Here is a 72089-nt window from a genome sequence, read left to right on the forward strand (position 1 = left end):
TATTACGTTTGGTTCTTTCTTTGCACTGTTCTACCGAGACCAAATTAATTGTGGGATTCCCTGTTTTAAAGTGCCAAACAATCGCAATAACGCCAGGTGTTCGACTTTTATTTCGGCATCAATTTTGTGAATGCTGCATGATCAAATTTTTATAACACGGAGGTAATGGATTTGTAAATTATTATATTATTACCATTTTTTAAATCCTACTTGAATACCCAATAGAAAAATAAAAAAATAAAAGCATTTAATTTGCATTTCTTACAAAAATTTTGAATTTGAAGCTGCATGCAATGTACGCCCTAGTTCTTTATTGAGTCGCTTTAAATGAAATCTGAAAATGTTTACTTAATTGAGTATCTTTTATTAGCCATTATTTGATATTTGGCACCTTCATAAATTCTGTGAAAAAAATTTCAAACCTTTTTAGCTCTATTAATATAGCTCCAATTTGAGCACGAATTTAGCCCAAGTACAGAATTTGGTGAAATTGAAAACAAAATTGCAGGAAATCGCCACTTTTTTTTTGAAATGGAATGACGGCATACAAGTATATATTTTGCATATTAAAACACCGAAATCTACATATCACTCTAATGTTTAGGTTTCATATATTTAATACTTGTACATACGTACTCACATATTTTATATATATATCTAGGTATTTGTATTGCGAATTAATTAATTTGTAATTCTTCAATTATTTTATGCCTCTCCAGTTTCCTTTGATTGACGCAAAGCTTATAGCAGGGTCAGTGTAGACTATTCTACTTACTTATGATACTTACATATACGAGTATATGTATGTATGTGTATGAATGGAAGCCATCAAATGCATTAAGTAGTGCGTGATGGGATTTAAAGTAAAGCAACAACCACAAATGATTTAATCTGCCAGCCACAGTCGGAGTCAATTCCAATTAAATTCTCAAGTGTAAAATAAATGGTGTTTTACTACGTACATATATAAAATGGCAACTTTTAGGTGAATAGTATACTAAAGGGCAAAGAATTTCAATGAATTTCAATACTCAGTTATCAAACGAAAAAAAAGAAAAAAATGAAATTAAAAAAAAAAAACATTCTTACGAGTACACAACGGAATCTACAAATAATTAGATTTGCATTTGGTATATTTCGGACCAATTATTACTTATTTTTGTGGCAGGTGGTTTGTGTTGTAGACTATACGGCGAATAAGCCGATGTGTGAGAACTCGCATTGTCCTGGTGAAGAGTGAACAAATGGTTGTGTACCACTCAGAATTTACTGTTCTGCGTTGTTCTAGTGGTACGGTTGCGACATGTCCAGTTTTTCCGAAAAAACAGGCGACCATTTGCTTGGAAGTGCTTCGTGCGCGAACAACTTTTATTGGATTTGGCTCATCTTGAAACACCCATACAGTCGACTGCTGTTTACTTTCGGGCTCATACCCGTAAATCCATGATTCATCACCTGTCATGATGTCATAGACGTGTTTCGAAGCCCCGCGATCGTATTTTTTGCGCATTTCCTTCGACCAATCGACACGAGCCTTTTTTTGAGCGATTGACAAATTGTGTGGGATCCAACGCGAACAAATTTTTTTGACAGTCAAATGTTTATGCGATATTGAATGTATGCTGGTCCCACTAATGCCTAAGATTGTCTCAATCATATCGTGAGATTGTGACGGTCTTGCAATATCAGTTCGCGCACAGCATCAATGGTTTTCGGAACAACAACTGATTTTGGACGACCTTCACGAAATTCGTCTTGGAGTGAACTACGACCACGATTGAATTCACCATACCATCGGTAAACACTGGCCCTTGATGGAGCTTCATCGCCAAAAAATGAATTAAGTTCATCCATGCAATGTTGCTGAGTTAATCCACGTCGAAAGTTGTAAAAAATAATCGCACGAAAATGTTCACGATTTAATTCCATTTTTGGACCGAGATGAATCTTTTAAGTTACTGTAAACAACACAAATAGCGCTGGTATTTCAAAACGTTCTGAGTACGTAAAAGCCAAAAAATGTCAAACTTTGCGATACAACTGCCAGTTGCCAGATTACAACACCAGGGTTGCCAAATCCGGACATATTAAAGGCACCCCTCGTATTATTTTAATATATAATATATAGACTGTGTATTGTCTTAAAAAATTGAGCTAGCGGCATATATTTTGCTCTTTACATGTTGATTGTTTCGGTTTGTGTCATTTGGCAGCAAAATCAATTATTTGTGCTTCTTTATTAAGCTTTTCAATATTATCATGTCTGGTCTATTTGATATTGCTGTGTTTGATAAAGTTGGAATTATGATATATCCGTCGCAGTATATTTTATATTCAGTGTTTTCAATGATTTGCTATAACCCTGAACAAATATTGAGTTGTAATATTGTTCCACGGTGTGTCTTTTTTTCAGGTGTTTTAGTATTTCGATGTGAATAATTTTTCTAAATTGGTCATATCAGCTTTTAAGAAGATGCTGTAGGGTTTCAGAAGTATTTCCGCCCCTCCGGCATTTATAATTAATTACAGCTGGGTCTATTACTCCATCTTGTATGGCTATTGGGTATATTGGGTTGGCAACTAAGTAGTTGCGGCTTTTTTTTAGAAAATTCAAGACAATTTTTTCATTGAACTAGATAACTTTATTCTGTAATGTATTGCCCTTTTTGATCAATGACCTTTTGCCATTTTTCAGGCATCATTATAACCCCACGTTCATAAAACTTCTGGTTTTTATTAGCAAAAAACTGAACCAGGTACGATTTGACATCATCATCATTATTGAAATGATTACCATTCAAGGAGTTTTGTAAAGATCGAAATAAAAAGTAATCAGATGGTTCAAGGTCAGGACTATATGGTGGATGTAGCAAAATATCCCACCCAAGCTCGAATAATTTTTGCCAAGTGACCAAAGATGTTCCTGGCCTTGCATTGTCATGATGGAATATAATACTTTTTCGATTTGCCCATTCGGGCCGCTTTTTTTCAACTGCATTGTTTAATTTCGTTAGTTGTTCAATGTAGACATCAGAATTGATCGCTCGGTTGGGTGGTAAGAGTTCAAAGTAAACAATTCCTTTGTAATCCCACCAAACTGATAACAAAACCTTCTTTTGGTGAGTATCAGCTTTTGATGTTGTTTGACTTGGTTCACCTGGCCTGCTCCACGATCTTTTCCGCTTGATACAGAGTTTGATTGAAATGTAATGAGCCTTCCCGCGCAACGTCTGCCAAGCGGCAACCGAATCGGCTGGTGGGGGAAAATGATCGTTGGACCTTCCCCTTCCACTAGAAACCCGTCCCAGTTCGCTGGCAACAGCGGTGCAGTCAACATCGCCCCGCGCGTGAAAGCTGTTTTAAAAGTGTGTTAGGATTTTGCAGTGGCGAAAATGCCGCGATCGTTGGAGCAACGTTACTCGATCAAATTTTGCGTAAAGCTAAACAAAACGAGTATCGAAACCATTGGGCTACTCAAGGAGGCTTACGGGGACCAATCTCTGTCCAGTGCTCAGGTAAAACGGTGGCACACGTCGTTCAATGAAGGTCGCCGAAGACGAACAGTCGATCTTCGACGACGCAAACAGACCAAGATGCACACCACCTTCCTCTGCACCTCTGCATTGGCCAAGATGGGGGTTCCGGTGCTTCCCCACCCTCCCTACAGCCCAGACATGTCCCCTCCGGACTTCTTCTTGTTCCCGCGCCTGAAAAGAAAAAACTGTGACAGCCGAATTGAACGCGATTCCGGCGGATGAGGTTAAAAAATGTTTCCTGCAGTGGAAGGACCGCTACCAGCGGTGTATTGACGCGGAAGGGTCCTATTTTGAAGAATATTAGTTGTATAAGCCAAAAGGCTTATTTAAGGCTGCTTAAAAAAAATAAGCCCCATTACTTTTCAATCAAACCCTGTATTGTTGTAAACAACCCATTTTTCATCGCCAGTTATCCGTCGTTCTAAAAATGGATCATTTTCATTACGTTTCTTTAACAAACCGCAGTTGTTAGTGCGTTGCGTTAAGTGCGTATCTTTCAGTTCGTGAGGAGCCCATGTATCGAGTTTTTGAACATAGCCAAGTTGTTTTAAGTGATTTTCAATGCATCCACAATCTCACGTGTTGCACTGTGACGACCCGAATCGATTATTGTTTTGATTAAGGCGTCATCAACTTCATCTGGACGACCAGAGCGTTTTTCATCTTTGAGTGAAAAGTCGCCAGAACGAATTTTACCAAATCAATTTTGACACTGACGGCTTTCTCAGCAACATTTTGATCGTTTTCAAAAGGATCAAGTTTTTTTGCGTCGATTCATCACTATGGATGATTTTTGGGTCTATCACTATGATTTTAAATCAAAATACGAAGCTGAAGAGTAGTGTTAGCCTGGAATGCGAAAGAAATTTAATTTGTGGATTACTTGCAAACTGATAAAACAATAAATTCTGAATATTATTGTAACCTTTTGGATTAGCTGAAGGAAAAAATTCTTGAAAAAAGACCCAGCTTGCAAAATAAAAAAATTACTGTTCATCAGGACCTGCACCGTGTCATAAAAACATTTTGACAGAGTTAAAAGCCATGACTTAGCCTGGAATACACTTTAGTGATCTGGAAGCTTATGCGACTTCTTCAGTATATCCCAGCGCCTATTCCACTAGTCATTTTAGAAAGTTAAGTGTATTGCGTTTGGAGCTGGAGCCCTTACGTCATCCTTCTTTTTCGATAGTAATCCTGAACTGTTTTTCCGCTTTAAAAGCCGGAGCCATATGGTTCATAACTGACAATAATGTTCCGGTTTATTCCTTAAATGACTTGAAAATTCAACTGTGTAAAAATTCGTAATATTTCTTCTGTGGTACTTTTCGAACTCCTTAAACCCTATTAGTAACCGTTTAATGTTTATTAGAGGTATGCCATTTTCACCACCGTCTTGAATGTGACCATAGAAATTTAAATTCCAAGCCTTGGCATGAAAAACATTGCGAACAATGCAAGAAGAGAAAGAGATTTAATTATTTGAGCTCAAGTGCATATAAAGTATATACATACATACTTACAAATTTTTGTTTTAATTTAAGACCAAAAAATGCGATCAAATAAATACTTATTGAGTCGATTAATATTGATTGCCTGTGGGTCGTTCAGTCCACCAACCGCGATGCATTTCCGTATGTTTGGTAAGATATAGCCAGCATAAAAGTAAACGAGTTTCAATAACATTTAATAATCGCCTCAGAAATAGCGCGAAATCATTTCATGGAGCGTATGATGTATGAAGTAATCGGCGGCATAGTGTCACCAGTGCACGATGGTCAGCAGAAGAACGGTCTGGCTGCAGGCACACATAGATTAGCAATGCTGAAGCTGGCACTGCGTTCATCCAGCTGGATACGAGTAAGTTTGAATTTACCCACGCAAGCTGGCAATAAAGTTGTTTGAATGCAGTTAATTTTATTTTTGCATAACTTCAGCTTTCCGACTGGGAATTACGACAGCCACAATGGACTCCAACGGTTGACGTGCTGAAATATCATAAAGATTGTATAAATAATATACTAACAATAAAAGCAGAACGTAAGCAAAATATTGTGCTTCCAGAATGGCTGCCACCGGAATTGCTTGAGAGTGCAAATGAAGTACAGTTGAGATTTTTAGTAGGCGCTGATCTGCTGGAAACGTTTGCCAAGCCGGAGTTGTGGACCACTGAGGAGGTGTCTATGGAATAAAATCAATTATTGAGTAAAATTAAATATTTAAGAAAGCTTTATTTATATCCTAGATTCAAAATATTGTGTGCAATTATGGCTTAGTGGTGCTTACACGCTTTGGTTCGGATGTGGATAGATACATTTTTGAATCGGATATACTGTCGAAATATCGTGTATGTGCTGATTTTATAAACTGCCAAAAATATTCCTAGAGCTTTTTAAATTATCTCTGGTTTTTTATTTTTTAGGGCAACATCGAGTTGGTCATAAATTGGACGACGAACAATTTAAGTTCGACTTTGGTGCGTCGCTTATTGAAACGTGGCCAATCTGTGAAGTATTTGATTGATGATGATGTAATTGAGTATATCAGAAAACATAAACTATATGACTGCAAATCATAAATATTTTAGATTTTATGTGCATGATATCGTCCCCCTTACGTCAGAAGCATGAATGTGCAAATTTTCATATTTCGACTTAATGAATGAGTTGACTTGATTAACCTTTGGACGTTCAATGTTACACCAAACCCCAGAATACCATGCGAACAAAAAACCGCATATGATTTTTTAGCAGTATTCAAATTGTCTATATTTTCATAGAGAAATAAACTTTAATAAACTTTAATAAACTTTTTTCTGCCATGAAAAAGCTCCTCATTAAAAATATCTGCCGTTCGAAGTCGACTTGAAACTGTAGGTCCATCCATTTGTGGAACAACATCAAGACGCACACCACAAATAGGAGGAGGAGCTCGGCCAAACAACCAAAAAGGGTGTACGCGCCAATTATATATATATGTATATATAATAAACTTTAAAACTTGATTTCCCAACATCTTAAGTTTTCCACATTCATGTTTCTGGCCAAGGGAGACGATATGTATTGAGATATCTTTTTTCAATTTATGTTGTAGTTGAAAGTTTTTAAGTTTATGAAGAAGGTAGTTCTCTGTTAACCTTTCGGTAACATTTTATGCTACCATATATACTTATATGCATATATAATTAGCACTTCGACTCTTTTTGGGTGATTGGCTCAGCTTCTCCTCCTATTTGTGACGTGCGTTTTGATGTCGTTTTAAGCCGACTCCGGACGGCAGATGGTTTTATTTTTTATTTTTCATGGCAGAAATACGCTCGGAGGTTTGCCATTGTCTGACGAGGGGCGATCGCTATTAGAAAAAAACGGTTTCTATCATTTGTTGTTTTCCAAATCGTAATCCATTCGGCTATGGCGGCCACCTACCATACCTCCTTGAAAAAATCTTGAAATTTTTTTTGAGAAAATTTTAGTTTTTGAATTCAAAAGCATTAAAAAAGGTAAATAAATTGCTCCTTCTTACTCTATCAAAGTCAGGTTCCTTGCGTAGCATCGTTGATGCCACTTTCTACATTAAAAAAAAAAAAAAACAATACTGAACGTGATAGTAATTTCAATTTTAAATTATTATCTAATATTCTCTAATACCCAGCCTTTTGGCGTGGTCAAAAACGTATAAAATTGATAAAGTTCGCGAACATATTTATTGTTTTCAAAACTGAATTGGTTTCAGACTCATTGCACAACTTATTTTTAGGAAAGCACAGATCATATGGAGCTCCATTTCTTGATATTTCGTGTGATATTTCGAAAATCCTAAAAACTAATCCCCATTGCAGAAGCTGTGAGGACTTTTCAGAGAAGGAGACTATTGAGCATTTTTCTCTGTAAATGTCCGGGTTTGGTAGCCAGACGATTACTTGGCAACCAGACTTTTACCAACTGGGGCTCTTCTCTTCGACAGATTGGCGTAGTGCGGCAACCTTAACCCCATCAACGTTCTCGATTACATCAACAGCTCTGGTTGACTGTAGATATCTACACGTTAAAGGTCTCAAAATGGCATCAAAATGGCGCTTTAGTTTTACTTGGGGAGAGCCAGTTCAGTACTTCAACCATCTACCTACCTCTAGTTTATTTACTTTATTTTTTTCTACTTTATTTTTTTCATAATTAAATTTGATTTGTCAAATATTAATGAACAGAAATGTCGACACAGTTTTGCCATTCTCAGATGTCAAACCGCGTACACTAATAAACCTCAATCATTCGACTCCCTGAAGATCAATATTCGCGAGGAAATCGCTATAACCTCGGAAATGATGCAAAGTGCTAGGAAGAATTAAGAGAAAATTGTCCAAATGTTCGTTACTATAAATGGTGACTATCTCCTAGATACTTGTTATGGTAATTGACCCAATAAATTGTGTTGTATTGAGTATAAGAATTCGAGTATTGAGTAAGAATTCGAAATTGAGTAATTTTTCAGTAAATTATTCATAATTTGCATGTGTCAAGTATAGATGGAACACTCTGTACAATATGGCTGATGTTATACAAATACCTGCAAGTTGTGCTATTGGGTATGTTTGCTCGTACTCAAACACATTTGCAAGAATTGTTCGCATGGCATGTACATACATAGTATTTACTCTGGACTACGTAAATTGAAAAGGTAAACAATGGGACATGTAAATAAAAAAATTGTATTCACTTTAGTTCAATAACTGTGATTCAGGCATTTTTAATCATGGTGTGTTCAATTTTTATTATAAAATTATTCACTCTATAATACTATTTTTTAAATAACTGGATGATACGCCTGTCCCAGCAGTCTCACGCAAATTAACTTTGATGCCCATGTACCAAAACCTCTGTGGAAAAAAGTGTGGATGACTTTTCCACGTGCGCGAGTTTTTTTTTGTTTTTGTACCGCCTTTTTCCTAGCATAGATATGTATGTAAATATGTTTGTAGGATATTTTCCAATACACTTGCACACCCACTTGCATTTGCATATGCACTTGTCCTTTGGTTGCAAAGCGTAAGCCAAAGTGATGAAGTCGTCAACGCACTTGTCGCCAATGGCAGTTGTAATATTTTTTCACCTACAGTTACACAAATAACAATTGCAACTAACTTGTACACGCATGCAAAAATATAAACTCATTTGGTTTCTCTGATTACTTTCACGATTGACGTCAATATCTGACTACTATGTATTTATGTATGCTTGTGTGTAATTTGCGTATAAATTCAATGGAGTTCGGTCGGAATGCCTTAATGCTCAGCATGCCTTATTTTATGCAGCCTTAATTTATAAACGCATGCAATTTTATTTGACAATATGTTGCATGAAGTATATGTATATTGCACATATCTCAAGATCTACATACATATTACTCACGCGGATTAAAAGGCAGATTTTTGATCATTTTTTTGTTGACCCTGTTATGCATATTTTTCCACAAAACGGATGCTCAAAATTTCTTGTAAAAATATAGACAATTGGATCTATGCTTTACCATATCAAATTGAGCTAACTAAGAAGAAGAAAGAGTAGAAAATTTTCTTTGCTAGGAACAGAGCAAGGTAAGTTAGGAGACTACCATTTCCGGTGTTGGTGTTCGTATATTATAATATCTCATATATATTATATATAGGATATTTATAATATCCTACTTGTAATTTTGTTTTATTTTTTTATTCATATTTTCACTAGCATTACAGAAGAGTTCTCGCAATCAAAATCAATAATTGGCTTCAACCTAAACCGATGTAAAGATTGAAAAGAATTAAATAAGTATAAATCGATAATCAACACAGGAATTTGAACAGGACATTTTAGAACCAATAATAACCTTACCAAACTGGGCATATACTCCAAAGGAACTTTCAAGGAAAATGGAGCCGCCAAACATGAGCTGGAACAGTTCCCAGCACTGACGCATGAGCGGGACAAACACCTGGGTAAACATACTTGTAATTTACCATAGGAGGGAATAAAACTCAATAAAATAGGGCAAACTCTTAAATTTATTGAAGAAATTGGGTTCAGAGAATTATTGTACTTGAACCCAAGAAGGAGGCACAATAGGTCTTTCAGATCGCAAGGTTGCTACATGTCCTCAGAATAATAATATTGAAAGATGTAGTTGAAAATATTATTACTATGACCCGTTCATAATGACGCAACCGGTTGAATTTTATATTCCTGATTTTTTAGTGAATATTATTTTGATCTTTTGACCTATTGAACAAGGTTTTTTGTTTTGCTTTTATATTTGGAAACAGTGTTTATGCTTTTTTCATCAAATTGTACATGCATACCTGTGGATTTTTGCCTTTCACCGTAGTGGTGCTGGTGTATTTGTTTCCACTCATTACGGTGGTTCGTTTTCAGCAAGAATGAAATAATAGAAAAAGTTTTCAGAAAACTAAGTTTTCTCAAGTTTTCTCATAAAAGCCATAAAATATCTAATATCTAATAAATGATGTACGCGACAATTATACATATATATATATACATACATATCTGCGTATATATTATATTTGTATATAAACAGACAGCTTTTTCGTTCTCGAAATCCTCATTGTCAGCCAGTGCAATGTTTTCGAGGCAGCAAATTAATCGCCCAACATTTGGAAAAAATTGAAAATCATTGCTGCTTTCTCGAGTTATATTGAAAGGCAGTGTGATGCGAAAATCCAGAATCCAGCAGCAAATAAAATCCCTCAAGGTGAGCATCATCCACGTTAATTGTGAGATAAAGCCAATAACTGTGTCAACAAGTAGTTTGAACATCCGGCTGGGATGCGATGAATGAATGAATACGGGTTTCATAATTAATGAAAATACTTCTTATATTCAAAAAAGCTAAAAATGTAAAGTATTTGCATTGATGGTAATTTTTCAATATTTTAAAAAAGAAAATCCGCTGACCGCTATATGACAACCAACCATTGTTATGCTTTTTCTTGGATCATGTCTAACAAACAAAAAGAAACTCCACGCCTGCAACAATTATTTGTGGCTCCATTAGAGTCAGCAACATTCAAATAAAATATCCAAATAAAAGTGAAATGACGTGAATTTTCAGCGAATCGTCTTGGAACTTTGTTCACAATACAACCGATTGTTGGCAATTATATCTAGTAAATAGTATTTATGTTTTAAATAGTTAAATAATTATCAATAATATATTTTTTGTTTGCCGAGATAGGAGGTTATCGCGTATAAGGTAACTAATTATATGGTAACTGACCTGATAAAAAACCGAGTGATTGATGGTTTCATTACCGATATAGATAAATAAATTCTTGGAGAAAATTTGTGCGCTTCGCCCAAAAAAAAAAAAATATTGGTTAATTTCCTCTACATGAATATGCACTTGGATAATTAGTTGATGTTCTGTTGCACTTATTACTCCAATACTGAACAAATTTCTATTTATATTATTACTGCTTTAGTACAGTTACTGATAGTAGAAAATAATCCAGATTAAAGTTTTGCTGCTGTTGACTGTTTTTAAAGTAGTTTGGGCTGCCACATTACTGTATATAATTGCAAGTGAGTAGAGTTAATACATCAAAATGTTGGAAAGTTTTTAGAACACATAACATATATAAGGGTTTGAATATGTTTAGCACTGAGTGAGTAAGTGCATGGTGTGGCTTAGAGATGGCTATGTGTGCCTGAGCTGGTGACTAACCAAAATTTTTCTGCTGTTAAATAGTTTTGGGTGCCAAATGAGTGCAATAAATTTTGAAACACCATTAGAGCGATGGGAGAGAGTGAGGGGTTTGGTGAATGAGAAAGTGCGTAAACGAATAACTTGCACATCATTTTTAACAACACGATACACATCTACCAACATAACATCTACTAACATAGAAAAAGCATTTTGGCTAAATTAAAAGCGATTAATTACGGCTAGCGGAAGTGGTTGTAGAACAATGGTAAATTTGATGTTCCTATTTAAAATAAAGATAAGACGTTTAAAATGAGCATCTAGCGTGTGAAGTTGCCTGTTTTCTATCGATCGCGCCTCAGGCGGTGGATAGGGGAACTCTTGGCAGATATGCAGGGTAGGTGGGAAATAAAACGAGAAACACCTGATTAAAGGTGTAGGTAGTTTTTATATACACCAAACTAGGAAAAGCGGGCTAGTGACCCACTTATTCGAAGCTAAATTGCTAACAAATTGTATGACGGCCACTCTGCTCCACTAGATGTTAAAGGAAAACATATATATAAAGGGTGATCAGATTTCAAGTACTTTTCCCCTATGGGCTGGAGGAATCTTTGGGCCGTATTTCCTTAAAGACGAGGCTGGCGCAAATGCAACAGTAAATGGCGAACGCTATCGCGATATGATAAACGATTTTTTAATGCCGGAAATTGAAGCCCGTGGTCTCCACAACGTTTGGTCTAACAAGACGGCGCTGCTTGCTATATAGCCGGTGAAACAATTTACTAGTGGATTGGCCACCAATATTGTGCGATATTACACTTTTGGACTTTTATGTGCGAGGGTATGTCAAGTCTAAATGGTTTGTGGATAAACCAGCTTCGATTGAGGCATTGGAAGCTAAAATTACTAAAGTTATTCACGAGATACCGACCGCAGTCCTGCAACGAGTCATTAAAAATTGGTATTTACAGATGTCCGAATTACGGCGCAGTTGCGTCCAACTTTTGAAAGAGATAATCTTTAAAAAGTAAATGTCATCAAAGGTTCTACATAAAAATAATAGAGATTGCCTAATGAATTTGAATTTTCGTTGCTTTATTGCAATTTAAAATCGGATACCTATAAATTTATCCCCCTTTTTGTGCATATATACTGTGCATATATACGGCCGCTGTAGCCGAATGTAGCCGTGTTGTGCATGGAACACCAATATGAAAAAAAAAAACTTTTTTCTAACAGCGGCAGGCAGTGACAAATCTCCGAGTGTATTTCTGCCATGAAAAAGCTCCTCATAAAAAATATCTGTCTTTCAAAGCCGGCTTAAAACTGCAGGGCTTTCCATTTGTGGAAAATATGAAGACGCACACCATTAAGAGGGGGAGCAGCTCGGCAAGCACCCAAAGGGTGTATATATATATATACATGTGGGATTTGCGGTGCTTTATTTCAACTATCTGCAAGACGTGACTACAAAAATCCAACTTAACTATTACATCAAAATATATCTACTAAAATGGTGCGCCAATCGCTTCTGGATTGCGCGCGTTGACGCCAGTTAGAAACACCAAGGGTGGTCAGGGTGTCGTCCACTTGGTTTTTCCAACGTAGATGAGGACGTCCTTTTTGCGATTTCTCCCAGTGCATTTTGAAAAGAGCACCATCTATACTGGTGCGTTATTTTCTGTGATCTAGTGAAGCCGATGAATTTTTACTACGCTTTACTACGATTACTTACATGCCGGTCAACTTTGATAATCTGAAATTTTCCAAATTTTTTAGCATCAAAAATGCCTGATTGGAATAGGCGAAAGCAAAATTGTACGTAAGTAGATGTTGCACTATCGGCACCATAAGCCCCATTCACAATTTCAGTGGCCTGTTTCGCCTTTATCAAGGAAAAATAGTATTTGTTTAGTGTGAAATGTCATCTTAACAGCGATCATAAACTTTAAATTGTTTGATCGATACTTTACGAGACCATACAACCATCTACCGAGAAAATAATGGATTTCCTTTGGCTTTTTATATCGAGAAAAAAACGCTTAAATGAATAAAGTTCAGCAATAAAATTGTCGTAAATAACAGAATTCTCTTATTAACAAATCAGACCCTGCCATACAAGACGTTCTCAATAAAAATGTCTAACTTGCTAGTAGGCCCACAATTTAGATAAGAATATCATGCGAATCCTCGTGCTGGAAGTCTTCTTCTATCTGCTCTTCTAGATCTTGCACGACAAATTAATCAAAAAAGTAGGCCGAAATGCGATGTAAGCAACAGTCTATTATTAATGTTACTCTTCGTTCATAGTACCCATTATCCTATATTTTATTTATACCTAAGCATCATTTTACAATGAGCTCCGTTACCTTTTTATATAGAATATCCAAATATTTTATGATCTTCATACTTTACAAGCCCAGAAGGACAAAAATCAGGAGTATTTTGCAAATAGATATATTTATGCGTGAGGTTTTGACTTGAAAACAAACACCCGTGTACTGGCCCAGAATCTTGGTGAGTCTGACACACAAGTAGTTCCATCGTTTTCTTTATCGACTTCGTTATTTTCTTGAAATTTTTGAAGCCCATACTTGTTGGATATCGGATAGAAAATAATTGCTTTGGCACATTTTCGTTTATTTTCCCACTGAAATCCACCTTTGAATACAGAATGATTGAACTTTCGATTTCTTCTTAAAACACTTTTTAAACATTAAAAAATTAATCAATGATTAATTGAGCTCAAAGTGGTGGAATTTATTTTAAGTGAGATACATATTTTAATTATCTTTCCTTCGGCTTGTTTAAACAGTATGACAGCAGGGGCCATAGAAATGCCATTCTGTCGCTCACTTCAATGCCAAAAGCATTTACCTCGCCACATATACTTATAACGACCGTTTGCATATCAGTCCAAAGCACAATCCACAAAAATTTACTTCTCACATTGTATGATCGATTCCACCTTCTTTTCACCTTTACTGTAGGCTGGTTCAGTTCTCAGTGCCTACCTATTAACACCGTGTTATGATTTGTTTTGACTAAACATCCAACAATTCGATGACTGAGTCTTTTCAGACGGTCTAGTAGCTGCTTATCATGAGACAGCTTAATTGTAAATACGCCATAATCAACAATGATAGCCACCTCGCGCTGTCTGCTTTTCGCGCTTAAGTATAAAAGTTTTAATGACTGTTTCGCCAGTTTTTTTGTCATGCTTTCGCTCGCACACATGCTCGCCCATACATACAGCCAGATACGAATACTATGGCTAGATCAACAGCAGATACAGCTACGAAGGGGAGTGGCAAGAGAAAGTGTCTGTTTTATTGACTTGGAATGAGATTATTGCGAGAAAATTCTTAATTTGTTCAAAAGGAATAAAAAGTTAGATACTGACGTTGCTTTGGATGGTATGTATGCATAGTGAAGCAGTTGCACTGTAGGTTAAACATCTATGAATGAGAATGAAAAGATTATTTAGAATAGTTTAAAATATGTAGTATATGAATGATGAAAAAATCTTTAAAGCAATTTAAAAGGAAATATTTAAATTAGCAACAGTGATTCCTGGTATCCAAATTGACAGTTTTCGGTTGTTTGAGGCTACTTTGGTTTAGAATTTCATTATGAATAAACTCACGACCGAATACGGTTTTCAAATTATTTAAATTTATTTCGAGCAACCTCCAGAAAAAACTCACCTATTGGTGCACTTTACGAGCCAAAGGAGTTAGGTGCGATTTGGCTCTTTAAACAATTTTTTTTTGCCGATATGTAAAGTGACTGCTTGCGCCGCTAACACATGGCGGACTTTAGTCTCTTCTGTAGCTGTATAATTCCGTGATACTGAAGTAAAACCAAATTAAACTCGTTAGTTTGAGATAGAATTTTTATTAAATTAAATCGGATTTTTTTATAATTTTGTATAAACAAGCGGACAGAAAAAAAAGAGAGGTGAGCCATTCCATTTCAAAATAGAGCTTAGTGAGATTAAAAGCTATGTGTGGGCAAAATTTGATAGAGTTTACGTCGCTTTTCAGAAATAAAAACTTTTAAATAAGAGAGAAAGAGAGATAAGTAACATGCCCCAAATACATTTGTTTTTCCATTTTTGATATAAATACTAATGTCTCTTCTTCTTCCGGTACTCAATCCCTTGTAGGACATAGGGCATCAATGAGGTATAAAACTTATTCTCCGCCTTTAAGCACGGACACACCGTGGGCAATTTAGCGGGCGATGAATGAGAGTAGGGCAGCAGTGTGCAGTATTCTAAGTTGTAGCTTAGAGAGCGAAAACGTTAATTGGAGGCGGATGAGGATCAGACTTTTTTTTCTTATTCTGAGCTTCTTTAACATATTGGTTAGGTACTAAAGGCTACACCAGGATCTTTGGTCATACGGAATTGACGGCGGGGTAGTCCCTTGTTGGCCAACGGTGAGGCTCCAAGCCGCGGAAGAGAGTTACTGGTAAATTAAAGCTGTCTGAAGTCCATAGGGTGACCAAGTTCCGCCACCAGAATAAAAGTGAATAGGCTGGCGTCCTGTTTTCCTCAAAATTTGTGTGCCAAGGAAACATCAATAATAATGAACTATGCACTTACTACTTACTCAAACGCCGCATTTTTTACATATTTATCTGTGGCAAGTGTACATGATTAAGGTTCGTTACATATATAAAATTACTTTAACCGGAAAGCGGACTGTAATAAAAGAAGGGCAGATGTTGTTTTTGCCAGATTTCAATAATTTTCTATGACGATCCTAAACTATACAGTTGCTATATTTATATTACTAGTACTGCCCCTGGAACACAGATCTAGTGAGATTCAGTGGCAGATAGCACAGATCTGTCAAAACAGTGGACTTGGAATAGACAAGGGTGGTTTTTGATGAACCGAAACTCCCCACTTAAGCTATATTACTTAACACAAAGCTTAGCGAGTTGCTCAATCGATAGTCGGTTCTACGCTACTGGAACGCCCCGGATTTATATTCGCCAAACGCTGTCATTCTAGTAACATTCCCCAAACATTTATGGGGAATGTATATGCTATTACTATTAAAACAATAACAAAAAGGTCAGGGAGCTGCCGTAGAATATTGTGCCGAGGTGCCTTGCAGAAATTATTATTATTATTATTTGCTTAAGCGCCGATTATGTAGCGCATAGTGCCAAAGGCTTGCGGAAATAATTGGAGATGATTGCCGAAGTCTCGCAACGCGTACCTACTCCAACCACTGGATCCATCCGGTTTTCCAATATTGCTCCAGACAAAGAACTCGAGTTGACTTGTAAGACCCACAAAATGGTAGCGGAGTTATGATTTCGATATTGTAGCATTCTGAACTCTCCCCGTGCTTATAAAAATTGGACTCCGCACGACATTCCATTTGAAATGGATATTTTCCCAAACCCAGCGCACAGTCACAATTCACATTAGCTCGGTCTTGAGGATGCTTGGGCGAAGAAGTTGTGAGCTACCTGGACCGTAAGCAGAAAAATCATTCTGGCCACTCCCAAGTAAATGGCGAAAAGGGACTTATCTACTTGTGTGGATTACAATGTAAGCTTTGAAATCCAATGTAGAATGTTTCTTGTCAACAAATGCTACTTTAGACTATGTAGGCAATTCAGTAGTAAAGTCCTCTCTCGACGAACAAAACTAACACTCTACAAGGCTCTCATCATGTCCGTCCTAACGTATGGCGCAGAAGCGTGGACGATGACAATATTTGATGCGGCGCCCTTGGAGAGTTTGAGAGAAAGATCCTGCGGAATATTTTTGGACCTAGGCATGTTGGTGAAGTTGAGTATCAGAGGCGATGGAGCCATGAACTCTACGAGCTATACGAAGATGTGCACATGGTGGAGCGAATAAAGATACCGCGGCTTCGTTGGCTGGGTCATGTCGTCCGAATGGATACAAACGCTCCGGCTCTGAAAGTATTCGATGTGGTACAACCTGGTGATAACGAAGGAAGAGGAAAAATCAGGTAGAAAAGGGTTTAGCCTCAATTGGTGAACTGGCGCCGGTTAGCCCGAGAAAGAAACAACTGGTGCGCTTTGTTAAACTTGGCCAAAGTCGCTTAAGCGGTTATCGCGCCAATCAAGAAGAAGAAGAATAATGCTCAGCTTATGATTTTTATTTTTTCGTTCAAAAATAATGATTGCAACGGGATTTTTATTTCTTCTTTCACAACGTAAAACACAAAATCTTATGTATTGTACTTATTACAACTTATAAGATATTAACTGCTGAATAGAAATTTTATGTGAATATACCTTTTACCTGCACTCACATACGGGTGCGAAGTCTGGGTGTTGAAACCCAATGAAATCGATCAATCAAATTGTTTTGAAAGACGATTTAGAAACACTAATCAATGGTGCAAATGGAATCAGGTACATCAAAGTGCAAAGGATTCCATGGTATGGCTACATTCTCCGAATGAGCAACGATAGAGCTATCAAAAAGATCTTTAGTACAAATGTACAAGACAGCAAAAGAATAGGATGGCCAAGAAAACGATGGAGAGATGCCATTGAGGGCGACTTTGAAGCTATGGGCTTATTTGATATTAAACGAAAAACTGATGACCGAGTTATTGTCGCGGAAGCAACGGTTCACCGAACTGTGTAATACGATGATATGACGATGATGATTATGATAACTATTATCATTGGGTGTCTAATAAGGTCTCAGGCAAAATAAAAATTTACGTTTCTTCGAAGTTAAATCAGTTCATATTGTAGTGAAATTTGGAAAGAAAAGAAGACAAATCATATATTACCAAAGCTATGTTTACCAAGATTAATTAAGATATCAGAAGTGGTACTGTATTACCCTTTGCACAGGTTAGCATGCCTTTGGCTGATTTCTTTTGCCATTGTGTATCAGGCTGATTCTGTATCTAACTCGGTTCAAATAGATATCCTTCCCTTCTTTGATTTAAATTCTCAATCCCGGGTATGATCGCGTCAATTCATCTTATCCCGACGACTCAGGGACATTACTTTGGAAAAAAAAAGAATTTGATTAGAGTCGTAATACCAATCACTAATGCATTTGGATTCCCGGAAAGTTTTTCTGAAAAGAAATGCAGAGTAGGTCTATGTATGTATCTACGTATCTCTATTGCAACAAACAAGGTTGTGAAAAATAGTATAATATCTTTACATACTAATGTGACGCTAAGAGATCAAGTGAAGAATAAATTCTGCCAATGAGTGCTGCTTTCGGCCCACTTCCTTCCTTCCCTTCCTGTTAAATATACGGTTCCGAATTATACACTGTTCATATAACCGACAAATGCCAAAGCACAGAACTTGCGCTAAAATTTTACTTTTGTGTGAAAATTATTTAAGGTTTTGCCCACACCCATTGCACTGTGCGACGATGTCAGAGATCTTGAAGCCAAAAACGGTGATGCGCCAGTTGTTGGGTGCACGTTTTAAGCTGAATTCAGCGCCTTTTACGAATTGCATGCAATTTCCTTCGCCAGAAAAGTTCAAGTCTTTAAAATTAATTAAAACTTTTACCAAAGACAATAACTGAGGCTCCATACGTACCTAGCGAATTATTTTTGCCCCCCACCTAATCCTCAAGTAGCATTTTCTATTGCTGTGACAAGCGCCGCCCAAAATATTATTCACGTCAATGGTTTTATAAAAACTCACAATTAAAGAGACTTTCCGCTTGAATTCACCGAATGAATTGCGGCAACAAAACGCTCGTATTTCGCTATTCAATACTAAGCTAAGTATACTTAGTGCTTTTATTCGTAGCCATCCATCATTTGCATTCTATATTAAGGCGGCCATAGGACGTGTCATGGAAACAATTCTCAGCCAATCTGTCAAAATGTAAAATTCTGGAAAGTAATTGCAAAGCATGTAGTAGTATTTCATTTTCAGAAATCGGCTTTCAAGTTAACTTTCTGAAATTTTTGTTTGTTGGGACAGTGGTAGCTAATATAGGGTGAGCCATGTAAAATTTGCTTTTTGAATCGGCTATAAAAAAAACTAATCAATATTTTTTCAAACCTTTTTTTTATTTTGAAGATTGAATTTGGTGTGGATTTTCTGAGTCCCAAGTCCGACAATTTTGCTTATTGACGTAGCCACCGATGTGAAAATCAGAAAAGAAGAAGAAGACTCACCACTTTGGAAATAGGTTTTCAATATTTTCCAATTTTGTTCAAGGGTATAGCGTCTCATTTCGTAAATGTCAAACCTTTAAGTAAATTATGAACACATTTGACATGTCATTTGTGTTACCATTCTCAAAAAATAGGTGGTTTAAAAAGCAAATGCTATATGGCCCACCCTGTACTTTGAATTTTATGAATTTTGTGTAAGTCAGTATGTTTTAGATGTTTTGATGGTTTTTTTAAATCATCTTATCAGTTAAAAATTTCATAGTAGTAAAGTAATTTTTAAGATTTCACTCCTAAGATTTAGGTAACTGTAAATAATTGTCCAAATCGACCTGTTCGAGTTTCTATTTCTAGATTGATTATCAAAAGCTTGAAAAAAACGTGTTCAAATTAATTGTCTGGTGTTGCCATGGGAAAGCAAACATTTGCTTTACATCAAAATTATTTGAGCATATTTCTTGCAATGTCTGTCCACACCATAAGTATTTCGCCTTAAACGCGATAAAGACTTAACTGTATGCTTGCAAGTCTGTCGTAAATCCCAGCGTGACTGGAGTGAACAGTTGAGTCAGTAAAGTCACCAAGTCGAATTACTGTTTTGTGTTAACGGCCTATTCAAAAGGGCGTAGCTGAAGGTGCCAACTGAGGTGATGAGCTAATCTCTGACAATCTTAATGCTTCTTGTTGGCGAAACGAACTCATTAATGCTACAGGCGATGGTGGATTCAGCGTTGAGTGTGAGTTCAGATATTAATTTGCATTGAACGCAAAATGTGCTACTTCAAAAAATCGGTGGGTTTGTTTTCTCTTCAAAGCAAACACAAGACTTATCAGCCCAAATTAACAAATTGAGTAAATGCAGTTTTAAAATAAGTGCTCGCACGGAATCTGTAAATAGTAAATATTGCATAGTTCTTTGATATTTTTATGTTAAAAGTTTTTCGCTTTGGTAAACGTTGCCAAACGGTACTCGTATATATCATAAGCCTAAATGTATGCTTTAAAATTGATACTGTATTAAATAAGCGTGGTAAGCAGCGGTAAACTTCTTAGAATAAAATGAATGCCATAATGGAGATGAAAGATGAGCAAAATCCTAAAATAGTAAAAATAAAGATTTGTAGAGATAACGGCAGAGATGAAGGGAAGTTTCAATGATAAAAATAAAGAAAAGTTAAGATAAAGTTAAAGATGAAGATGAAGATGAAGAAGAAGATGAAAATGAAGAGGAAGATGAAGATGAAAATGAAGATAAAGATAAAGATAAAGGTAAAGATAAAGATAAAGATAAAGATAAAGATAAAGATAAAGATAAAGATAAAGATAAAGATAAAGATAAAGTTAAAGATAAAGTTAAAGATAAAGATAAAGAAAAAGATAAAGATAAAGATAAACATAAAGATAAAGATAAGGATAAAGATAAAGATAAAGATAAAGGTAAAGATAAAGATAAAGATAAAGATAAAGATAAAGATAAAGATAAAGATAAAGATAAAGATAAAGATAAAGATAAAGATAAAGATGAAGATAAAGATAAAGATTAAGATTAAGATTAAGATAAAGATAAAGATTAAGATAAAGATAAAGGCAAAGATAAAGATAAAGGTAAAGATAAATTTAAAGGTAAAGATAAGGATAAAGATAAAGATGAAGGTAAAGATAAAGAGCAAGATGTAGGTAAAGATAAAGATAAAGACAGAAAAGGGATAGAAATAAAGAAAACGCAATTTTCAACCGCGGGTGATACTACCTATTATGAATACGCTTTGGTAAAATGAATGCGAATACGAATATGAATAAGAACATGAATACGAATATGAATAAGAACATGAATACGAATATGAATAAGAACATGAATACGAATACGAATACGAATACGAATATGAATACGAATACGAATACGAATACGAATGCGAATACGAATACGAATACGAATACGAATACGAATACGAATACGAATACGAATACGAATACGAATATGAATACGAATACGAATACGAATACGAATACGAATACGAATACGAATACGAATACGAATACGAATACGAATACGAATACGAATACGAATACGAATACGAACGAATACGAATACGAATACGAATACGAATACGAATACGAATACGAATACGAATACGAATACGAATACAAGTACGAATACGAATACGAATACGAATACGAATACGAATACGAATACGAATACGAATACGAATACGAATACGAACACGAATACGAATACGAATACGAATACGAACACGAATACGAATACGAATACGAATACGAATACGAATACGAATATGAATATGAATACGAATACGAATACAAATAAAAATACAAGTACAGATATAAAAGTGAATGCGAAAAGAGAACAAAAATGCGAATACGAATACCAATTCAATATGTTTGATAATGTTAGAAAAACTGTGTACCGATTTAACAAAAATTTTAATTTACCTAACCCCCTGTTTTCTAATTTCTTGAAACCCTCCAAAAATATATATTCATAGATGGACGTTCATTTTTGCATTCCTATATTAATTTCTAACTACTTAACGACTAGCACTTGGTGCCTACCGTCGTTGCGTTAATTAACACCCACTTCTCATTCTACTTATCTGATTTTGCTGCTGAAACTTTGGCACTTATTCATTTTTGTGTACTTTATTTCACTGGGGCAATTTATTCTCAAAGTACAAATTATGGAAAATTTATTTGTCAACGGAAGTGCGAAATAAATTTATAAATTCTAATTAAAAGTTTCGCAACTTTCGCAGGTGAAGATTTTCACGCCACGGCGTATACGTAATTAAAAAAAAAAAACGTTCACACCTATCTTCTGCAACCCGTTAGTGCTTGTCTATTTCACTTGCGCTAGGCTGTTTTTTGATTCAATTTGGGTACTTCGCCAAGCAACTCAGTTAATTACAATTTGGCTGTGGTTTCTCGATGAATAAAATAGCTTAAGGACAGAGGTGGCTTTAAGGTATTATTATGTATATATATTTATTCTGTTAAGGGGTAACACCACTGTACACGCGTAAAAGAAACACGATTTTTAAAGAATTTTTTGTATAGAAGGAAAGGGAAAACAATAACTCTGATTTGGGAAGTTATTACTTATATACTAAAATACAAAACTACAAAGTTTGATCGAAAAATTTTACAAAATGGCGGCATTGGAGATATTTTTGTAATGTGGTTTCTCTTGAAGGAGCTCCGCGGCACGCAGCACAGAGGGTGCAAATTTTAATCTGGAACAAAGAAACATTTTTTTTCTTAATCTAGATAAGAATAGCTAGAGAAACACGTAGGGGATTTAAAAAATATTTATTTTTGTGGAATTAGCAAGCATTTGAAGGAAACAACTCTATTTTGGACTAAAAAAACGGCACTTAAATAATTATAACAATCGTTTAAATTAATCTATCGAAAATCCCCTACGCTCTTCTCTTAAGGAGGTTATTATACAGACGTAGTGAAAAACCTGATTAAAAATATTTAAAATTGTTTGAGTTATGCTGCGTGCCAATTTCAGAAAACGTGTTTTGAGAAAAACGCGTTTAAAGTTTGGAAATTTGGAGAAGTCGTTAGGTAGCAGTCACTAACGCTTGGTTAAAAGCTTAAAATATTTATGAAATAAACTTCGGTAACGTATAAAACTGTTTGTTCTGTATTTTAAAAGGTTTAAAGAATTTTTTAAGCTTGTAAAAAAAAAATCAATTTTTTGAAATTTCTACAGTGGTGTTACCCCTTAATTCGTCTGCAAGGCTAAAGTATTTATAACAGTTATTTGTATCTTATTTCTCGTTGTTATAATTTTCATCAATATTAATGAATATTCTCTTGTGCTTATTAGTATATATTCATTTAGCAATTTTCTTAAAAAGGTTTTACCTCCTTATGGCCATCTTGCAACTGCCTTTTTTAAACTACGCTTATCACTGCAAGCAGGCAAATACAGCTATTAAGTTTTATTACGAGTCGTATGCTATACTCTTTCAATTTCAATTTCAACTTCGACTTCAAACTGCTCGACCGTAAAACGTTCAAGTTGAGGTAATTTTTTAAACGGCTTTGCTAGGTTGTCCAACTGCACTGCCGTTGTACATTTAATATTAACATTTTCCCAGTTCACCTTGACACATCCAAAAGCCATTGCAGCTGCAACTAAGGAGGTACTTGGAAATTTAACCTCATGGTCAGGCTGTAAAGATGAGAAGTTTATGCGTTCCGGCAGCGCAATAACTGCAACTTCTACCAGGTTGAAAGAGCAAAGTCGTGGCATGCTAAATTCACATATACACAGGCACTGCTGTTGCATGTGGTATAAGACATGATTTACTTTTGCAGGTTTTATTTTGCTGTTATATTGCATGCAAGCATTATATTTCCAACTCGTTCACTTACCTGCTCAGGTGCTATAAAATGCTGTGCTTTGGTAGCAATTATTTTCTGGCTTTATTTCCATTAAGATTATTGTGTTTTTAGACTGATCAGGGCTTTTAAAAGTTTTCATTACAAATCACACCTAGAGCGTAGATAGTAAAATGGCGTAGTAAAAAATGAATACGAAAGTGAATAATGAGCTGCTTATTACTAGCTAGGAAAGGTGATTATTCATTTTCGTGTGTTAAGAGAGTGTTGGGGAGAGAGACTGAGGCAAAGGATTTTTTAATGATTTTTTTTGTTGGTTAATGTACAGTTAGTACAGTTTTAGTGTATTTATTCACAGGCACACTTATTTAGAAAACTTGAGCTGAACGTAAAGTATTTAACGAGTAGTGGACTTCAAAGCTGTACGAAAAGGAGTTACCTATAAGCCGCGGTGTCTGAATTTGGTATCCCTGCAAAACTAATACGGCTATGCAAGATGACATTGTTCAATGCCAGCAGCGCCATCAGAATAGGAAAGGACCTCTCCTTGCTGTTTGATACCAAACGAGGTATCAGACAGGGAGACTCGCTGTCGTGTGACTTCTTTAACCTGATAATCGTTCAGGCACAATTTTTTATAACAGTGTACAATTGTTGGCGTATGCCGATGATATTAACATCATTCCTGTCCTATTGTATGGCGCAGAAGCTTGGACGATGACAATATCCGATGAAGCGTCCCTTGCACGTTGGTGACGGTGAGTATCGCAGACAATGGAACGATGAGCTTTACGATGACATAGACATAGCACAGCAGATAAAGATCCAGTGGCTACGCTGGCTGGGTCATGTCGTTTAAATATAGTAGTAAATATAGTTTTTCACAAATGTAGTAACATACAGTTTTACGTCTCCTCCAGCGTTTTTATTAGGAGATTTTTCCTGGCAGAAATACACCTGGTAGTTTGCCACTGCTTGCCGATGGGCGACTGCCTTTAGAAAAATTGCTTCTTCTTTTGTTGTTCCATGCCCGACGTTACGAATCTGGAAAATACCGAGAGGTATTGGCGCATCAACCCTTTGACTATGGCATTGAACATGGGAAGAGTAAAGAGGGATACCAAAAAAAGAGAGGGACAAAAACTGTTTGAAAAATCTCCGACCAATTAGCTTGTTACCAAACATTAGTAAAGTTTTTGAAGTCGTAATCAACATAAATATAAATAGGGTCACTAAAACCAACAACTTAGTGAATTCTAAACAATTTGATTTTAAATATAGACATTCAACTACACATATATGCAATTAACCTTTTGACCTCCGAAATTAACTGCTTTCGACAAAGTGTGAATCGAAGGCATGATATCTAAACTCATAGGCTATAAATTCCCGGTTCACCTCACCATTCTGATTTATCACATACTGTCAAAAAAAAAAAAAAAAAAAATTCAGTACATATAAATAATATGAAAAGTAGTCTTGAATTTAATATAGCAAATGGATTGCAACAAGGGACAGTAAATGTCCCAGTTCTTTTCAATTCTCCTTATACCTGACTTGCTGCATGAAATAGACAATATCATAGCCTTTGCTGATGATCCATCCAGACAGAACAATAAAGGAAATTAACAGAAATCTGGCATTTTAAAATAAATACAAAGAAATGCGAAAGCATTTTGTTTCGTCCGCCCATAAAAAAATGCAACTCAAATATCAGAAAAAAACTGGAAAAATCTAAATACATATAATATCGAACGAAACCAGAATCCATATTCAAACCACTGAGAGAGTCAAATATCTCGGTATTATCCTTGATCAATTTTTATACTATAATGATCACATTAACCTCCAAGTCGAGAAGACCGTAAGAGCTTTCCATATCTATAAAAAAATGTTTTCATCGAAACTACTGCAAAAGAAAGTCAAAATATTAATGTATCAAACCCTGGTAAGACCGATATTCACATATGGTTGCTTAATTTGGTACAACATTTCACTGTCATATATGGAACGGCTAAGGAAGCTTGAGAGAAGAATACTATGATCATGCACTTCCTTATACAGATCACAAAATAGTAACTTTGCCAAATACATCTCGAATTCAAAGCCTTATAACACGGCGAAAATGCCCAGAATTGATTGTCACTTTATAAATTTAATAATAAAACATATCCGACGTTGCCTATACAATATCAATAACATATTAATAAGAACGTTTTACAACAAAAGCGACGATTATTTCTCACTAGCTATTTCTAATGGATTTGCTCCTCCCGAATCCACACGCCAATAATATATCATATATTCAGAAGAGCGAACAGTAAAATAATTACATCAAAAACACTTAATGCTAATAATCAACATTTTGATACATATATTTCAAGCTGCGAAAAAATCGAATCCACTGTTGCCATTAAAAACAGCTCACACTCCCTTTCTAGTCTGACTACCTTCTTTTACTACTTTGAAGCCTTTTATTATAAACAATAATCTATGCATCGTTTTTGTTCCCTTTTTCCCTGCATCAAAGATATAAAATATTTTAATAACTTCTAAGTTAATATTAATTTCAATACTAAGGAAAAGATACTCGGCATCAGATAATATACATAGGTACTTGAGAGCTCATCTAGAGACATTGTACGACACATCATAACTCTACTAATACTATTGTTTATTGTAGTACTTAATATTATTAGTTGAAAGTAAATAAACAAAAAAAGTCTCTTGTGCCAAAAAAGATTTTGTCAGTAGGCATTTGTAACTGTCAGGGCTTAGTTACTATATTTAGTGGCGTAAAATTCATTACCCTATCGGCGGATTCATAATTTTCGCCTCGTACGTAAATCATATTTGACACTTATGAACTAGATAGTTGTAATATGTAAACATACAAGCAGTGGAGCATGTAAATGTCAAAATAAATACATGCATCACTCTAAATAATTTTTTTTATTAAGTTACTTAATGTTTAATACAAAAATAATAACCTATTAAAAACAAAATTGGATGATTAATTTTGCGCCACCTAGAATATTAGTACACCATATGTATATAATACAATGTATTAGTACGTGCATACTTACTACCAGCGCCCTACATTAATTCATGCCCAAACAGCTCATTATTTATGAGCGTTTTAGATAAGACTAGCGGCAAGTTAAATTCACTGCATTAATACACTACACATAGGCATGTACATACATGTCAGCGCGTGGGAAATACAAGAATACACAATTATAATAAAATACCAAAATAAACTGTAACAATAATTCCACTCACACTTTTTAATAAAACAATGCAGAAGAGCTAAGTAAAGATATTTAATAAAAAATCGCACATGGCAGCGGTGGGATTCGAACCCACGCCTCCGAAGAGACTGGTGCCTTAAACCAGCGCCTTAGACCGCTCGGCCACGCTACCCACATACAGCACTGTTTGTGATGTGACATACCATATGAGTGTGTTAGGTTGTGCCATGAGGTCTTGTGTGGGTATATCTAAATAGTTTAGTCTGTTTAAATTTCAATTATATTTGTAAATTTGTTTGTACTTTTTCACATTTGTATTTACTTGTCCACTCTGATTCATTTACTGTAAGAAAAATCACTGGTCAACATTTGGTAAATTTAAAAAATATATATTTTGAGGCTATTGGCGTTCCTTCTCTTTTTCATGAAAACAACTGTTGAATTTGAGACAAAGATGTGCTGGAAAGTGACGATTGCCTACAGTTGTATACATTTTTCAAATTTATAATAAATTCGACAGATGTGCGCTAGAGCGCTTTTTATGTTCTAGTCCACAATTCGGGATCAATGAAGTACAAAAAGTTTCCTAAATTCGAGTGCTTGCTAAGTACTCACTTATTTACAATAAACAAGACTGTGCTCTAGCTCGCTCTCTGCAGAAGGTTCAAGTTGTGGAAGAGGCGAACGAGTTTTTAGTTTTTATTTTTTATTTTTTATTTTTTTATTATTATTTTTAAAAGAAAGAAGAAAACACGTCTCCTTTGGTATACAATTACCTCATATGAACTATTATGGTGCAGTTAGTATTTTAACGTCACTATTTCCGCTGCTCCATTCCGGTCATACATATAAAAGTCATAGGAAATGTTGACATTTTATGGCTTTTTCGTTTGGAAAAATTTTAGCTTAGTTTATAATAAGAAATGAAATTAATTTGATATTTTAAAGCTATAAATAAATATACCGTATGTTTTAATTATTCAAACTTTTACCTCAGATTTCGAGTGCGAATAGTCAAGGTTGGTCCTATTATAAAAATGACATAGACATATATCGGGTGTTTTCTTTTCATTGCATGATAATTACTAATATAAATAACTATGGTTTGACAGGAATTGCAAACAATATTGACATTTATGTTCAAATTGTGAAAATTTACTTTGAAAATTTACTCTGTTCGCGAAGTTTATAGAGCACTGGCGGCAGCATTGGGCCGTACTTCTTTCGAAATGGGGAAGGAGCTGCTGTTGCGGTGAATGGTGAGCGCTATCGAGCGATGCAAACTAAATTTTTGTTTCCAAAATGCAATATTCAAGCCACCATTGACGCTATACCGCCAGATTTATTGGAAAATGTTGTCAAAAATCGAATGAACCATGTAACTCGTGCCTGTGGCAGACATATGCCGGATATCATATTGAAAAAAATAAAGTATCTATCAGATTATAGTAAGAAAAAAACTGATTCTAATAATATTTTTGTTTTATAAATATATGTTTGTCCCCAAGCTCTTAAAAAACACCCGATACTTTTGTATAAAAATGAATAGTAATTAACGTTCTGAGTTTGAGTTGAGGTATCTTTTTTACCATCAATAAAGAGCTGTTCATTCCAAACACACCGTTCTAAAATTATAAAGTCGCCTCATATCTATTTTTTTGTTTTTAATTTAAAATATCTTTTTATTAAAATATAGTTAAATCTATAACAAATACCATATTAACCAGGTTTTAATAGATACATACTTCTGCTCAAATATGAACGAGACTTTATCAATAAAACGGTCCGCGGATGACATATGGCAAAAATAAATTTTTTGTTGGATGGTAGGACTGTTATAAGCTTACATGGCAAATTTCAGCGTGATATGTCGCATAGTTTGTTTTCTGTGCTAGTGTAAACAAGTCAAGCTCGAGTGTGTTCTTCGAATTTAACGATGGAAATTCAAGTTGAACAAAGAATTTGTTTGAAAAGAACAACGCAAAACTGTCGCTAAGGAAATGCTCGCCATGACTGATACGGACATCCGGCACATCATAACTGGTGACAAGACTTGTGTTTATGAGTATGACGTCGAAACAGCCCAACAATCATCCGAATGGCGCTCCCCGGAGGAGCTGACACCCAAAAAACCACGCCAAAGTCGCTCAAAAATTAAGGTTATGCTGACTTTTTTTTTCGATTACGAAGGTGTGGTGCACTCGGAGTTTTAAAGCGTTTGCGCGAGAACATTCGTCTTAAAAGGAAGGAATTGTGGGACAATAAGTCATGGTTCTTGCATCACGATAATGCACCAGCTCACACATCACGTCTTGTTCGCTGTTTTTTTGAACAAAAATAATGTTAATATCGTTCCGCAAGTACCGTATTCGCCTGATATGGCTCCATGTGACTTTTCCTGTTTCCCAAGCTCAAGTTGCCGCTCCGTGGAAAACATTTTGAGACAATTGAAGTCATAAAAGAGAATTCGAAGAAGGAACTGAAATCCTTACCGAAATCGGCCTTCCAGAAATGCTATGATGATTGGAAAAAACGTTGGCATATGTGTATCGCCTCCAACGGTGATTACTTTGAAGAAGATAAAATAAAAATTGAACAATATTAACCGTTTGTGTTTTATTAAATCAGTCTCGTGCATATTTGAGAAAAATGTTTCATCAAAATTTCATATTATCATTATTATTATGAGGGAATTTAGTACTGCGACGTGAAAGATTTATTGTATCCCCTCCATGGATTCAAGGCATTTTTCGCAATCCAACTTCCTCTACAATTTTAAAGATTTACCCTATTTTATTGAGTTTTATTTCCTCCTCTGGTAAACTATGTATGTTTATCCGGGTGTCTGTGTCGCTTATGCATCAGTGCTGGGCTTATGTTTGGCGGTGTCATCTTCCTCTTTACAGAACCTGTAAGTTCCATTAAAGTAGGTATATATTAAAGTAGGTACCATATGCCGCTAGGATTCCGGTGATGCTTCTAAAATTATTCTTATTTAATTCAATACAATCTTAAATCTGTGTAATTAGAAACAAAAAATTTAATATAATAAAGTGAAAGTAAAGTGAGTATACGAGTGCTGAAAAATTGGTATGTTTTGAGAACATGGCTTCAAACGCCACATTGCTTCATGAAAAATACATTGTTCAGTCTACACTGTACTTTATATGCCGTAACTCACATTGGCCAATAGTTTGTCAAAACTAAATGTCTTATAATGCCAACCTCAATTAGTGAGCACCACGGATGAACGATTAGTAATATTTTGGTTACCCCCATCAATATTAATAATCTCATTGCTAAATGATTCCAGAAGCATGGTGTACGAGGGTCGTTTGAAAAGTCTTGCAAAAATAAAAACTATTGTACTTAACCCTCTGGGGACGGAGCAACTCGAAAGGCAAGCGTCGCTGAGAACGAGAGGTATGTGCGAAGTAAAGAAAATAAATACGTTTAACATTATAAAAGTTAAAGCTTTACTTTAACACAAAAAAAAAATTTCATAAAATCAAAAACTAAATATAAACAAACTATATCACTGCTAATGATGAAATGCCTGAGTGGATTCCTTATTGCACGGATTTCACTTCCACTTCACTTCCGTCTTATCAGTTTCAAAGTAATATTCGTCAGAACTGTCATTATCTAACGTATCGTCTCTAGATCGCTTGGCCATCGTGCGTGGGATAAAATATAAAGTATATAAAAAGCCTGCTGATTCCTCAGGCAGTGGCACTGTGAGGCTGAATCAAAGAACTGAAATTCGTTCTGCCTCTTCCGTCGTCTCACATCGTAAGTTTACGTTATAAGGAAGATAAGACTTCATCGCTAATGGCCCCTAATGTCTTTGAATGAAAACGTGACTCTTTTACTATACCTATGCGTATCTTATTGCTCAGAACGACAGACGTCGCGAGTCTTGCAGCTACGAACTAATTTGGGCGGCTATATGCCGACACGCGTCCGGAACTGTAAAACGGCTTGGGCGACTACATATATGCCGACACTTATTCCCGAAGGGTTAATTGTTTGGGGATAAAACTTATTTTTCGGCAAAGTCTACTTTTAGGCTTATACACTTCGCCTAGAGCTGTTCTAATTTGTTGATTCCTTCCGAGTAATAGGATTTGTCGAAGTTTGAAAAATAGCCATTTGTTTCGGCAATCACCTTCTCATGTTAATAAAATCTTTTTGCTGCCAATAGTCCGAAGGATGGAGTCATGTCGAGAGAATAGGGAGGATTTTAAACGAGTTGGAACCCTATTTCTATTAATTTTGTACCGTCAACTGTTGAGGCGTGAGCTGGTTCATTGTCGTGATAGAAAAGGCAAATCATTCGACTTGTTCGATCCAAACGAAAGCCAAACACAATGGAATGAACCTAACTAAACCACTAACTCGATATGCGCCAGTAAAGCCATTTCTACGACTTTTCAAAGGGCCCTCGTAACATACCATGCATAATTTCAAACTATATTTCTATTGAGACAAGTCTTCTTTTGCCGAATCCTCCTAAAGAATGGGCATTTGAATTAACCTTGTAGACATGTTGTCTTACTCTGTTGGATTGCTTTTCCTTTGAAATCAGTAGTCAAGCTGAAGAATCATTTTAAAATAATGCCACCGAAGAAAGCAGTCACCATGTCAATAATGAAATAATTTCTAATTGTTGACTAAATATGAAGATATTACGAAAATCCTTTTACCACATTTTAACAATTGCGTGAGGACATGAATAAATGGGTGAGAATATAGGTCATGCGAGTTTTTATGTCTGTTTTACTTCTAAATAAACATCTGCTCCGAGAGACTTCAATGCAACTCAATGGTGACCAGATATTGCGTTTTTTTTAACATATGGACATACATACATATGTTCTGAGCAATAATAGCTCTATTCGACCAGAAAAAGAAAATGAATGACTAAGAAATCGCTCAATCTATTCGAAGATAAAATATAAGAAACCAGTCATTAAACTGTGCCAAGTGTCAGAATGATGATAATGAAATGAAGAGGAGGGGCTTAAAAGAGAAACATGCCATCATCATTAAAATTCATGTAGTAAAAAGGATACTAACTGAAAGTTGATAGCTCGAGGAAATGACCGTCATAAATTCTCCAAATTCACTTGAGTGGAGAACATGCAAGAGATATGCGAAAAAAGGAAAAAAGTAGCAAAGGTGAAAGAGGCTGCAAAAAGAGTTAAATGGAACAATAAATCGCGTGAGGGTCGCAGGAATAATGCGCTCACACATATACACCTCTACATATATATGTGTTTGTGCTAAAGAATTGGTAAGCTTTTATGGTAGGTTCATACAATGTATGTAAGATGAGTAGAGTAGCGCCGGAAGATGTATAATTGAGTGCAGAAATAAAGAAACCTCTTTTAAATACGAAAAAAAAAAAAAATTATATTAATAAATAGAGAACGGCAAACATTTGCTTTTGCCAGTGATTTGTTTTTATTATTAATTTGCTTGATTGAATGTTTTATTTCATTAAAAAATTTTAGTTTTAATTTCATTTTATTAATTTTATCTTTAATATTCTTCGAGCATTGAAATCCACATAGATAGTGAACACGTTAGAGTTAAACAAGTTAAGAGTTGATCAAGTACAGGCATTACTTAAATATCTGTGATATGTATCGTATATGAATTTTGTACTTAAAGTAGAAGACAGAATAATTGGGGAAAGGAAATTAAAGCGAAAACATAAGATCCAGGTCTGCTCTAAAGGCCTCAGAATCACTTCAATCTCTTCAAAAATAGTGCAAAAATAGTTCTTGAAGTTAAACTTCGTTGAAAGTGGTATGGGCGTGAACTTATGCGGGTATCATGGCACTGTAGTGTTAAATTTTAAGGCCAAATCTAGCGGGAACAGTCGAGTAAATCAAACTTTCCATTAGAAAAATTCATGAAAAACGTGGGTGCAGCACTGATACCTGCTCAAGTATTTCCTGAAAAGGCGTGATAGAGTAGTGGCAAAATTCCTTTCAGAACAGAAAAGAGTGAGCTACGAATCACATCTTATTTGTAGGCTGAGAATTGCACGGAGCATACTCTCTCCGCTGTCCGGATGCATTGAGACTGGACGATCTACATTGTTTTCTCCTGACAGAGTGGTAGCAAAATTCTTGCTGAACATAGAAGAGTAAGCTACGACTCTTGATAGCGCTAATTACAGGGCCCAATATAATATGGTCGCCATCCATATTATCGAGCCATCATCTTCATTAAGCCACATCTTATTTGTAGGAGGAGAATTGCCATGAGCATTTTCTCTGCCGCTGGCTGTCTGGCTTTCGTCAGTTTTAGATGGTACATTTTGGGGTTGGATGTATGGGGAATGGACGATTGTTTTTCGTCCGACAAACTGCTAAGATTCATAAAATAGTGTGGGACGTTTGCGGAGAGACTTTTTTTGAACTGTTATTTTAAACGGCAAGATGAAATCCCATAAAATGCCGGGTATTTCACTTTTTTTATTTTTTTTTCTTCCTATTTAAGTTTATATAGACCGACGTAATAGAGTATTTCCACATGGAACTGTACTTGTCTGTCCTGTTACTATGATCGTTCCTTATTTTTATTTCTAGTGTTATATTTTGAATTGAGTCGAGTTATTCAAAAAAAAATTTTTATTATTATTTTTAACCGATAGGTCTATGCGACCTTCTTATTGAGAACCCATTTTGCGGCTGCTACCTATCCTTTAATCTTTAAGGCATATAAAATCAAAGAAAAAATAATAAAACAACAGAGTTTCCAGGATATTACAGGGCTATACTCAATGAATACACTGGCCTCCTAAGTATGAAAATTTTCGAAACATTATTTCTCGACACAAAGTGTTTTTGGGTGCTTCTTGCATTGCCATCATACTACTGAATGACAGAGGGCACACCCCAACGTCTTTTCAATTTTAGTGGATATTACCCAATTCCTTCTTGAGGTAGGCCTAGAACCACTGACGCTTTAATTTAAAAAAAATACCTACGAAGTAAAGGGGTTTTCAATTGGCGCGGGTCGATTTTGCAGCCCTGTGACAGCCATTTTGTCTTAGTGACATCTGTCAAATCTTTTGTTTATTATTCAGTTGTTTATGCCAAATCATCATGGCAAGTTACATGATTGAACAGCATGTTCAAATGATAAAACTTTATTATCAAAATGAGTGTTCATTAACGCAAACGTTGCGCGCATTGCGCCCAATTTTCGGTAGACGTGGCGGCCCTTCCAATTTCTTATGGCCCATATTGAACCATATGGACCTAGACGACATGTGGTTCCAGCAGGACGGCGCTACGTGCCACACAGCAAACGCCATTTTATTCCATTTCAACATCTACCCGCCCTTATTGAAAAACCCTTTATTTATATATAAATAGCTTTGAATAGTATAATAATATTATAAAACAAAAATCCATGTTTAGAGATATGACAGTACTCAGTGTTAAATTCTCCTTTAGATTTTAAGGTACAATGGACAATGCTGCCTGATACCAATGCTCCACAATTCCCGGCCATCCACAATTCCATTTCGTTCTATTCAATTGGGAAAAAGGTAAACGAAAACTGCACTCGAAGTGTGACAGCATTGATGATACTCGTAAAAGTAAATAATAGAGCCTCAACCACCCTAATATGATCCTTTCATGCAGTAAAACTAAAAAAAGTCATAAATATCTGATATACTCCTATGTATGTACGTGGGTACTCGTACCAAAAGTACAAATATTCATACATATGTATATCCAATCAATGGCATTAAAGAGAGAGCTCCACGGTGGTATATCATACATAACTTATGTTCATACTTGTGTTCATATAGGTTTTGTACAAAAAAAAAAAAAAACAACAGAACGAAACATGCACTGCGTAAAATATCCGATTGAATATGTCCTCACCACTCCGAAATCAGTTGCTGGCTCATGTTTCTCGAGAAGAATGACTCTCCAATGGCCAACATGTAGGCAATAAAAAAATAAAAATCACAGGAATGAACCTATTAAATTTTATATTTAATATGATTGCCTCTTAAAAAATATAGCGCTTCGACGCTTAGGGAGCATTGTGCAGTTGCGATATTGGTCGCCGCGTACCCTCATTTCCTGTGTGCATTTGTTGTGTGCTTCCTGCTCCGTGTTGTTTTCAGTTGAATTTTTATACCATTTTGCGTAGTAAATAAATGGTATGTATGTATATACCTATGTGCGTGACATTTTGTGCCGGACTTTATTGTCGGTTGATTATGGTACAGAAAATATTTCATAAAATGCCGGTGGACTTGCTGGCACATGACAAATAGAAGTTGCCACTGGTTGGTTACCGTGGGCGTTGCTATGTAAGCAGAATAATATTTTATAGCAAAATTTTTTAGCACAACGATCAATAAGAGGGTTGCCTTTGATATTTAGCGTTTTGCAACACTACATGTGATGAGCTGTAATTCGATATTTTGATCGCAAAGTTTGATAACAATTTCGCCTAAACTTACATGTAACATTTTCCCTAATGATCTTTATCTGTTTTTCTTTTCAGTGAATCGAAAAATTCATTCGATCAAAATATGGAATCAACTCTGAAAATTTTCGTGCGATGATTTATTATGATTGGATTATCTAGATAGCAGTGCATTGACCAACTTCGCCTTTTCGCGCTGAAGCATCACACTTAGCCATTGAATTGAGATGCTGGTACAACGAGTCCCAACGTGGCCGCCGATCCTTGACAGGTGCTTTGGTGAATCCTGGATCTACGCATATGAGCCGGAATATCTAGTCCTGTCGCAACTATACCACTAGAGATCATTAAAATAGTCAATTCTGAGTGGAACATAACTATTTATTTGTCAGAAATTTTCGGAGAATTAAGGAAAACCAACCGCCGCAGACAAATCATCCTTCGCTAAGACAATGCTAGCTCTCCCGTATTGGCTCACACAAGAGAGTTTTTGAGCACTCAAAATAACGACTGAATGGGTCATACGACATATAGACCTATTTTGGCACGTAATGATTTTTTTTGCTTCCGAAAATCAAAAATAAAATGCGAGGTGAACGTTTTTCAACGTCTGAAGAAGCTTTTGAAGCCTGTAAACAGCTCACTTTCAAGGCATCATCTGAGTGGGAAAAGTGCTTTGAAAATTAAACCAATGCGAATACAGAAGTGTATTCACTTCCAATGAGAATCTACTGAAAAAATAGTCGTATTACTTAGTATTTTACTGTGATTTCATTATATATTTGCTTCAAGTATAAAAGGCAACCCTCGTATGAAGTCACTAAGAAGATATCTAAGCAGATAACATAAATAAAACAAAGAGTAAATAAATTCGGGGACGAAGTTGGAGAACGAAATTAAAAATTATTTCAAAGAAAGTGCAGATACCTTATACAGATTCATATAACACTGAATTTTTACTGATGACTCCAAAGCTGACTTTATATGTCGATGGTAATACAATCAGGCTCTAGTTTCCTCTTCAGTAATGTACGCTATCTTTGTTTGTTCTACACACATTCAGTTATAACACACCTTTCTTTAGCCACCGAAACGAGCCTTAGAATCCTACGCACTTTCTTTTAAATCTGTCAGTCAGTGAAGCTGAGCAGGTATGAAATTATTTTAGGTGATAGAATATAAGGAGCATTCAACTTCAAAAAGCATAACTTTGTAATTTCATAAAAGTGAAAGCTTCATATCTGGGCAGATTACTGAGTTAAAATGTCTCATTATTCACGTAACTGGAAGGTAAAGGGTCTTTCAAAAGTATTTCTTTCATTTTTTATGCCATATTTTACATTTGTCAAGTAGATACATATACAATTTCAGACGATAGAACAACGCTCCACAATTATTAACACTTATTATGAAAATGGTCGATCTCAAAGAACAACTAATCGCATCATTTGTGATTTTTTGGTAGAAATAAGCATCCGAATGAGTCGCATCACAATTTAAAGGGTAGAACATTGGTGCTGGAGCGCAGAATATTGCTGAACAATCTTCAACATCGACATTTCAACATTCTCAGCAATTAGGCACTCATGAATAGACTGTTTGGCGGATTTTAGCCGTAGACGTGCTTATGGTGGACATTTAAATGACACCTACATATAATTATTAAGAACCGTATTTTGAATTAAAACAGTGGAACCTGAAAGAATCTAAGTTTTGACATGTTTTATTTTGAAACAACGTCTTGGCGCGTCTTTTGAAATACCCTTTATAAGGAGAAGGGTTTGTTTGTATGAGTATTTAGTAATAAACATTTTTGGTACATATAATAAAAAATAATAATAAGGAGTATAAGAAATCGGACCAGTTTCTACAATTTCCTTGCATTGTACGCCGATTATCTACCCTTATCCATTTATCCACTTAGCATGGCATAGTACTTATATACTCGTACAAGAAGTACTTAGGAGAAACAAACCAACAGACAAATTAGGTCAAGTCTGGAACAATAAGGGCATCGAAGCTTCCTCATTTAATCGAAAGATTTCGAAAATAAAAATTATTAAATAAAAAAAGCCAATTAGCAAACAAAGCATTCCAAAATATATCTTTTCAGGACCAGACCGCAGGTAGTCAGGGGGATACTAGTTCTCTCCTTTCGCGGGGAAATCACCTCACATGTCCCCCAATGTCGATGAGGCTGTCAAAGAATTCGGACACAGTCGTTCCTTCGAGCTTCGATCCATCCGTGAACAATTTCACCAGGCCCTGTTCCCAAGTGTAGCCCCTCGTCCACTCTTCCCTTGATGGAATATGTGTGGAGAAGGTTCCGGTTGGACTAAGCGAGGGTATACACGGATCCGTTGACAGGGAGATGAACTCGAAGTTTCTAAGGATGCTTGAGTGCCCATAAGTGAGGTTGAGCTTATAGCCCGAGCCCCTCAGTCTGATTGCGGTACGTGTAGCGGAAATTCTGCCTGCGATGTCTACGGGTAAAACATTTAACATTGCGTTGAGCACCAGAGTAGGACTCGTTCGAAGCGCCCCACTGATTCCAATGAGAGGCGACCTCTGAACTCTCTCCAGCTTCTTCACCAATGTCGTCGTTTCTAGTGAGTTTCACGAGACTATGACTCCATACAACAAGATAGGCTTTACAATAGTATTATATAGCCAAAAACAGCTCTAGGCGAAAGACACCATATTTTGCCAATTGCGCCCTTGCACCCATACAAGGCGATTGTTGCCTTCCTCACTCTTTCCTCAATATTGGGCTTCCATGTAAGCTTGCTATCAAGGATAATACCTAGGTACCTCATCTTGTCAGAAAGCATCACAGGAGCGCCCCCTAGTGAGGGAAGTTGAGCTCTGGGTATTTTATATTTCCTCGTGAATAGGACGAGCTCCATCTTAAAAGGATTCACCGATAGGCCGCAATCCGTTGCCATCTAACAACTACATTGAGATATCCCTGCATCAAGTTTTACAGAGTATCTACAAATTTTCCTCTAACAATTAGTGCCATGCCATCTGCGTAGGCAATTACCCAGCAGCCCCCTTTCACCGGCTCCTCCAGCAAGTCATTTAAAACAACAAGCCAGAGGAATGGTGAGAGAACGCCACATTGCGGAGTGCCTCTATTCATCTGCCGGTGGATGGAGATGCCGGCCCACTCTGCCGCAATGGTTCTGTCGCTAATCATTTTGTCATCTTATGATTCATCTTTCATAATTTCTCATTATGAATCATCTTATAAGGTCGGTTCCGACACCCAGTTTACTGAGAGATCTCCAGGAGGACGTTGTTAAATGTCCCCTCAATGTCGAGAAAGGCGCCCACCGCAAACTCCTTTTGAAAAAGGGACCCCTCAATCTCTTTCACAATTTTATGCAGGGCAGAATCCACCGATCTACCCTTGCAATAAACATGTTGGGCATGCGGCAACCGACCCCGAGGAATTTCGCTTCTTATGTGCAGGTCAATCAGTCTCTCAAGGGTTTTCAGTATGAAAGATGAGAGACTGATTGGCCTGAATTCCTAAGGGACACATGCGAGCTCTTGCCTGCCTTGGGTATAAGGACAATCCTCACGGCCCTCCATGGTCTTGGTATGTAGGCAAAATACCTCCACAGATTTCTGCTGTTGAGCAGGAATGATGCCGTCAGGACCAGGCGACTTGAAGGGTTTAAAGGAGTCAATGGCCCAAGCCAGGCGACGCTTATCCAGCAACCAGCCGCGGTCCCAAATGCAAGTTGAATTGCTTTACCGGCCGGTGCTGCTAGATGATGGGCTCGTCAGGAAATGGGCGTCGAGAAGTAACTTCACTGATTCCTTCAGTGCCCCAAGGGAGCGGAGCTCTTTGTGAGTACTCGTCTAAACCTGAAGGACTCATGGCAACCCTCTACGCTATCGCAGAAGTTTCTGTAAGAGCCCTTCTTAGCCTTCCTAATTTCGGACTTATACATTCTTACTCCTACTTTATACAGCTCCTATCCCGAGGGAGACCTAATTCTTTTAGCCCTGTTAAAAAGGCGTCTATATGAGGCCCTAGGCTCAGAGAGTTCCGTTGTCCATCAAGGAGGTTTTTTCTTCCTGGAAAAAGCTTTTGTTGGACAAGAGGTTTCCGGGGCATTGTTGCAAGCTGAGGTGAAAATCTCCACCAGTTCGTCGGTCGCTTCTTCCGATAGATCTAGATTTTCTTCCGGTGCTTTGGGGAATAGGTTCAGCAGATTTCTGTAATATGCATCCCAGTCCGTCCTCCTTAGGTTCCTGTAGGGGATTTTATTGGACGAGTTTCAGTGAGAGAGAACTGAATATACTTATGGTCCGAGAAGGAGTGAGCATTTGAACCCTCCAATCTAAGATTCAGTTTATCAAAGAAGAAGAAGCCAGAGTGAGGTCAAGCACCTCTTCTCTGGCTGCGGTATTAAAAGTGAGGTCTTTACCCTTGTTACAGATAAACAAATTTTCTTTTGAAATAGAATCAAAAAGTGACTCACCTTTTGCATTGATGTTTGAACTTCCCCAGCAGGGGTGATGGGAGTTCGCGTCAGTGCCTATAATAACGCCGATTTTTCTGCGTTTTGCTTCAGCCAGGGTTTCTCTTAGCAGTACCGGAGATGGCTCCACCTCGTCATCATGTGCCGGACATCAGCCATAGTTTTCCAGCAGGGCCCTCATTGTTGAAATTAGGCAAAAAAAAAAGCGTTAAGTTCCTTCCTGATGAGTATACAAGATCTTGGTTTACCTGTCCTGCTATACGTTACCAGTTTGTAGCTTTTCGTCCTGAGCCCAGAAATGCCCTTGCTCAAGGTGGATAAGTAGGTTGGCGGACGCGCCTTAGAGTGCTGAAGGTTTATCTGAATAATAATTATCCTCCAGCCTCTCCTCCTCCGCCCTGTCGAAGAACGACCTGATCCTTGTGACGGACCCCGGTAAAGAGCGGACGGCATCAGCATTGTTACCCTCCGACGTGACGAATTCCACTTCCATGTCCACAGGAGCTTCCCCTACTGTGGGGCTTACTTCTTCCAGCACCTCCGGATGTGCAGGGGCGTCTCCTCTGGCATCGGCTTGGTAGACCTTAAGAACTATCTTCTCGAATCCATAGTTGATGACCCGCTGTGCTTTAGCGAGAAGACTGAGAGACTCTGCATTCAGCAGAATCAGTGCTTGCCAATAGGATTCCTCAGTCTTCTCCACCTTAACCACCCTCCAGTTGTGCGTGGGAAATTTGGGATTGCAATAGCGGAGGATTTCCTCCATCTCCTTTGAAGCAGAGGGTCCGGCGGGGAGCCCGACACGGTTTTCCCTCACTGCCCTCACTGTTTATTAAAATGAAAAAGATCGGCGGAAGTCTTATGGCGGAAACATGGAATTCGCTGTTGAGACTTGCCGCTTTCCCGATGTGACTTGCAAACGAATTTTGAATCCTTTGGTTCATCATTACAGCTTATAGTTTTCTTACCACGTTTCTATTGCCGATTAAAATAAAGTTTAGAAAACTCTGGATATGATTGACACTTAGAGCTATGCGAATGGTCTATCGGCAAACCCTACCAAGCTGGTATTGTCCTCTTTACCAGAAGAGAAGGAGGAAACTTGATGGACTCGTTCTGCCTAAAAAGAGTCACAATACATCTATCCAAATAAATCAAATATCTTAGAGTAATCCTCGATAGTAAACTCCTTTGAAAGTTACACGTTGAAACAAAGACACCCAAAACACGGACAGCCTTCTGGCAGGGCAAGGATGTCTTTGGGATAAGCGCTATTCAGCAAAGCTGCACTCATGACCTGAGGCAGCCCCCAACCACTTTAAGAGTAGCCGAGTTCGGTAAATTTAGGCTGAACTATGTCGTTAGACATATAGCCTGATGCTAACACGGGTCCTGGGACTTGTAGGGGTCGCGGGTAGCCAGATCTTTGACTCTTTAGCTAGAATGGGCTCTAAGGCCAACTTCCTTGGCTGTTCTGTCCCTCAATTCTGCAGTCATCAAAGCCACGGTTAGCAAACGAGTTACTCTAACCCACAAGCGCGCCTGGCAGGGTGACTGAGGCTGTATATGGACAAAACTGATGTGTTAAGAAGCGACTACCTTGGCTCCTTGGCACCACAAGATCTACTCAGATTTCTTCGGAGGTCAAGTAGATTTAAAGAAAATTTAAAAGGGAACCCGAGTGCAGTACAACGGATCAAGCCCTGCCTGTCTCAAAACAAAAGGCTTGTGGTTATATTTTACATTTAAATTAAATGTATGGTATAAGGGACTAAAATGCAGGATATAAAACGACAAAATACATGGCCTTAGAATTATATTAACCGGAATTATGATAACCAGAAATATCAATAATATTGCCCAATGTATATTAGTTCCTGTAGGTCTACCCAACTACTATGCAAATAGATTTGAGTTATTTTGTATGGTTTGTGAGCAGTCAAAAAATAAGAAAAAACAATGCTAAAAGAAACTGGAATTTGAGTGACCCTGTAGTGCAATAAAAAATAAATTAAACTGAATTTCAGCAAATGGAACTTCGAATTAAGCTGAAATAAAGGAAACATCAGAAAAGCCATTAAAAGTAAATGAATGGCGTCCTGCTGTGAATCAATTACTTTGGCGATTCCAATATTCAAAGGAACCGCGAAGCCTATTAAGCTGTTTATATGTAAGTAGTTTTATGGCCGAATACTTTGAGAATCCATGTGTACCTATGTAATACTCGTATTGCAGGGAGCAGCTCCACATTTAAGCTGTATATACATATCTATAGCCAATGCCAAGCATGTGAATATAAGAGGCAGAAGGCAGTGAGTTGCTGACAAGAAATAATTAATTTAAGTGCAAGCAAATAATTACAATGGCATATACGAGCGAAAAATAATAATATGCTTTTGATGACATACAAATCTGCTGTACCATATCTTATGGCGGATGCGTGGATATAGTTTTCTCATCTATCATTATGCCATCTGGTTTCACTTTAAGAAGGATAAAGGATTATTTTACGACCGATACCAGCCGTTGCTCAAATAATTTCATTTATTTGGCTTTTGCTCGCACGTAAATCTTCTTATGCATATCTTATCCAATATTTCCAATTGAATATTTGTTTTCGTGTTCGTCTGCCCTGCATTCACTTTCCAGCTGTTCATTCGACTACGATAAAACTGGAGAATTTCTGACAGGTCACAATTAATTAAATTACCATGTCTAAAAAATTCACATTGGCAATTTGGTAATGAGACAGAATGATAGATATTTTAAAATTTGTCCGCGAGGCGAAAATATTACCGAAAGAATTTAGCTTTTCATAAATTTTGAGACAAGGAACATCTAGGTGGAATAGAACCTGATTGCCAGTCAATAGGACTACCTAGTAATTGATCAACCTATAGTGTACATAACCGTCCTACCGGACGTACTATTCGGCAAACCATCGCAAACTTGAGAATAATTTTAAATTATTGGATGACCGTTTAACCACGTACAGACCGAAGTGAAGAGAAATCTACTGCTGCAAATAAGAGTTTTCCCAAAGACCCGTTAGAATCAATTCGGTGCCGATCTCAACAACTTGACCTATAGTATCTTATGGCACCACTTGGGCGATTTTGCGCCCTTGAATAAGTCGCCGAAGATCCGCCTTTTGGCATCCGAAGTTTGTTCAGCGATGATACCATTTTTTGGCTTAATAGCTGCGTCAATAAACAAAACTGCCGTATTATGACTGAAGAGCAACCCGTAGCCATTCAAGAACGGCTATTGCAGCTATTGAAAACAACTGTTTAGTGCGGCCTATGGGCTGGAGGAATCATCCGTTCATATTTCTCCAAAGGCGAGGCTAGCGCCAATGTAACAGTGAATGGCGAAAGCTATCGCGCCATGATAAACGATTTCTTAATGCCGGAAATTTAAGCCTATGGTCTCCACAACAATTGGTTCCCACAAGGCCCTGCAGGCCGTGAAACAATGGATTTACTGTATCGCCATTTCGGTGAGCAATTAATCTCTTGTTTCGGTCCAATGGATTGCCTACCAAGATCGTGTGATACCACACCAACCAATGAATATCACTGGCAGACAACATTACGAGAATTATTCAGGAGATACGAAGGTAGTGCTCCAGCGGGTCTTTCAAAATTGGTGCTTACGGATGGCCGAAGAACGGCGCAGTTGCGGACAAAATTTGAAAGGAAATATCTTTAAAAATAAATACCTTGAATGGTTCTAAACAACAATACAGATTGCCCAATCAATTTGAATTTTCGTTGTTTTATTTCAATTTATCCGATACTTCTAAATTGATCACCCTTTAGTAGAATACAAAAGATCTTTTAGGTCGAAGTGTCGGCCATTGGGCACACTATAGATATTAAAATTATTATTATGACCGAAGCCGAAGTTCGGTTGTTCTCTAGTGTTGATTATAATACATATTTACGTAGAAGAACCAGCATTTGGTTTTTAGTAGGACATTCACAGCTTTTCTTCAGTCTCTGCAAAACTTTTCTCACATACCATATGTACCCTATCCTAAAAGTTTTCCTTCCATACTGAACGTAGTTTTTCAATAGGATGACTGAGTAAGTATATATGCTGCCTCGCTGCTGTCTAATAGCATTTTTTATTTGTTATCCAACATCACTTTTGACCACACTTAGTCATTATTTGTGTATAGATGTCATGTCCGTTGCTTAATGCGTGTTGATTCATCTGCGCGACTCTGTGAAAACTAGCAACAAAGGTGAGTTCAAAATGATGGCAACAATCACCGCTAAGTAAGCCAAGCAGCAACGAAGCGAATAAACCTAAAAGGCAAGAAGCAAATAGCAACAAGCTGTAACAAGCTAACAGTTGATAGCTCACTACCTGCTTACAATAACATTGGCTGTCCGCCGACAGTAGCAGCGAGAGTGGGATTTGAAACAAACTAACATATCTCCCATACCTAAAAGTCCACAAGCCCTTTTTGATTCCTTCGTTGTTTTTCATGCGCGGCAGACAAGCAAGAACTAGCGAGCTGCTTGCTTCCATTTCCTCTTTTTTATTGCCAAATTAATTAGAAATATGTATGTTACTTATTGTTTCGTATATATCATTTCAGCAGAATTTCGTTCGAATAGTCACCAACCGGTATAATTACGCGAAATTCCTTTGAAAAATGGCTTCGTCTCGCCAATTCATTTAGCAGATAAATTGCCTTTTCATTTGGCCACCAAATTCTATTTCGATGATTTTAATTTGGCAATTTATTGGCCAAAGAAAGCAATGGTATGCCATTACTGACGAAAATCGGAGCAATAACTCTTGTCAAATGCTATTATTTGAAGTAATCAAAAAAAATGAACGTTGCGCGAGAAAATAGAGGAGTACTTGGGTGAAGACTGGAGATATCTTTCCACAGATGCAGCTGTAAATCCGTCACCGCTGTGGATAATGGTGGTGGTGGATCAAAGGAATGAAACACTCCTTGTTTACATTGGATCGGATTTTATGGTTGAAAGCTTCAAGTAATTGGCAGCAGAGTTAATTTTGTGGCTATTCCAGAAGATGAGTGGCTTTCGTGTATATAGTGTGTGTATGTGTGTATGGTTGTATTGTTATACAGAGTCTTTCAAGTTCGAGTTTGTTTACTTTATACAAAAAACACTAATTTTTGAAGTAGGACTTCATTATATGGTGGCTTAAAATTAAGGTCATATAATCAGATATCAAGAAATTTTAAAATTACTGAGACAACAGAACAACAAACCGTATATAACGGTTCTTTCAAGAGTGACGCCTAGATGTCAGTAGTGACTAGATGCCTTAGACGTCATATTTTTTGTATGCTATATTTTTATTTGGAAAGTAGACACATGCACAATTTTACAGGGTAGAACAACGTCTTACAACTTTGAAACTTATTATGAAAATAGTCGATCTTAAAGAACAACTTATCGCAACATTTGTGATATTTTTGGGTCGACAATTCAAACGTTGGTAAAAAAATGTCCAGAAACTGGTTCTGTTGAGAATAGAAAAATAGTTGAGAATACTGTTATTGTAACGCACAGTCTTACTGAACAACCTTCAGCATCGATATCTCGACTTTCTCTGCTTTTAGGCATTCATGAATCACCTATTTTTTGCGAATTTTACCAGTAGACGTGCGCATGGCGGACACTTAAATGACGCGACTTTTCAATATAATTGTTAAGAGCTGTATTTTGAATAAAAATAGTGAGGCCTGTGAGTGAGTTATTTTAAAACAACAACTAGGCAAGGCTTTTGAAAAACCCTTTGTGTGTCTAGATATCAAACCACTGTGAATTGCCCTTACGTGTTTGCTGACTTAATAAATATGTAGTAAAGGGCTTGTAATCAATAAAAGATGAATAACATTGTATAAAATATTTCCTTACGCTTACATCTGGTGACTCTTCGGGTAAAATTCTCGATGAAATTTTGGCATGAACCGAATTCCACCTCGGGAACTTTTTTTTATATAATTATTATGTAGAAGGCACATAAGCAGACTTCTGACGCACAGATATCCGACGATAAGGAAGTTTCCTGCTGAAGAAAAATTTAATAAGAAGAGACTTAAACAATTTTATTTATGTACTTATCTAAATTAAATATTTTACAAATGGAATATGTAATTCATGTTATTCAAATGATCATGAAAGGCATTGATCTTACAGTATTACTTATAAAGCGTTTTTCAGTAAGAGCGCTTCAACTTTTTTTTAATAAAACACAAACGGTTTGACTTTTTTAACTATTTTTTTTTTATTATCGAGTTTGAACATATACATTTAAGTATGAAATTCGATTTCTTTTGCATGACCACCGCGTGCATGTTTTACGAAGTCCAATCGTTGAACCCAATTTTCGACCACTCTGTTGCATAAATCGGCCGAAATTCCAGCAATTTCTTATTCAATATTGGCTCTGAGCTCACAAATCGTCGCCGGCTTGTTACTGTAGACCAATGACTTCACATAACCCCAAAGAAAATAGTCTAGAGGCGTCAAATCACACGAGCGCGGCGGCCATTCGACCGGTCCATTTCTGGAAATAATGCGCTCATCGAACTTACTCTTCAACAAATCATTTGTAGCGTGTGCTGTGTGGCTTGTGGCCCCGTCCTGATGAAACCACATGTCGTCTAAGTCCATACCATTCAAATGCGGCCAAAAATAATCGTTTATCATGTCGCGGTATCGATTTCCATTCACAGTAACGTGGCGATCGTTCTCGTCAACGAAAAAATATGGGCCAATTACGCCGCCGGCATGTAAACCGCACCAAACAGTGATTTTTTCGGGATGCAACGGTACCTCATGAATCACGTGTCGATTGCTTTCTGCCCAGTAACGCATATTTTGTTTGTTGACAAAGCCATTAAGTCAAAAGTGAGCTTCATCGCTGAAGATGATAATGCTCTTAAAGTAGCAGCAACAGAACGATTATTTTCATAAAAAATTTGCACGATTTGCAATCGTTGCTCAAGTGTGTAGCGTTCCATGATGAAATGTATACTAATGAAGTTTACAAATGACAAGCGAAAAATAAATAATATTGCGTCGTTCGCCCTCCCTATCGGAAAAAAGTTGAAGCGCACCTATTGAAAAACGCCTTATATCCAAATATCTTTAAAACAAATTACTTATTCTTAATATAGGCAGGCGTAATATTTTTTGGAAGCAATTAAAAATATATATATGTGTATACAATTATTAATTAATATATATAATTTAGATTTATAACTGCAATTATTTCTTCCTTTTGAGGTGCTACCTCACAAAATAGTTCAAAAGCGTTAAAACAGTTCTGGCTACTTAAAAAAAAAACAATAATAATAATAATAATAAAATAATCCACTGACAACGCTTGCGCCCCAAATCGTTGGATCAACTTTTCGCTTCACGCTTTTATTCGTGACACTATTTGATAATTATAAAGGCTGAAAATATCCCTGCCTTTGAATGTTGAAGATGTTAGACGGAATTATACCTAATTCTCTTTTTACACGAATTGTTTTGTTCTAACACGTTTTTCGATATGTTATGCATTTTTGTTGAATCTAATAGAGCAAATAGTGTGAGATTTTTCGACGCATGTACGAAGGTTTAAATTAGTCTCGGCAAAAATCTTTGAGAGTCGATAGATTTTGCTCACGACGTTTAATAATTGAAATATGTAAGCACGAAATAAATTCTTAAGTGAGCTCTAAAAAGAATTTTTTAATATTGTTTTCACCAATTCCCTTTTTTCACGAATTTTTTTTTTAAACGAAGTTTTTGGCAACGTAGCCATCGTGCAGAAAGAGAATTAGATGTATGCCTGTAATGTATCCATTGGTCACGCTATTTATGAAATTAACCAGATCTCAATTGCTATAGAACTTGATTCCTCTCGATCTCATTAATTTTTAAATAATATCTACTTAAACATTTATTTAAATTTTTTTAAATATATAATATAATAAAGAAATTATATAATAATATAATTATGATTATTGAATAGTCTCTAAAAAAATATTGTATCGTAGGCTCAACGATAAATAAATAAATATGAAGAAAAAATTTCCACAATTTTCGTAGTGGATTTTAATTATTTTTATTTAGTTCACGAGAGAAATGGAGCTAGTTGAAGTTAGTTTTATATTTGCTTCTTAACATCTGTTAAAAGAGACATCATCAAGCTGTCACAGTTGCCTTAACAAAGCACTGCTAAAAATGAAATTGGCTCTTGTAGCACCCTGCACTTATGAGTTTATGTCTATGAAATATATAATATATATGAATATTTATTTAGCTTTTCCTCTGTGGTATCTATGTAAAAGTGGAAAATATTGCAGTCCAATTAAATTTATCGGAAATTAAACTTTTTACAACACAACTTAGGAAAAGAATATAATTGGGTATACTTTGTAGTGGTTTTTGGTTATTTGATTTGGTTATTTTCCCTACAGGAAATGAAACTATTGTGTTAAGGAAATTTTAAACTATTGAAAAAAAGATGAGGTGGAAGAATAGATAATGAATTTTTATATCAAAAATTTCAGAGTTGTGTTTTATTTAATTACTTACTTACATAATTATTATCAAATATTTTGTGCAACTAGGACATAAAAGGTGGCACAAAATTAGTAACAGAATTAGAAGATTTATAATTTTTGTAAATGGCGTCCTACAATAAACATATTTTACACTTGTGAATTAGACAGCTGAAGTATACAAACAGACAAGCAATAGATCATGATTCAATAATAGAAGGTTTGCTCAGTAAGCAGCTTTCTCGTTCCCGCTTGACAAATCGGCTCCCTTAGCAAGTCACTGGGTTGCTAGTTCCAGAAATTTTGAGTAAAAGTGGATGAAAAGTAAAATTTGTAAAAAAACATCAAAATGGTGAGCTTACGAGCAACAACTCGCTCAAGAGTTTGTATCGGTATGTGCAGGACTAGCAGGGCATGGAATAAATCCGAACATAACGTATAACTCAGGACATTATAGAGTCAAAGTGGCCTTTTTGAACATCCGAAACCGATGCATTAATGGATAATTTAATAGCTTTCCTTTTGATGAGGTGGTGATTTTGAAGCAATTCATGCTTTGCAAAGAACTTGCGTTTCCCAAGGAAGCGATCAAATACATTATAAAAGAGGTTAGAATGACGACACCAGCTTTCTGAGTATTGCTAAAAAATTGGGGCTAGTATTCAAAGCTTATTGCGTGTCCAGAGCACGTGAGTGCCCGCGCCGATGGCGAAAAGCTGTACAAGACAATAAAAACTTTACACAAATAAAATAGAAATATTAAAAATATTTAAACAGTCCTGTAAATATAATAATAATTAAGTATAATAAGTATAGGTAGTTTGCCAAAGAGTTAGTAATGTAAGAACAATCGTGATTTGGAGGTCAAAAATCCAAAATTACCTGTTCAAAGCGTAGAAGAGTAAGTATGTTCAGAATTTGTTTTTAGTCGTTTAAATGTATCATTCATTAAATAAAGAATTCGTTATGAACTTATTTTGGTTACGTAACAACTATGTATGTAACATGTTATGGAAACTTCGCGATCGGTTTTAAATTAAGAAATTAACTCACAAAAAATATTCTCAGATTAAGTTAAACAACTTTTTGTTTTGAATCAGACTTGGCAATTTACGCTAATAAGTTATATTTTTACATATACATACATATATTTATTTATATACGTAGATATGTACATATATGATATATATACATTTACATCGTCCCTAAAATATGTTACTTACATCCAAATATTAATTAAAATTTATTTTTTAAATCTTTCGCATTTTTTTTTCATTTCAAAAATACCTCTTTATTACCATTTTCACCGAGAAGTACTATAATAATTTAATCATGGCAATAGAGTAAATCATGGCATCAACTAAATACGAAAACACATTAAAAAAGGATAAAAAATACATATATGGTATATGCAAACCCATTAATGCCTACTAAAAATCTAGCATTTAAAAAGAAGACAAGAAAATGGTGCAGTTAAAATTTTCCGCATGGATTGTTGGTAGTCTCAGGGCAGACGGCACATCAATGGTACTGAAACCTTGAATATTACGCCTTTTGAAGATGCTCTTATTCAGTTCAGTTTTGGCAGATTCAGGAATCATATTCCACAGCCTTGCAACTATAGCGAAAACAGTCGGCTGGAAGTATGCATATTGTATTTAAGAGCAATCAGCCGCTTAGTCTCTTATGTCTTAGTTGAAGTTTGTTATATAAATATTTTGGAACCCTCCACTTTAACAATGTAAACATAAATACGCTAGTTCCTGCCAGCAAAAAAATTCAAAATATTGGGTCCAAGAATTTCAAATTTCTAGAGGGTTATGTGAGCATGCCGACCAAATCCATACGCATACCTCGCAACATTATTAAATGCTGCATTCATCTTTCTGAGTAAATTGAGTAAAGTTTGCTTCAAAGTATGTTTAGTGAGCTAAAATGAACTACCTGGCAAGTTTTTGTCGCATTTCCTGATTCTTAAACTTTATAATTTTAGAAATATTATATAATATATATATAATATTATATTATAATATATATATATTATAATAATGACAAATATTTTAAATATTATATATTGCCAACTACTTTATTTATATAGTTAGAGCAGTTTAACTTATTATTTAGAATAAAACCCAAGTTTCTAGACTTATTAGTAATTTTGAAAGTTGATGAATCGATCCATAAGGATAGATTATTTTCAGTATGAACTTCATTTCGATTACCCTACACAATACTGACTTTACTACATAAATATTCGACAAGGTCAATATGATTAGAAAGGTATAGTTCTATATTATCACCACGCGCATGAGGATTAACATATTTGTACACCAAAAACACATCACTGACAAATATAAGATAGTAAATAACAGAGGAAGACCTAGTACCGAAACCTGAGAGATGCTTGCTTTTATTGCATTGTGATAAAACGCTCTCTGCTTTGACTTGCTGAACTCTACCTTGAAGGTAGTTAGTTTAAAATTTTAATGGAATGGAACTGTCGGAAAATGCCTGTGGAAGTTGATAGAGTAAAAGCCTTGGAAAAGTCTAAAAAGCAGAGGAGGGTCAAACCACTACTATCGAAAAGTACTCTAACTTCATCTATGATTTTAATCATAGCTGTGACGCAACTGTATCTAAAGCCAGATAGAAAGTAAATTTTTTTTATATACGAGGGCGGGTCAATAAGTCCGTGACTTTTTGTATTTCTGAGTCGTCTGATAAAGGTAGCTGTAAAACACAAACTAACTGACGCAACACGTTCAAATTTTGACAGGAGTCAACTGACAGATGCCTGTTGACAGGAGCAGTATTTCTTTTTCAGTAAAGAGGTCAGAAATACAAAAAGTCACGGACTTATTGACCAGCCCTCGTATTTTGAAATTTATCTAGTCATTAAAAACTCAGATATTTTTAGAAATAATGGTGCAATACTAATTAGCCTGTAATCTGAACGAAAACAAAACAAGGGCTTTCTTTGGAACCGAAAGTTGCAGATATTATACAAGTATGTGCTGGTGATTGCATCTTATCTTCCACATACATAGTTAAAATGTATTGTTATGTCGACAGAATTTACTAGAACGTTGATGCAAAGTTATCATATCAAAAACTAGTGCAAGCGCACCAAAGGAGAATACCTATTCTTATGCTAGACTTAATATTGTAGCCTTAAATTTGCATGAAAAACAAAAACTGAAGCAGTTCCCAAAAAAATATCAGATACCGATTCCTGTTACCTACAGTTAAGTAAACGAAACCCAATATTCTGCGAAGGGCAAATTTTGGCCTCCATCTTTCTGTTATAAAAGCAATAGAAGAAGGGAGTATTTGTTGAAAGTAGCAGAGCTGGTTAAAGTACACCATATGTTAATATCAAGTTAGCAGCAGCAGATCCAGTAGAAGGGAAGATCCTCATATTGTTCCAGAAACATTGAGAGGAAAGTCAAAAATCGTGATATATAAAAAATTGTATGAGTATCAGCAAACGAATTTTCCTTCTTTGTGAGGCTATATTTATAATTGGTTTCATATTACACTGTGCAACAGCATTTTTGGGTGCACAATAATTCCAACGCAGGATAAAAGACTCCAGATCCTTATAGTAAAAACTCAAAATCGTTTTACCTTCTTTGGTCAAATTTCTTTCCACTGTCCATTTTAAATTTGTAATATTTTGCCAAGTCTTTTTAGAGAGAAATATGTTTTTAAGGTGCATACGATAGATTTGTACGAGGAATAATTTTACAGACATTATTAACTCCTTAGTTCTCGCACGAAAGGGTCGTTGTAGTCCCTTTGTAGAAAGCTCAAATAAAATCTAATTATGAACGCCTAAAACTATTGCAGTGCTATTATTACTCAGTATTTATAATACCCTATGACCAAAAAGTACCGGGAAGGTGATGTTGACTGTTTTCTTCGATTGCCAAGGCGTAGTGCACCATGGGTACCTCCCATCGGGCGTTGAAGCGTTTGAGAGATGCTGTACGTCGCAAAGGGCGGGAAATGTGAGCAAACAATTCTTGGATTTTGCTAGATTATTTGACCAAACACAAAGTAAATACCATCGTGCAAGCACCGTATTCACCTGATATGGCCTCGTGCGACTTCTTGTTGTTTCCCAAGTTGAAGTTACCACTTCGTGGAAGGAGATTCCAGTCGATAGGGAGATCAAAGAGAATGAGACAAAGGAGCTGAAGGCCATCCCTTTGTAAATAAAATAAATTTGCCTGAAATTTAACTCTGTTTTGTTTTGTTTAAACATTCTCGGCACTTTTTGATCATAGGGTATATTGTACCGTAAAGTAGAAGTAGAAAAATACTGTTGAAGTATTTGGTTTTTATAATACCGTGGAACTAAATCAAAAAAGTTTGTCATAATTATGAGAAATAAATCTCCAAATTTCAAAACTTTAATTTAACGCTACCTGGCCAATAGTAGTTGAGAAGCAATTGAGAAAAACTGAAAAAATAGGGTCTTTCCAGATCCCAGCTTGATAAACAATGTTAATGACAGGTGCATGGAATGTTAGGAGTTAAGTTAAGTGTAGACAAGAAATGCCTTAGGAGACAATTTGATCCTAAAGATGAAAAGACTATTTTATTGTTACTTGTTGAAAGATGGTGTGGAAAGTACTTCCGTTAGGTTAGGTTAGGTTATAGCGGGGCATTATGGGACACACTCAGGTTCATAGCCCATTGTGTTGATGGCTCGTAAGGAACTTGTTCTTATCTGCTTTAAAACCAATGTTAACCGTTCAGAATCTTTAGAAAGTCCTTGATTTCCACCGAGCTGAGATCTTCCACTCATTCAAAAATTCTTCACCTAAAATGGTAAATGGGACTGGATACAGCAGAACAGTGTTATAGAAAATGCAACACCGTTTCTTCGTGTGTCTGCACGCCCATCCACTGAGCCCGCCTGCCTACTAGGCAGTGCTCTTTTATAATAGAACCCAATGTGCTGAAATTGTGCTTATTTTGGCTTAGCAGATATTCTGTGCATTTAGCATTGAGAGTCGGCTACAATTGACAGACGATTCTGTACTTAGGTTCATTGCGCCATCTTTCGTTTGTTCTTCTTACAATTTTCTTTAAAATAAGTATCTCAAATGTCTATAAGGGTATGCTATGTCACCCCTATGATGCACAGTATTTTTACTAGAGTATTCATATTCATTTCTCATATTCACTGCAGATTAAAAGTCACTGCATTTTTTTAAGAATATTATTTTACACATTCATAAAGCTGCTTTCGCTATAAACTAAAAAAATATAAATACCAGTACCGCGTGGTAATGATAGAAAACGATTTAATACCGAACGAATAAATCGATTAATGATCATATAAAACATCATCATTTACGCTGGTGGTTCACAAGAACATAAATAATAATAGAAGGTTATAAAAAATGTGTGAAAGAAAAATAAGTAAAATTTACTTTTTGATGTGCAGATGATTCACTATTGTGCACATCAAACCATATCAGTCAGTGGGATGTTTGGTGGCGCGGTTGTGTAGCCGTTTTTCGTACTAAAAATTTAAACGGGCTTGAAAATAAACGTTTAAGTGGTGTATTGTTTTTGCTTTTCATTCATGTTTGCTATGTACATTCGCTTCACTTGACTTATAATGCCTGTCATGCATGCGGGATATGTGAAGATTAAGTTAAATTTATGTGTGTCACGTGTATGCACGCACATAAATATAATTTAAGAAGCCACAATAAAACTCACTGCTATACAGAAAAATATTTGTACATAAAAATGTATGTATGTATTTAGTAGATGGGTATACAAATGAGGCTTGAGCGTGCTTTTCTGTCTTGTGTACTAATATGACATACAGCATGGCACGCAGTGAGTATTTCGTGACGAATGCAATAAGAATAACAAAATTATATTAACTCATGATGAAAATGGATTGAAATAATCATAAAAATGAAATTTTCGCTCGTCTAGTTCTTGTAGAACTTACGAAAAGTCCTAAGAAGTGCAGTTTGATTTGAAAGCGAATAATTAAGTTGTTGAATCAGTGATAACTCCATTTCGCAAAATTGTGGATATTTTTTGCACTTTTAATCTTTCCACAGAGCCTGTACTAAAACATTAATTTAAGAGCTTAAGCTCACTGGCTTAATACACCTCGGTCGTTCAATTGAAAATATCGCTTCAACAAGTTAAAGTGAAATAAGAGAACAAAATCTGTCAATGAAACGACGTGCACAGAAATTGAGATATGCTAACAATGTTTTTTCACCAATTGTTGACCACATGCAGTGTCCACAAGACGGAGATATGTGCTACACAACTAGCAAAAGAATACAAACACCTGCAGTTATGTGGGCAAGCACTCGGGCTTAGGTGCCATCTTTGAAAAATACACATACCCTCTTGGATATTCTATCTACATACATAAAGCGGGCAGTGATTGATTCGATCTAAACGCAATTTATCTGTGGTTAAATCCGTTTTACGTTGAACACTTTTTGCAACAGATATACGAAAATCGGGCATGTCGTGCATTCGTTATGTGAAGAAAATTCGCAATACTGTCAAAGGAAAAAATTATCAAAAGTCAGTACAATTTTGAGCAACTTGGAACTTCCACTTTCCACATTCTTACCAACTTGAATAATATGGTCTTGGTTATAGAATCGACTATATCTTAATAAGGAGATAATTAAAATTAAAAATTATATGTTCAATACTGGGGACCTTATCATTATGCCCCCACTGCGTTAAATAACTGTAGCACTAGGTATTATTGACTAAATTTGGCAATTTACTTATTTCTTATTCAATTTCAATATCTTTTTTTATGAAAACAAAAGCCATATAAATCCAAGTTTCTAATTTTGTGCAAAACTAAAAAAATTCAACAAATTTTCATCAAAATTTCACTCTTTTTAATTCGATTTACAAGAAAAATTTCGGGTGTGTAGTTTTGTGGTGGTAGTTTCAAAATCTCCTTGCTTTTCGCCAATTTTTTTATAAGAAGTTGAGGATTTTTCCACATAAATTAGGTACATGTTCGGAAGTCTTTTATTTGAAAGAAAAGCCTCAATATTGTACGCAAATTTTTGAGTATGCAAATTTTTCTGAGTATTCTGATCAAAAAGTGCGAAATTTTGGTGAAAAATGGTTGAACTTTTCTAAGTCTGATTCAAAGTCTGAAACTTGGATTTATATCGTAATAGGACTATGAATAAGTTCGTGCGGTTTTTTTCGAAATTTGAAACTTTATTGACGTAAAATGGTTACAAATTTAATATTCAAAATATTGTCCATCGCTTACTACTACTTTTTCCCATCTTTCTGGCAATTCACGGATTCCCTTTGTGAGAAATTCGGTCGGTTTTGCCGCAATCCACGAATCGATCCATTTTTTGACTTCATCGTAATTACGGAAGTGCTGGTCAGCCAGGCCATGTTGCATCGATCGGAAGAGATAGTAATCGGATGGCGCAAGGTCTGGACTATACGGCGGGTGGGGTAGGACATCCCATTTGAGCGTTTCTAAGTATGTTTTGACCACTTGTGCAACATGTGGCCGAGCATTGTCATGTTGCAAAATAACTTTGTCGTGTCTATCGGCGTATTGCGGCCGTTTTTCTCGCAGTGCTCGGCTCAAACGCATCAATTGTCGTCGGTAGACATCCCCCGTAATCGTTTCATTCGGTTTCAGTAGCTCATAATACACAACACCCAGCTGGTCCCACCAGATACACAGCATAACCTTCAGGCCATGAATATTCTGCGCCGACGTCGATGTTGAAGCATGGCCAGGGTATCCATACGTTGCCCGACGTTTTGGATTGTCGTAATGGACCCACTTTTCATCGCCAGTCACAATTCGATGCAAAAAACCCTTTCTTTTGTGCCGTTGAAGCAGTTGTTCGCATGCCATAAAACGGCGTTCAACGTCTCTTGGCTTCAATTCATACGGCACCCAATGGCCTACCTTTCGGATCATTCCCATGGCTTTTAAACGTTTGGAAATGGTTGATTGATCAACTCCCAAAGTTTTTGCAACCTCTTCTTGCGTTTGAGCCGGATCTTGATCGAGCAATTCCTCCAATTCGGTATCCATGAACTTTGGCGGCACACCCTCGCGTTCTTCGTCTTCCAAGCCAAAATCACCACTTTTAAAGCGTGCAAACCACTTCTGGCACGTTCGCTCAGATAGAGCATGCTCACCATAAACTTCCACCAAGATACAATGACTTTCGGCTGCTTTTTTCTTCATATTAAAATAATGAAGAAGAATTCCCCGCAAAAACACATTATTTGGCACGAAATTCGACATTTTCAAGTGTGGTAAAAATATTGTTGTTTACGCTTCAAATAAAAAACTTATACTGACGTTTGTGCCTTACGACAGTAGCTCTCCAATGAATGTTTGGAAATGTGGATCGATGGAATAATAATCAAGTTACGCCATCTGTTGTAAAACCGCACGAACTTATTGATAGTCCTATTACTTCACAATCGATTTTAACTTTTCTTCCCGCAAACGTTATCAAAAGTAGAGCTTAAGAAGGCGAGACGAACACATAAATGCACACTCACACACAAGAGTATATACGAGTGTATAAGTGAGTTAAAAAAAGGTCTTTCGAGCTCGAGTTGTTTGTTATTAGAAGTAATAAAGGAAATTTAACGTAAAGAGAGCGAGAGGCGAAAAAAGTCTTACCATAAAAACAGCTGCAGTTCTATTAGTAGAGTTGGTGGCGGAACAGAGGAATAATACATTCCTTGTTTAACTTGGAACGAATTTTATGGGTGATAGCTTCAAGCAATTGGCAGCGAAGTTCATTTTGTAGCTATTCCAGAGTATAGAAGAGTATTTTTTGTATACATAGTGTATGTGTGTATAATTGTAGTATTTTACCGGGTCTTTCAAGTTCAAGTTTCTTTTTTGAATTTCAATCATTATATTTTCGATGGGAAATCATTGCCTTATTTTGGGGGCTACCAGAGGGTCTACAATTTATAAATAATTAATGATATTTTCAAAATTTATTCCGCGTGTAAGCTACAAACTATTCGAGGCAAAATTAGAGCTCCATCTCGGCAAATTCGTGGCAAAATATTAAGGAGCCCCGGTGGTTTAGAACTCGAAAGTTTAAGGTATTTTCAGAATTTTTTTTTACAATAAAAAATGAAAAACGATATTTAAATGGCTTGGACTATTTATTTACCTTCTTTTACATACAAAAATGAAAAAAAAAAACAATTTTTTTAATTTTAATAATTTTAAAAATGGCGCTGAAGTTGACCCTCCCGAAAAATTGGACTTGGACAATGTTGTCCATTTCATCTGAAACACAAAAACCAAAAAAATTATTAATCAGTATGACTGTAGCTATGTCCCTATGTACTAAAATTAAAAATAAACAAATTTGACAAAACGGCGCGGTTTTGAATTTGACACTCTAAAAATCGGTTTTTTTATGTTTTTTAATCAAAAACATATGAAGTAATTGAAATAATAATATGATTTTAGTACGCGCGATAGCCATTGATGTTGTGAATAACATATTAGAACTTAAAACGATTCGGTTGAATACTTTTTTTTTGACAACACCGGGCCGAAAAAAGTCGTTTCGAAATTAATTAATTTAAAGTTTGAGGTATACTAGCGCGCGGACCGCTCCCAACCTAGTTAATGAGCTATAGAAGCTGTAATATTGGGAGTTTTCGCATGAAAACTTCACTGTATATTCTTAAGGTACTATACTTTCGAAATAACGAAAAACCAAAAATCGGTTTTTTAAAGTTTATAAAGCTTATTTAGTTCAAATGTGCTAAATTGGGAAATCTTAGTGACCAAATTTCTGCAGATACCGTAAAACTATTCTCTCCGAGAAAAAATTTGAATTGTAATGTATTTTAATATGGGTTTCGGGTGCAATCACGCCAACACACTATTACAACAGTATGTGGAACTTGGAGTACCCTGTTCAAATGAAAAAGTTTCTAGATTAATATTTATTTGTTGCTGTGAGCTTATTCATGCATAAGAACATAAATTTTCATAAAAGTTGTGTTTGTTTTTTGCGTGTGCCACTGATACCTCGGCAGATGGACGACTTCGCAAAAGTTAAGCATTGTATTGTACACGGTTTCTTTTCTCGCTTCACTAATACATTTTTTTACACGACATTTCCGTTCTTACACAATTCTCAAAACAAAAATATTTTTCTAAACAAAATATAATTCCTAAAAGGATGTCTTATTAAGTAGAAAAATTTCGTGTAAGATAAGAGCAATAAGTTAATTTTAGAACTCATTCCAACTGTGTGTTAAAATTTCAACAAGTATTGTACCGGGTAACGGGTATTGTACCTACGCAAAATAAAAAAAAAACCTTTGAGTTATGCAAATCTTTATTTAACCTTTACATGCTTCTATGATGCAGCTATTTAGTTCACAAGTATCAAATATGTCTGACGTACGATGTCATTTGCAAAATTATAAATTTTCCGATAGGGTGAATAATTTTGCGCCATATTGTATAAACAACTCGAGAAAGCAAAATAGCAGACGACGAAAAAACCGAACAGAAGCAGTTAATGATTTGAATAAAACCGGACAGGTGGGCTGTACATATCTGACCTAGTACCTGGTATACGGGGGGCCTCGGTAGTCTAGCGTAAGTGCACTAACCTCATCCCAGAGGTTGTGGGTTCGAGTCCCACGTAAAGCACGGTCCTCGAATTTTTTCAAACTTACCTACTTTCCCTGTTTCTAAAAAAACAAAAAAAAAATCGCATTCCTCAAACCCAAAACTTATCCTTATTCCCGCAGAATGGCCAGCGCATTATTTGCATTGTGGCTGCTAAAACAAAGAAAAACCCACAGTTACACATTGCATCAGTGGCGCCAGCAAGAGTAAGCGGGGAGCCGCGGTAATAGCGCAGACACACCACTTTAGCGAAGTCCTCAACCATCTGTGCGATCCTTCTGCCAGAAAAATGTGACACACAGATTTAGCTTCAAGCAGTAAGAAGGCGTTGTTCCTAAGCAACGACAGGTGGACATTCCCAATACTTAGGACTGATAGTGGCAGGCTAATCACCTACCCTGTCAGAAATCAAATAGATTAACGAAACCAACGCAAGACCAATCTTGTCGAGACCCCATGCTGCCGAGAGGAGTGAACAAGGAAAAACAAAAAAATCTGGCATACGGTAGGTAGGTGAGGTGGCTGTCGCAATGACACACTTAGACCTATCATTTCTCTTATACATAATATAGTTTCTCTCTTAAATCTTAGTAAGCTTTTAGATCGGCCCGTGTTCCATTTCGGCCATGTCAGTCTGCATAGTTCGCATGTTGAGAGGTTTTTCCAACTTGTATTTATCTTATTGATGGTTTCTCTATCTGTCAGTAATTTATAAGTGGCTAAAAGCATGGGTATCAGCGTCTTGTCCACTTGGACGTCGATCGTTGTACCGATCCGAGCAAGTACATCTGCCTTGCAATTCACTGCTATGTTCCTGTGGCCTGGTGTACTTTCTGGTATTTTGATACGTCATTTAGAAATTTAAAACAATCTATGACTGTTTTTGACGAGTGTATTTTAGATGTTAGCGCTTTTATTGCTGCTTGACTCTCCGAGTGTATGAAGATTTCATTTGTGGATAATACTCTCGTTTTTATTACCGTAAGTCCCTCTTTTATGGCAGTGACTTCCGCCTGAAATACACTGCAATGATCAGGTAGGCGAAAAGATTGGCTAACTCTGTTGTCTAGTTTTAAGCCATCTGTACAGATGTTTATATAATTTTCCTTAACAATAATCTCTCCATACCATTCCTCTTCGGAAGAAAATGCTGTCACGAAGGATTTATCTAAGTAGATATCCTTGGTCTTACAGAAATCCATTCTAACAGGAATGCAGGGGAATTTTTCTAGAAATTGAAGAATGCGCTCTCTGGTTTATTCTGAGTAGAACGATTTCTCTTAATCTGAAAGCCGCTTTGGCAGATGTTTGCTTGCCGAAATGATGTATTGGTAATAGGTTAAGCATAATGTTTAGTGCCTCTCTGGCTGTGGTCCTCAGCGCCCCGCAGATGCAAAGACTGGCTATTATTTGTAAATGTACCATGGTTTTTTTGCATGGCATACGGTAGCATTTTGTATTAAACGTGCACTCATGCTATCAAGTAGTGATGAATAGTTGCAAAATCATTTTTTTCCTAATTTCAGTTTAAACTTTTATTTGTTTTGCACTTGTGAATTATTTTCACTGTACTCTAATTTTATTTTTTTTGTAATAAAAATGAGTTGCTTTTGTTTTTTATAAACTCTTAGGTAATATAGGGTAGGCCATGGAAAATTTGCTTTTCGAATCGGCTATAAAAGAAAACTAATCAATATTTTTTCAAACTTTTTTTTATTTTGAAGACTGAATATTGTCATTTATGAATGGAAAATACTATCGTTCAAATGGCTGCCACGACTGGCTTTACAGTAGGCTATTCGATCAACCCAATTTTTAAGCACATTTCCGATTGTTTGGGATTCAATTTCATGAATGGCAACTTCGATTTCGTGTTTTAAAGCATCAGTCGTCTCTGGATGATTCGCATAGCATTTGTCTTTAACGGCTCTCCACAAAAAAAAGTCCAACGGGCTTAAATCACAGGCGGCCAATTGATATCGGAATTCAAAAACGGTAGCCAAAAGTTCGAGTGTAACTTTGGCAGTGTGACAAGTTGCACCGTCCTGTTGAAACCAAATGTCGTCCATGTCATCCTTTTCAATTTTTGGAAACAACTCGTTGAGCATGTCACGGTAACGCTCGCCATTTACTGTAACCGCGGCTCCTCGCTCATTTTCGAAAAAAAATGGCCCGATGATGCTGCCAGACCAAAATCCGCACCAAACAGTGACTCGTTGTGGATGCATTTGCTTCTCTACAGTAACGAGTGGATTTTCTGATCCCCAAATCCGACGATTTTGTTTATTGACGTAGCCACCGATGTGAAAATCAGAAAAGAAGAAGAAGACTCACCACTTTGGAAGTACGTTTTCAATATTTCCCAATTTTGTTCAAGCGTATAGCATCTCATTTCGTAAATGTCAAACCTTTAAGTATTGTAAATTATGAACACATTTGACATGTCATTTGTGTTACCAGCCTCAAAAAAGTAGGTGGTTCAAAAAGCAAACGCTATATGGCCCACCCTGTATGAATTTCATTATTACTTCTTTTGCACGATTTTTAGGAAAATAATTCGAGTTCCTTCATCGTTCTTTTGTGAAATTTTTTATACCTTTCATATACATACACATTCCTATTCATTTTAATTATTTACACAGAACAACGACTAGAACAGGAAAGCTTCTATAAAATCTTAAATTTGCAACCAATTTTATACAATAACGTCATAGTCTAGTAAGCCTCAGTTTTTTTTACAGTGGAAGGAAAAAATTATAATAGTTTTTATACTACAAATTCTTTTTAAGTACAACAAGATTAAAAGAAATTGAGATTTACCGAAAACACAGACGCCGTCAATATAAGCAATTACTCTTAAACGACAGAAATACTTGTCTACCCCTAAGAGAATGGACATACTTATACATTTTTTTTTTCATTTTTTTAGTTATTTGCATTAGGATAATCTGTAATAAATAATAGGACTATGAATAAGTTCGTCCGGTTTTACAACAGATGGCGTAACTTGATTATTATTCCATCGATCCACATTTCCAAACATTCATTGGAGAGCTACTGTCGTAAGGCACAAACGTCAGTATAAGTTTTTTATTTGAAGCGTAAACAACAATATTTTTACCACACTTGAAAATGTCGAATTTCGTGCCAAATAATGTGTTTTTGCGGGGAATTCTTCTTCATTATTTTAATATGAAGAAAAAAGCAGCCGAAAGTCATTGTATCTTGGTGGAAGTTTATGGTGAGCATGCTCTATCTGAGCGAACGTGCCAGAAGTGGTTTGCACGCTTTAAAAGTGGTGATTTTGGCTTGGAAGACGAAGAACGCGAGGGTGTGCCGCCAAAGTTCATGGATACCGAATTGGAGGAATTGCTCGATCAAGATCCGGCTCAAACGCAAGAAGAGGTTGCAAAAACTTTGGGAGTTGATCAATCAACCATTTCCAAACGTTTAAAAGCCATGGGAATGATCCGAAAGGTAGGCCATTGGGTGCCGTATGAATTGAAGCCAAGAGACGTTGAACGCCGTTTTATGGCATGCGAACAACTGCTTCAACGGCACAAAAGAAAGGGTTTTTTGCATCGAATTGTGACTGGCGATGAAAAGTGGGTCCATTACGACAATCCAAAACGTCGGGCAACGTATGGATACCCTGGCCATGCTTCAACATCGACGTCGGCGCAGAATATTCATGGCCTGAAGGTTATGCTGTGTATCTGGTGGGACCAGCTGGGTGTTGTGTATTATGAGCTACTGAAACCGAATGAAACGATTACGGGGGATGTCTACCGACGACAATTGATGCGTTTGAGCCGAGCACTGCGAGAAAAACGGCCGCAATACGCCGATAGACACGACAAAGTTATTTTGCAACATGACAATGCTCGGCCACATGTTGCACAAGTGGTCAAAACATACTTAGAAACGCTCAAATGGGATGTCCTACCCCACCCGCCGTATAGTCCAGACCTTGCGCCATCCGATTACTATATCTTCCGATCGATGCAACATGGCCTGGCTGACCAGCACTTCCGTAATTACGATGAAGTCAAAAAATGGATCGATTCGTGGATTGCGGCAAAACCGACCGAATTTTTCACAAAGGGAATCCGTGAATTGCCAGAAAGATGGGAAAAAGTAGTAGTAAGCGATGGCCAATATTTTGAATATTAAATTTGTAACCATTTTACGTCAATAAAGTTTCAAATTTCGAAAAAAAACCGCACGAACTTATTGATAGTCCTATTAAATTACAGTAGAATTTTCAGATAATTCTTCAAAAAAGGACATTTATTTCTGCCTTAACAAAAAATGAGTAAAATTGTATGTGCGACAAGTTTAAAGGAGGGCGTTCGTATTTGAGAGTATACATACTTGTGTTTTGGGAATGTGCTTACAATAAACTAACAAAGGAAAAATATTTGGGAACTAACTTCGAGAACTCTTTGTTTTTTTTTCTTTATGCAAGCATTTTAAAAATAATTTGTTTGGCAAATTTCAAAATAAATGATGGAATTTTTTGATGTATTCCAATGGTTCTAGGAAGCCTTTTTTAAATTTACGAAAATTTTGCATTACAAAATTATGAAATAAGACTTATAGCCGCTTTGGTACTTTCTTACATTTTTAATGCCATGCTCCTACTACTTGTGCTACCAGCCTAACAGACCTTCGAAACTTTGCAGCCTTATTTTGGCAGCTAGAAAGTTTGCGAAAAATGAGAATCAATAAATGCAATTCTCCCAATTTCATTTCTTGGAATTGCTTGCGCAGCTCTGCCGCACCTGCTGATGCTTCCAAGGTAGCATTTCGCACGAACTGCAATATCTTTCTATTACTTTTTACCTTGAACTGCACTTTTTAATATGATACTAAGTTTAGTAGAGGCCCTGTTGGAAAAGTTTATCAAACGTGAAACACGGTACAATTTCAGTCAAACGTTTTGCGTGATTGAACTTTAACTTCTCGTATAGCAGAGTTGACTTTTGTGACAAAACACGGCGCGCAAAGGCCCCAACTTCGGCTGGCCTTGAGATAGCTAACGCTGGCTGTCATATCCGATAAAAATACTTCGATATCCAACGACATATTGTTCTCCTTTACATTATGAAATTTGTGTTCCTTTAGAGCGTGTATTGATACGTTCACTTTGATTGCGCTTCAATAATTTTTTGCAGTTTATTTTCTCGGGCTGCTATAGTTTTATTTTTGGAAAGAGGCAGTAGCTATTTAAAAAGTGAATGTAAATAGATTGTGCTCGAAAGTTTTTTTCCAGCTAGTGGGTCGACAATATTAGATGTGCATTTACGTTCTAATGCGACATGTGTGGGCAGGTTCAATGAGCTTTGAGCTAAAAATAAATGCGTTTATGGATAATTTAGCTAGAAATCCATTTGAGAGGGATTTCTGTAAAATACTCGCATCTAAAATAAACTACGAAAGTTAAGAGAAAAACAGTTTAGAACATCGCCATATTGATGGGCAAAGACATACAAATGCATTCTCTACCAGTATATGTAAATATTAGGGTGGGCAAATTTTTCTTCGACCTAAAGTAGAGCAAACAAGGTTTTGAGTAATGTGTTCGTTGTATGTAATAGCACATTTTTAGACTTGCTCGGCAAATTTGTATAAAAAACTTTGTTTTTAGAATATAATAACATTTTTAGTAGAATACTTTGTTTTAGTTTTTTATACAGGGTGGGCCATGTAAAATTTGCTTTTTGAATAGGCTATCAAAAAAAACTAATAAATATTTTTTCAAACTTTTTTTTGTTTTGAAGATTGAATATTGTCATTTATGAATGAAAAATAATAACGTTCAAATGACTGCCACGACTGGCTTTACAGTAGGCCATTCGATCAACCCAATTTTTAAGCACATTTTCGATTGTTTGGGCTCCAATTTCATGAACGGCTACTTCGATTTCGTGTTTTAAACCATCAATCGTCTCTGCATGGTTCGCATAGCATTTTTCCTCTAACGGCTCCCCACAAAAAATAGTCCAACGGGCTTAAATCACAGTTCCGAGGCGGCCAATTGGTATCGGAATTCAAAAACGGTAGCCAAAAGTTCGAATGTAACTTTGGCCATGTGACAAGTTGCACCGTCGTGTTGAAACCAAATGTCGTGCATGTCATCCTCTTTAATTTTTGGAAACAACTCGTTGAGCATGTCACGGTAACGTTCGCCATTTACAGTAACCGCGGCTCCTCGCTCATTTTCGAAAAAAAATGGCCCGATGATGCCGCCAGACTAAAATCCGCACCATACAGTGACTCGTTGTGGATGCATTTGCTTCTCTACAGTAACGTGTGGATTTTCTGAGCTCCAAATCCAACAATTTTGCGTATTGACGTAGCCACCGATGTGAAACTCAGAAAGAAGAAGAAGACTCACCACTTTGGAAATAGGTTTTCAATATTTCCCAATTTTGTTCAAGCGTATAGAGTCCCATTTGACATGTCATTTGTGTTATCATTCTCAAAAAAATAGGTGGTTCAAAAAGCAAACGCTATATGGCCCACCCTGTAGTACAGGTTGGCCACATGAGATGGGAAATGTTAAACTCTCTGAATATTCTGACATTGCCACTAATTACTATGACTACGCCACTACGTGCTGGTTTCCCAATATATTTTTTAACTTCTTAAGCCTCCTTATACATTTTCGCATTATCAAAGAATTATCATACAATTGACTTTATACACCTGGAGCAATACAATTGTAAAAACTTGTTGTCGATCTCTGACATGATACGAGCCGTTGTGTTAGTCTAAAATTAAAGTATTCCAGTAGCGCTTCAATCGGTAGGTTGGAGAACTCAGCCAAAATTAGAACCAGGTAGAAATCTCTAAAATTTTGTGTTCATAAATATCTCTCATAAAAAATTTTCCCATAACATTCTGAGTCTTGTGAAGAGCGTATTTCGAGGTAACCTATGAACGCTAGCTCGGAATCGCCAATCATCTTCTCCATCTTGATGACGTATATGGAGCAATTGTTTGTGCTGTTATATTTAAAAACAGTTATTTAATTAAAAACAAATTATTTCAATAGGAAGCCTAAAAATTACTACAGTGAAGCTAATATTTATTACACACAAAAAAACGCCGATACAAGAAAACTTAATTTTGGATTGTGATTACGAAAAAATTGCAGCCTCACTTGAAATTACAATTTTTTCAAAAGTTTATACTAACAAAGAAGATAATTCATTCTTAACGGATTAAAATCAATTTCTTTCCAATTTTGGGTAATTTAAGATCCATTTCAATCAATATTTTGCATTGATCCGTTGGAAAATCACTGTATTTCATTTATTTTTCTGTTACGATCGATCAACAGCGAAGGCATCTTCGACCGTCACTGTGGTTTGATGAAACGTTTTTCGTTTGTTTTTACAGACAGTTGCATAAGAAATAATGGGAACATCAAATCGAAATATTTTGAAAAAATTACCTGTTTTAAAAAACGGAACACAGACATTTTAGAACTCGATATTTAATCTGTAGTGTAATTGGTGGATTTAAAAGAAAGTTGTACCGCTCTATAAACTGAATCAAGGCAATGTGAGAAAAAACGACCACCTGTTCACATTGCGAATATGAAAATATTTTCTTAACACGTTCACGCCGGCGCGTACCACCGGTGGCTCGCACAAGTCTGCTTCATGGGGCGGCGCGTACCACCGGTGGCTCGCACAAGTCTGCTTCATGGGGCGGCGCGTATCACCGGTGGCTCGCTCAAGATTGCTTCATGGGACGGCGTGTACCACCAATGGTACTTTATTAGACGGTACCTATGAGATGAGAAGCCATAAACGACTATCCTTATGAAAAAATTTCGTTTTATATTGGAGGTTGAATTAGTTTTAAAGGTTTTTTTCGAAGATTTGGGGCTTTATTGTGAAAAAACGGTACAAAATATTTTATTCGAAGTATTGGCCATCGCTAGCTACAACTTTCGCCCATCTTTCGGGCAATTTCCGGATACCGTTTCTCCAAAATTCTGGCCGCTGCTTGGCTATCCATGACTCAACCCATATTTTGGTAGCCTCGTACGAGGAGAACCGCTGGTCCGCCAAATCGAGACTCATATGCCGGAACAAATGATAATCGGAGGGAGCTATGTCTGGACTATACGGCGGGTGGGGTAACACTTCCCAGCCAAGAGTTCCAAGGTATTTTTTAACAGGTTGAGCAACATGCGGCCGAGCGTTGTCATGTTGCAAAATAACCTTGTCGTGCCTTTTTACCGTTTCCGGCCGTTTTTCTTTCAATGCCCAGCTTAAACGCATCAATTGCAGCCGGTAACGATCCCCCGTGATTTTTTCGCCCGGTTGGAGCAGCTCAAAATATTCGACGCCGACCTGATCCCACCAAATGCAGAGCATGATTTTCTTGCCGTGAATATTCTGCTTGGCCGTCGACGTTGATGCGTGGCCGGACAAACCCCATGATTTTTTGCGTTTTGGGTTATCGTAGTGGATCCATTTTTCGTCGCCAGTCACCACCCGATGCAAAAAACCCTTCCAAAAAATCCGTTCGACGTCGCGCAGCTTCAACTCGTACGGGACCCAATGTCCTTGCTTTTGGATCATTCCCATCGCTTTTAGACGCTTGCAAACGGTTGATTTATCAACGCCCAATGATTCAGCAAGCTCTTCTTGGGTTTGGCACGAGTCCTCGTTTACCAATTCCCCCAATTCCGCGTCCTCGAACTTTTTGGGCTGGCCAAGACGCTCCTTGTCTTCGGAGTGAAAATCACCACTTTTGAATCGTCGAAACCAGTACTCACATGTTGAAATCGACGGAGTATGGTCTGGGTAGGCCTCCTGCAGCAATTCACGGGCTTGGGCTGTATTTTTTTCAAATTGAAGCAGAAAAGCAAAGCTTCCCGCAAATTGCGTTTCGACGGCACGAAAGTTGACATACTCGGAGCACGAAAACACTGCGTTGTTTATACTTCAGCGAAATGACAGATACTGATAAACAAAGCCTAGGGATGAGACTTTGTCATGAATATATATTCAGTATTGCCAACGCGATAAAGTGATAAATAGCGCCATCTGTGTGTCACCTTTAAAACTAATTCAACCTCCCATATAACCTGCAATCGCTTCCGATAGAGCGAAAAGATGTAAACGTTGCCGTCTGTGGGCGAAGACCATGAATAACAGCGCCGGCGGGAAGGTGTTAAATATTGATTTATTTAATATATTATATTACTTTATATATAATAAAAGCGCTTTATGATGCAATACAAACGCTCAGACAGAGAGTACACCTGAGTACTTGTAGGACTATAAAGAAAGTTCTCATACTTAATGAGTTTCGTTTCGCTTGTCATACTCGGGCAAATATTCCATTTACATAAATATTAGGGCATTCATTTTCACTATTTTTATTTTACACATGTTAAGCTCCAGTCTCATTGGGTATCATGTTTTTAAAGGAGGGTTAATTGAGCTTACTGAAATGTACTACTGGCAGCACTTCTCCCCTGAAATCCATTTTTAAATGGCGCATAAAGGTTTACTGCCCTAGTGTATAGAGCAAAGATTCGGTTTTTACTTCCTTAATAATGCCAAACCGGTATTCTTAAGGGCTCCTTTCGGCTTAAAGAGGCCACAGGATGTTAACTCAAGTGAATACCACGGTGGCATTACTATTTTTGGATTTTTAGCGATATGCTCTTCAAGAACCATTGAAATTAGAGCTGGTACATTTCCAAAACATCTGTTTTTTGTCAATCGAGACAAATTTCGAGCACGTATTGCCCACTCTAAGCATTTTGGTGTGACGTAACCTACCTCTGTCTGAGATTTATGCTTATTAAATGCACTATTAAAACTCTGGTGACATAATTTCTAGTTCACAGAAAACGTTTAACTAAAAACGCTGTGTGAGAAGGTCGCAAAGATAATAGAGCTTAACAATTGTTTCAAGAATTGGAACATGGACATAAAGATGGGAGTACGTTTTCGGAGGGGTCTGCTTTAAATTGACGAACTAGATTTTGATGAATATATTGTAAAAGCTTGTCAAATGTATAAAAAATCCCTGTTCCGACTTCAACGAGAAATTCATAGAATGTTTTCTGAATAAAATAATTAAATAAATAAGAGATAATATTTTACAACTTAAAATAATGTTTTTTCAATATTCCATGTACGCCATGCAGTTTTACAGTTCACTTTCCAAAATGCTACGATTTAATACACATTTTTACTTACAGTTTAAAGCTTAAACGAGGTGTGAAGTAATTTCTTAGATATTATCCCGGGGGATTCGAGAAAAAATTAGCGGCTTTTCATATGGAATTATAAAATTCATTATGTGTCAAGACTTCCGTCGAAATATTTCGGTCTAAATGGCTTTCTGTCTTTTCTAAGCTGAATATAGAAGCAAAACGATTGAGTCTCATGGTGAATGAAGACAAGACGAATCACTTCCTTTAGTCAAATAAACACGAATCGGCACCCATGTCACTGTTGGCAGTTATGATTTCAAAGTAGATAATAAGAGACTTCGTATTTCAGCCTTAAAATCCTTGCCAACAAGTACTACTTTGGATTAAGTAGGTAACTGAGTAGCAAAATCTTCTTTGCACGAAAAAAACTAACACTTTATAAGTCCCTCATCATACCTCGTCCTATTGTATGTCGCAGAAGCCCGGACGATGACAACATCTGATGTGGCGTCCCTTGGAGTGTTTGTGAGTAAGATTCTGCGAAAGATTGTTGGACCTGTGCACGTTGATGACGCCGAGTATCGCACACTATGGAACAGTGCGCTTTATTAGCTTTACGGCGACATGGACATAGTGTAACAAATAAAGATCCAGGCCCGTGGGCTAGGTATTCGATGCGGCTCTGTAGTACTGTGTACCAGCTGGTGGTAGCAGAGTAAGAAGAAAACTATCTCTGATGCTTTCCATTTCAATTCAACCGGGCTATTCGGGTCAGGTTCTTCGATTTCGATGTAACTCAAATATTTTGCTCTCTGGCCAAAATAATAAGACACGTATTTTTTGTTCGCCCGAAAAATTTTTTTTTTCAAGATTTATCGGCAATTTTGTTTTTCGGCTCAAAATCGATTTTTTTTAATTATATAAGAAACTTTTTTGTTTAAATGCTCATAACTTAGTCAAAAATGAACCTATTTTAATGATATTGGGATCAAAATTATCGTAATTACTTGTACGAGCGACTTCGTGTAGAAATAATTGCAAAAAAGGAGTTGAACATTTTTTATTTTGCATAAAAAAAAAAATCGAAACTTTTTCCAAATCAAGAGGACATCTCAAACTTCAATTGAGCTGAATGCCCAGTAGCTAAAACGAGTTGTTTTTGAGTAATGAATTTTTGAGTAAAAAAACCTGTTTCGCACTTTTTGTTTTTTGCAAAATAAAAAATTTTCAACTACTTTTTTGCAATTGTTTCTACATGAAATCGCTCGTGTAAGTTGGGGGTAGAAGGACTAAACTTGACACCGGTTAGCATGAGAAACAAACGACTGGCGCGCTTTGTTAAGCGGTTATCCCGTCAATCAAGGAGAGAAATCGTTTTCGAAAGTTTACAAAAACTGGTAAAAATTATTAAGGTATACATATATTTGACCGAAATGAAAAGTTAAGGTATATGCAGTAAAATTTCATCGAATATACGAGTATTTTTATAGAACATTTTGATCTATTAGCTCACATTTAAAATAATCGTTTTTACAATTATAATTTTTAAACATCTTTATGTAAACCTTTTAAACGTAAGCTCTTCTATAATTTGAGGTAATTTTTTGGAATAGTTGAAGTTATTGGAGGCATAAATCTATCCATTCGGCTACGGCGGCCGCTTGAAATAACTAAACAGATTATTTATCCACACATCTCAATTTTTTAAATATTACATCACGGGCTATGGCAGGGAGTACTAAAAAGATTTGTTATATATCCGATTTTGCTTTTGAATAACTTATGTACTACATAAAAAAAGAGATTACTATTTTATTTTTGTGTACTTCAGCTGTCTACAACACGAGTGACAAATATGATTGACGTCCGACTTCATGTGCAAAAATTATAAATCTTCAAATATGGTGCTTAATTTTGTAGTAACTTCGTATCTTTCACGTAAAATACCCCTTAAACATTATTTATTTTCAATATTTGAAGTGGAAGAACGCATTGGAAAATATTTCTTTTTGCTAATCCTAAACATTTTTTGAATTCATGGGTGCTAATCCACAAATCTTAGGGAAAATATATATTTTGAAAATTTGTTATACACTGAAAATATCATTCCATACGATATGACCCACCCTATTACATGAAATATCTTATAGTTCATGTTCCATCGCAAAATTTTCTACTTCATAATAAATGCAACTGAAGAGCCACGAAAGTGTTAATAAAAAGTTAAGGAGGGTTGAGCAAAACTCGCTTTGAGTCAATAAGAAACGACATAGAAAGTTTGCATAGCACGTACGAGCATACTTTAAGGCACTTAAGCATGAATAGTAGTTATTGTAACATGAACAATTGCTACAACTACTAAGGAAAGTTATGCAAACGTAGATGCATGGACCATAGTAAACTAGAAGAACTGAGAAAAAAAATTATATAAAAAAGTAGCAGCGAAATATAATGCAACAGCTTGTACGTTTGCAACAAGTTGTAAATCGCTTTGCAACAGCTTTTAGTGAACTACCATTGTTGTTGTTCCATGTTCTCGAATTCCTGTGACTGCTGGTGCATTCGCAACTTTGTTGGTTGCCATCTGTCGAGCTGTGTTCTCGTCGCAATACATTAAACGGAGACCGGAAGCATTTTGCGCCTGACATTATGGTTCATGGAAACTGACGT

At 36.4% G+C, this 72089-nt stretch overlaps 2 long non-coding RNA genes and 1 other non-coding gene across 3 annotated transcripts; 1 reads left to right on the forward strand and 2 right to left on the reverse strand.

Moving 5' to 3' along the window:
• Positions 1–5573: 5573 nt before the first annotated feature.
• LOC128858549 (uncharacterized) lies at positions 5574–6290 on the forward strand. The gene is made up of 3 exons (XR_008454026.1): positions 5574–5713; positions 5782–5883; positions 5959–6290. It is a non-coding gene; the product is annotated as an uncharacterized LOC128858549 (long non-coding RNA).
• A 12128-nt stretch (positions 6291–18418) lies between these two features.
• Positions 18419–18972, reverse strand: LOC128858554 (uncharacterized). Its single transcript, XR_008454027.1, has 3 exons — positions 18807–18972; positions 18581–18751; positions 18419–18498 (listed from the first exon to the last, which is right to left on the reverse strand). It is a non-coding gene; the product is annotated as an uncharacterized LOC128858554 (long non-coding RNA).
• Positions 18973–27105: 8133 nt separating this feature from the next.
• On the reverse strand, positions 27106–27187 carry Trnal-aag (transfer RNA leucine (anticodon AAG)). Its single transcript has one exon. It is a non-coding gene; the product is annotated as a tRNA-Leu (tRNA).
• Positions 27188–72089: the final 44902 nt, after the last annotated feature.

This window comes from Anastrepha ludens, chromosome 2 (genome assembly GCF_028408465.1).
Source record: "Anastrepha ludens isolate Willacy chromosome 2, idAnaLude1.1, whole genome shotgun sequence".
Taxonomy (NCBI): domain Eukaryota; kingdom Metazoa; phylum Arthropoda; class Insecta; order Diptera; family Tephritidae; genus Anastrepha; species Anastrepha ludens.